Consider the following 60948-nt stretch of genomic DNA (forward strand, 5'->3'; position numbering starts at 1 on the left):
TGTTGCTTTACTCTTAGGATCGGGGTTGTGACGTGTGTGTTGACTTGACGGGATTATCCCCTTTGACACAGTCTGGGTTGGTTGGATTCGTCCCGGGCCGGGTTGTGGCTGATGCGGCTATTCGGAAACGGGTCAAGTACGAAGCACGTTGCAGGGCAATTGGTTATAGCTTTCTTCCGTTCTCTTTCTCTTCTTTCGGGTAGCTGGATAAGGATGTTGTAGTGTTGCTGAAGCGGATTCAGAAGTTTTCTAGGACTCAGGACGTTGGGGCTCGTGCTGCTGCTCATATTTTCACCAGGATAGGCTTTGCTATAGCCAGAGGGGTGGGGGCCCAGATTGTATATCAGCTTCCCACTAACTATTTGTAAATTATTTGACTTTGTTAGCATTTGATTTATATAATAATAATAATAATAATAATAATAATAATAATAATAATAATAATAATAATAATAATAATAATAATAATAATAATAATAATAATAATACCCTCAAAAGAAGTCCAGTAGACAATAATGAGGCTTTAGGTCATCGCATTCACATCTAGACCCATCAAGATATTAATTGGTATATATATATAATATTATTTTAAATATTTAGATAAGTCAGGGTACGATAAAACAGTGAAGATAATAATATAAGTTAGTATTGATATGATTTTGTTTGGCCAAAAGGACTTCACAAAATGTGGGTGTTAATTTAGAATTAAACGGACCTACACTAAACAATTTGATCAAACGGACAAAATAAATAAATCAAACTAGAAACTCTAGTATGGGCGAATAAGCTTCTCACCTACTCTCATAATTTTTATCACAAAACTCTATTAATCTCAATCACACTGTTAAAACAAAAACAACCTAAAGCCCTTTGTATAGGCAATATAAAAATTCTAAAGCACGTAATTATGTTAGGATTCTTAATAAAAATAAAATATATTAAACTCCTACTAAAATACTAAAAGATATGACTTATCCTAATATGAGTACGATTAAGACTAGTAGACTCCTTATACGTCAACTTTATGCCATTATGTAACTTTTCGAACTAGAATAATGATGTTCACTTTGAATCTTGACCATAATCATTCAAATCCACATTAGATGTAGTATTTGAATTTTCATAAACTATAATTAATAGAATAATAAGGAACAATAAATTGTTACGTAGCTAAAAGCTTAGAATTGCAAAATGAGCCTAGAAAATGATTCCAAGAAGGAAAAGAGAGAGAAAAACATTAAGGGGGTGTTTGGTTTGGGGTCTTTATGGGAAAGGCAATCAACTACCTTGATCCCCTTTTATGTTGTTTGTTAGACCAAATCAATCATTCCTTTTATCACCATGATTACCCCACTTCCCTCTACCATGATTTCCCACACCCCCCTAAACAATCATCCTTACCCCCAAACTCCTCTTCACCCAACTACCTTAACTACCACTTTGACCACCCTTGACTAATTCATGGCACCACAACATTCGTCAACCACCGGCTCGCTAACAACACTCCGGCCACAGTCCCGGCTAGCACCACTTTAAAAACCACTCGGGCACCTCTAACACTACACAACCACCACCAAAACCTTCACTAACTCCCTCAAAACCACCCAACATTCACCAAACACCCACCTACCACCACGAATTCACCCCTCCCATTACCAAAAATGTAGCCTATCACCACGAAACTACCAACCCACTAACAAAAGCCACCAACCCACCACTAAAAACCACTTCAATCACCCATATTAAACCCTAACCTCCCACCAAAACAACCCCACTCTCTCCAAAAATAACTTCAACCACTTAAAAATCTACCTCCTACCCTAAAAACAACATCAATTGCACATAAAAACATACAAAGTTACTAGTTCTAAGAGATGGAGATAAAGGAGAAGAAAGAGAAAAACATTTGAAGGAAAGAGAAATCGTGGAGGCGTGACCAAGGTTATCAAAATCATGATTCTACTTTGAATCGGTAAGGGATCTTAAAATCGAATCGTAAAATCGAAACGTAGAATCGTAAGATTCTACAAACAATTGTAATCAAGATTTTATTCTCAAAATTCATTTAAAGTGCTTATATTATAGGTGAAAAATATAATAATTGAAATAATATAGTTGTTTAATAGCTAATTAAGCAATAATTGACAATATTTATCTATTAGTAACTTTCTCAACATGATTTGAATTCACGGGTTTTTCGTTAGTCAAGAAAAAAGAGTAGAATCGTGTAGAATCGTAAATCGAATCGTAGGCCATATATGAATCGTAGAATCGTAAGATTCTACGATTTGAATTGCGATTTTAATAACCATGGGCGTGACATCGGGGAAGGGGAGCAGCAACAACGGAGAAGTGAGGAGGAAATACGACATTCTAGTGGAGGAGGGGAGGGGCAATAGGGGTGGTTGTAGAATGAAGGAGGAGTGTTGGTTGTAGATTGAAGGGGAGAGTGGTAGCTATGGCTTATGGGGTTTCCTTTTCTCTTATATAAAATAAACAAGTTCGGAAAAGAAAGAGTTTTGCTTTCCATTCTTTGGCATTCCCTATGTTATTGTCATTAAGGTTACCCCTTGCAAACAACCAAACACCCCTTGAGTAGAAGAATGAAATAATTAAGGATATGGTTATATAGTGTGAATTATAAGATGAAGGGACATTAGAATTTATAGGAGGTGAAGGGGCATGATTTTTTTTGTTGGATTGAATATAAGATTGAAATTAGGATATGGTTATATATGGTGTAATTAGAAGATGAAGAGTCATGCAATTTATTGGAGGCGAAGGGGCATGTTTTTTTTTTTTTTTTTTTTGTGTGGTGAAGATACGTGAAATTGGGAAAGGAATGAGGGGCATGAAATGGAAATGTGTTTTCAAGGAAGGCCACGTGACACTTCATCTTTCTTGCAAATTTTCATGTTATTAAATAGTAGTATAGATTTCCTCGATTTCTAGTTTTTAGATAGTACTACTATTCATGCAATCCTTTCAACTATTTGTTTATTTATACGTAAAGGAAAATTATAGTGAGTTCTTGTTAAATTTCTATGACTATATACTTTTAAGATATTTATTATTCCGCATAATTTGTAATTATCGATATAAGCTATGAATTACTCCCTCCGTTCCACAAAATGTTTCCTGTTTTCCTTTTTGGGCTTTCCAAAAACGTTTCATGTTTCTATTTTTAGCCATACACTTTTCTCATTTTTCAAGAAATCCGTGCCAAAAGAACAATAAAAAAAATAAAGAATGATTGTTTTTTTGGACAAATTGTTTTCACCACCTACAAAAATCGAAAATTTGTTTTTTTACCACCTAAAAATCTAAAAGTTGTATTTTACCACCTAAAAAACGGTATAACTTGTTTTATACCACCTGAAAACAAACAAAAAAAACATGAAAATTTTATGTATAGCTACCTAATTCAATTTCCCTCCAATTTTTTACACTTCTTGTGTGATTTTCTTTAACTCTTTTACCCTTCTCTCTTTATTGCCACTGAATTTTGTCAATTTTGTTAATTAATTGTGGTGAAAAGTTATGTGAATTCATGGAAGATAAGGAAGCAGGGGAAGAGAAGAGAGTTAAATACATGAACTCGTGGAAGAAGATAACATATCAGAAATATAACCGTTATTGTGGCCCTCGACATAACATTTTCATCTATTTCCATCTTTTATGTAGTAAAAAACAAGTTTTAAATTTTTTTAGGGGGTAAAATACAAGTTTTAGTTTTTTTAGGTGGTAAAAAATAATTCTTTGAATTTTTTAGGTGGTAAAAAATAATTCTTTGAATTTTTTAGGTGGTAAAAAATAATTTATCCTTGTTTTTTCTTAAACAAATTTGTTTTTTCCACCCAACCATCTCACATCCTTTTTTTTTAACTTTTTTATTAAACAATTATTTATTTTCTCTCATTCCCCATAAAAATACATAACAATGATTGTTTTTTGGCAAATTTGCCAAAAACAACCTTTTATAACAATTTGCCAAAAACAACCTTTTATAACCCGTTTTTTGCGAGAAACAACCTTTTAAAAATAAATTTGCGAAGAAAGACTTTAAAGTAAAAAAAAATTGCGAGAGACAACCTTTTCACATTTTCCGGCGTTGACTACTCATTTCCGACCTTTGACTCACCGATTTTGCTAACTTCACCCCTTTTCCCTCAATTGTTTTCCCTAAAAACCAAAAACGAGCAAAAAAAGCCCCCTCAAACTTCCTTCTCTAATATTCATTGCCATATAAATTTCAGCATATTTCTTCCCTAATTTCCCAGGGGTCACATCAAACCCTCTACAAGCAGTAACCACAACACTAACAACTTGATTAACAATACTAATACACTCAAAAACATTATTCGTAGTAGACTATTATCATCATCATCATCATCATCATCATCATCATCAATTGTAAGTAACACCCAAAACATAAATTGAATTCACCAAACGATAAACAACGCGGTAACGAGATTCTAACACCCACAATTACCTGACCGCTTGAAGCAACAAGTGGGTCATCGCCGGCAATGATGGGATCGCTGGAGACGACGTCATTGTGGTGTTTGGAGGAGATAGAATACGAAGTTTGAGGGTTTTTTTGGGGTTTTTTTGCTCGTTTTTTGTTTTAAGGGTGAAAATTGGAGTGAAAATGGGTGAAGTTAGCAAAACCGGCGAGTCAAACGCCGGAAATGAATAGTCAACATCGAAAAGGGGGAAAAAGTTGTCTCTCACAATATTTTTTTTATTTTAAGGTCTTTTTTCACAAAATTATTTTTAAAAGGTTATTTCTCGCTAAAAACGGGTTATAAAAGGTTGTTCTTTGCTAATTTACCTTATTTTTTACACTCATACAATTTCTTAATATCCATATTTTTCGCACAATAAAAAAAAACCCTGTGAAAATTGTGAATCGAGAGATGTTATGAAGCAATTATTTGATAGAGGGGGCTATATATTCTTCATTACAACGTTGTCAAAAGTCAAAACAAGAACCAATAGGTGTCTCGCCAAAATTAGAAAAAAAGTTAAAAATGCATAATAAAAGAAAATGGTAATGATGAAAAAGGCCACAATATATTTTGTCTTTTACCAAAACTACAGATGGCCATTGAGATGATTTGACATCATCATTCAAATATTATTGCTCCTAATCAACCAAACTATGATGTTCTAATGTTTTTACAAATTTAGTGAACCATTTACAAAATCATCAAATCAAATCATAACATAACAACCGTTTTTTTTTCCCCCGATCAATGAAAAGGCAGGCATATTTTTACTCAAAAGTGAGCAATCTAGCTAGCTGACACCTGTATCCCTAAAGATTTAGTATGATTTTAGGCATTTGTATAAAGAAAAAGCATATCTATTGTTAGGAATGTATTTTCCCTTGGTGTGTATTGATGTCAGATTCTGTTTATATACAAACTAGTAGTAGGCCTAAACAATCAAGGCCCATCGACTACATCAGGCTAGCTAAATACAATACTAAGCCTATACAATACAAGGTGGTTTAACACCCCCCCTCAAGTTGGACCATGCAAATCACAAATGCCCAACTTGTCGAGTAAGTATAGAAATTGGCGTTTGCCTAATGCTTTCGTTAATATATCAGCGAGCTGTTCATCTGTCCGAACATGACTGGCACTGATAAGACCTTCCTGAATCGCATCCCGGACACTATGACAATCCACCTCAATATGCTTTGTGCGCTCATGGAAAACGGGATTCTGGGCAATATGCAAAGCTGATTGGCTATCACAAAATAAGTTCATTGCACGAGGGTGCTGCACGCCTAGACTACCAAGCAAAGCTTTGAGCCATTTTATTTCCGAAGTAACCGCAGCCATAGACCGATACTCCGCCTCTGCGGAAGAACGAGATACCGTGGGTTGCTTCTTGGTCTTCCAAGACACCGGCGAAGACCCAAGAAATACCAGCCAACCAGTAAGAGATCGTCTCGTTAAAGGACAACTCGCCCAATCAGAGTCACACCATCCTGTTAACTGTAAGTCACAGTCCGCACGTAAGAGAATCCCTTGCCCCGGGCAACCTTTCAAATAACGCACAGTACGAAGCGCGGCGTCCCAATGTTCTTGACGGGGTTGCTGCATAAATTGTGTCAGAATATGAACTGTGTAAGCTAGATCCGGACGAGTGAAAGACAAGTAAATTAAACGGCCCACAAGTCGGCGATACATCTCCGGATCGTCTAGCAATGCGCCACTAGCAAGTGCAAGGGTGTGATTTTGTTCAATTGGAAATCCCGCCGGGCGCGCCCCTTACATACCAGCCTCAGCAATAATATCAAGTGTGTACTTACGTTGGCAAAGAAAAATACCCTCGGGGCTCCTCGCAACCTCTATGCCAAGGAAGTATTTCAACACTCCCAAATCTTTCATGTGAAAGCACTCACCCAAATATTTCTTGAAAGCGGCAATTGCAGATGAGTCATTGCCAGAAATTATCAAGTCATCAACATAGACAAGAACACTTAGTTGAATGGATCCCTGTGTCAAGGTAAAGAGAGAATAATCCGAGTACGACTGAGAAAAACCGTACCTCTTTAGAGAACCAGCCAACTTAGCAAACCAACATCGAGGTGCCTGACGCAAACCATACAGAGATTTCTTCAAGCGACACACCATACCAGGCTTGCTACCATGAAAACCAGGAGGAGGCTTCATATAAACTTCTTCATCAAGATCACCGTGAAGAAACGCATTATGAACATCCATTTGATGGAGTTCCCAATTCTTCGCCGCAGCTATGGCCAAAAAAACACGCACAGTAACCATTTTTGCAACAGGGGCAAATGTTTCATTGTAATCGATCCCCTCTATCTGGTGATTGCCAAGAATTACAAGCCGAGCTTTCAGACGCTCTACCTCCCCACTAGCATGAAACTTGATCTTGTAGATCCATTTGCATCCTAGAGCCTTCTTACCCGGAGGCAACTCCTCCATGACCCAAGTTTCATTATCCTCCAAAGCACCTATTTCTTTTTGCATAGCTTCCCTCCAACCTGCATCTTTCATGGCCTCATTGAATGTACGAGGCTCCAGTCCTGCAAGTACAGCTGCAAGAAATATACGGTGTCTAATAGAAAATTTGTCACAATTCACAAAGTGTGCTATAGGGTAAGGTTTACCTGAGGAGCGTGAAGAGATCGGTGAACCATGGGATGAACCCGAATCCTTGACAGTATGTGCGACAAAGTCATGTAGCCAACCAGGTGGACGTTTCTTCCTCAACCCACGACCCAAGCCTAGAGGTGCATCATCGCTGTTGCTGTTGCAGTAGGTAGGGACAGGTATCTGGGCAGGCTGCTCGGTCGCAGCAGCGCTGGTCTGCACAGGAAGGGAGCAGGGAGCAGTACTGCTCGATGCGGGCACGCTGCTGTGCACTGCTGTACCTAGCTCGCTGCTGGGAGCTGCTGCACGTGGCAGTGGGTCTGCTATAGGAGCACGAATGGGGCTGCTAGGTGTGGTGCCTGCACCCACATTGTCTTCCAATGCAACATCAGTAGTATCACACGCAATTTCAGTCACGCTGGCAGCATCTTCAAAAGCCAAAATGGATTCCAAATCATCCAAAAAATCTATGTCAACACCAACATGTTCACAAACCACTTCCCCAATAGTATTGTCTGAATCAGTAGGAGGGACATCACTCGACCGTGTAGCACCAAATGGAAATTCGTTTTCATGGAACTTGACATCACGGGACACAAAAATCTCACCGGTCTCAAGGTCATATAATTTCCAACCTTTCTTGGCATGAGGGTAGCCGACAAAGACACACTTTCGACTACGAGGGGCAAACTTATCACCTTTTGATTTTTGATTGTGAGCAAAGCAGAGTGAACCAAAGACCTTTAACTCGTCAAAGTTAGGTTCTTTACCAAAGAGAATTTCAAACGGAGTTTTGTTAGCCAATAACCGAGAGGGAGTGCGATTAATTAAATAGACCGCACCAAGGACACACTCACCCCAAAAACCAATAGGCAAATTACCTTGAAACATTAATGCACGTCCCACATTAAGAATATGTTGATGCTTACGCTCAACTCGACCATTTTGTTGTGGTGTTCCAACACAAGAAGTTTGAAAAATAATGCCACGTTCATCAAAGTAAGGCAACATGCATTTAAATTCAGTGCCGTTATCACTCCTCACCAATTTGACAGACACCTCAAATTGACGTTCAATCATAGCAAAAAAAGAGCAAAATGCGGAATAAACCTCTGTTTTTGAATTCAATAGATAAACCCAAACACCTCTTGAGTAATCATCAACTATTGTCAAAAAATAATGTGCTCCACACGTGGACGGAGTTTTGTAAGCTCCCCACAAATCACAATGGATTAATTCAAAGACACGACTAGCACGACTATCACTACTAGGGAAACTATCACGTGAATGTTTTGCCTGAGGACAAACCTCACAAGCCTTATTCAATGCTTTTCTATCTGAACTAGTACTAATAGCAGGAACTAACTTGACCACTCTATCCGACGGATGTCCCAGTCGCCTATGCCATAGCTCAAATTTGGAAACCTCCGGAACTGTCACTGCACATACTGTAGGAATTCGTCGATAGTAGTAGAGTCCATCCTGTCGTTCACCGGCTCCAATCAGGCTCCCCGAACGTTGGTCCTGTATAGCACACAAAGAGTCAGTGAATTGGACAAAGCATTTTGAATCATCTATTAATTGGGACACCGAAATTAAATTGCACTGTAAAGTAGGGACAAATAAAACACGTTCAAGAGACAAGCTGTTGGCCAAAAGAACACGGCCTTCCTTCACAGCAGTAGCATGTTCACCATCGGGAAGTCCAACAGGATACGGCAAAATTGTTTGAATATCAGTTAAACAAGTTTCATCGCCAGTGACGTGATTGGACGCCCCCGAATCAATGATCCAGGAAGAGGAAAAAGGCTTACCAATCATCTTATCCTGTTGTTGGTTGTTAATCATATTTAGAAGCACCTTAACATGTTCTGGTTTGAGGTCAGCAATAGAGACACCCTCGCCACCGCTTGCGCCAACGTTCTCGTCAGTAGCCCCAGGGGTCCTGCTGTCAACAGCATTGGCTCGCACATGGCCGCTACCGTGCTTGCTCACACCCCCTCTCCTGCTACTGCTACGAGTTTTATCCGGCCACCACTCCGGATAGCCGTGCAATTTGAAGCAAGATGCATTGTCGTGACCTGTTTTGTGACAATGTGTACATATAAGTTTGGACTTATCTGTCCCACGTTCGGCATTGTTCCTCCAACGATCAGGAACCAGAAATCTTATTTTTGCATTTTAAGGACGTCAATTTACAAAATAAATTCAATATCTTAATCTAGTTTTTTCAAAAGCATTGGAACTCGAACCTCTATGTCCCGCCCTTGAATCTATGCTAAATTCTATCAGCAGAACATACATATTTTGTATGTAACATTCCATATATCAGTCGGTGAAAGCACCATCACCTGATTATAGATTCTGGACAAAGAAGGAGATAGATAATCATAAATCAAATATAGCTAATTTTTCAGACATACAGAGTAGAAATAATTTTGATTCACTAAACTTGAAAAATGATTTGTTTATTTATTTTGAAACGATCAAAATTTAAATATGTAACATTGATCTACAATACAAAGACATCGGTACATGACTTTCACTTCTTTTAAAATCATAAACACCCAAGGAACATATTTAGTCGATTAGTCCTTTTCACAAAATTTTCTTAACTAGTTCGGTATCATTTTTTGTTTCCATTTTTCTGTTTTTAACAAAACTAAAAACCAAAATATGAAAACCACAAAAAGTAGTTTCCAGTTTTTTGTTGGCAATTTTCAAAATTAACATGATTACAATAGATATGACTATATTTTAGTTTATAATTCAATTTAAATCATATTACTTATAAAACCAAAAAACCAAAAACTTGAAACTGACAGTGATACCGAACGGGAAGATGTTAGTTTTATGTAATTTGTTTTTCTTTTGTTTCAAGGAGTGTAATGAGAGCACGTCTTGTTAAGTAAGCGGCCTCTAACTTTTGGGATGATGTGTGGCTAGATGTTGGTCCTCCTCAGAGTCGATATGGTTGTAACAGATCTTCTGTATATTTCTATTTAACGCCAACCAACATTTTCCTTCAAAAACAACCTTAAAAATGGCTAATAAAATAAAATAAAAGCTCCATATAATAGTAGCAAATTATACGAAGTATATAATGAGAGAGACACGGATGATGCAAAAGAAAGTGGGAGCCAGAAAGGCATAAAATGATCCTCAACAAGATGATGATACAAGCATAGCCAAGCCAAAGGAAGTAGTTCTCAAAGTTCAAACTCAATATATATAAATATATATACCGTAATGCATGTTTTTCCTGTAAATTAATCAATCTATACTAATATATTAAAAGGCGTTTTGAAAAACGTATACGTGTCACGTAGATCTCTCCTTATTACGCCACGTTACCACTAATTAGCATCATGACACGTCATTACAACCAAGAAACATCTAACAAGGATCGAACACCAAACCTCTTTGTTTAAAGTTACACTTCTTACCATCTTAACCCACCACAACTTATGTAATATCTTTCCATATAAGCCTATATATTCTTTTGACAATAAACAAATACATTGAATAAAAGTGAATGCAAAAAAAAGGAATGATTACTTAATTCATAAATGTCCAATTATTACTTTGAAGAAAAGGATCTGACTTTGTTTAGATTTTTGGACGTGGGGTTTAATTGGGGAGGTTGTTGATCGGTCACTAATCTTATGTCACCACCGTAATTTGATGATGACATCATCTCTACGTACACATATTTTTTTTAAAAAAACTCCGAATAAAAGTCAAAACCCGGGGCAACGCCAAGCTTACCTACTAGTTTAAATAATTAATTAATGATGTTGTTACACCTCACCAAACCCTAGCTAAATGAGAGAATCAAAAGCTAAAGATGAGAGGATTGGGGTTGTGGGGCTCACTAATTGTGATATTGAATTGATTAAGGAAAAAGTTTGAAGTTGAGATGTGTAGTTTAAGTGGGCATTTGGCAAGATCCACATCTCCCATAATAGATGGAGGAGGTCCTTGGATCACAACTTTACCACGTACGGGTAAGGGTGGGGATGCTTAGAGCATTAACTCTAAATTTAACATGAGTTAACTACCTATGTGGCCCCGAGCCGCCTAACTTTTCCACTAAAAAAGCGAGAATTGTACTTGAAACTCAATCCTTAAAACAAAACCGCCATCTCAGATAGCGGTTTATAACATTGAACCGTCATCTCAGATGGCGGTTTGCTTTAAAACAAAACCGCTATCTCAATTGGCGGTTCAACGCTGAACCGGAAAAAAAAAAAAATTACTTCACTTTCTCCCTTGCTAACGTGGGCTGTGTGGTGAAATTAACTTAGAAAGTAATGTATTTTGGTAATTGTTAGATCTTTATGCAATATTGAAGGAAATCGCTCTTAAATGTGCATTCTATTCATATGATTTTAACTTATTCAAACTTGTATTAGTTGCAAGTTGAAATCAAATATCCCCCCAAACTTGCAAGGGCTAGTTGAACATACCTAACCTTTTTTATTTGTTGGAGGGATTTTTTTTCCCTGTCTTGAACTAATATTAGCATGTTTTTCCCGAATTAAGTGAAAATAAGATGAACAAAACAAAAGTTGTTCGTATCGTACAACTTACAACTAGATCCAAATAGAGCGATATAAAACTTCAAATTTCATTAAAAAAAAAAAAGACTGAATTATGCGTTTCGAGAAACATAAGTTCCAAATTGCGAATGTTGACAACAGGGAGCCAACACGAATAGACCATCCCCAGCTGTGTAGGACAGTGACAACAATCTTTGCTCAACCAAAATAATACAAACATCAATCATCCATATACTTACTAATCTTATACCAAAATTGAGGGCAGCAAAATGTGCCTACATAAACCCAAATACTACAATATGTGTATAAACAACCCCACCAAATGTAACAAACTGTTTGTCCAAAATCTGTTGGTTCCTACCCTTAGGAATATGTCACAAATTTAGTATCAGACATTCCTCTACTCCCAGTGATTGCGCGTTGATCCCCGTTTCCAATACAACTTGTGGGCTTCATCATCATATTAACTCATATGAGATTTGTTCGACTAAATTTCCCCGTATATACTTTGTCGCAAGGCCAATTTTGCACTAATGCATGCATCCAAGTAAATACATGCATGCATGAAGAAATGAATCTGTGGTGATTCTGGAACATTATTAGCTTCAGTTTTACCAAAGTGCAAGCTGTTGAATCCACTTCACCGGGTTCCTGCTTTACCATTTAAAAACCAAATTAGTTTATATTTTACTAATCTATATTCATTGAGTATATGCCCTTAAAGCTAATATATAATACTAGAGGCAAAGCGTCAACTAAGAAAAAACCCAGCAAGAGAACTACTACATCACCAAAAATAAAAATAAAATAAAATTGGGTAGATGATAGATAATCAAACTCCTAACCATGTTGGGCGAAAGAGATTCGCCAATGAGCTCTCACATACGCGTTATTAGAGTATTGTTAATCGTTCAACATGATAACAAATTATAAGAGCAAAACGTAAGTCAACACTAAAGAGGGAAAGAGGAAATAGGCTAATCCTCATTCAGTATGATTCAACTATCTCAGTGAAAGTGACCTAAGAGTTTTTCAAAAAGAACTGCTACCTACTTTGCTTTCATAAGTCTCAAGTTAAAGCCATGTTTATATAATTGTAATTAACACCACAATTGGATGAGAAGAGACCCATATTGGCCACTTTAGTCACATAAGGAAGCAATAACAAAGACAACTAGTTCTAACTTAAACTAATATTTACCAACGCAATCCAATGCTATCTATCACCTAATTGTGTCCTCGTTAAGTTCTTCACATCAGAGATAAATCAATTTAATAAGATGATTGCATGATAATTATATTCCTTATCAACCCGTCCTTGTCATTTGGAAGGTAACAGCATTAGAAATTCTACACCATACGTGATAGATCTCCACCGAGCAACGAGTCAACTAGATACTGTGAGGCAGCAGGCCCAGTTTGCAATTTTAAATTCCCAGATTTCACAATCAACGATGACAGATTTCATTATAGTAGTGATTTGTAAAAGTAGTTTAAAAATACATTCTGAACAAGTTGTTGACACACTGCAAATATAATGCTACAATACTGTATATCAAGTGAACATTATTAGCTTAACAAATCTTAACATTTACAAGTCGGAAATTAAGGTACAGTTAGTCCGACAGATCATAAATCCTCATGGAAAGTCATGCCACAACCAGTTTGATGGAGCAATAGGTAATGCAAAATTCTAGAAATATGAAAGTGCCATCGATCTTTCACTACATGTGAAGATTGAGCTAGTTTGAAGGAAAATAATCGTAAAAACCAAGCAGAAGGTTTCAATTTTAGTGAAACATAAATGGAATGAGTATACTTCCTCTGTTCCGGAAATATCGCACCATTTGTTTTTTACACTACTCACACTACGAACTTAGCTTTTTTTTTATTCGTACATAAGGAAACTTTAGTGATGTTGGGTCATGTTAGATTCCTATCGATATATATTTTCTAAATATTACTCCCTCCGTATTTTAAAAAGAGATACACTTTCCTCAAACGGCTGTATTTTAAAAAGAGATATATTTTCCTTTTTTGACATGTTTTGGTTCCCACTTCCCATTATATTAATATTTCTCTCTTTCTTGTGGTCCCCACACTTACTCACATCATCTTTTTACTATAATAAATAATTCACCAACTACCCCACTTTCATCTTATTTTAATAAATTCAAACTCACTCTCCTAAAACTATGTGCCGGTCAAAGTGTATCTCTTTTTAAAATACGGAGGGAGTAGTTTTTTATAATTTTTACTTGTACATGATTTGAGATACTAAGAGTCAAAATAATGGTTAGAGAAGTAAAAGTCAATCATGGTGCGATATTTCCGGAACGGAAGAAGTATGTAGTTTCGACATGACGTTTTCTTCCAAAAACACAATGGAACCAAGATAAAAGCTACGGAATTTTATATCTCAATTAAAGGTGCACTTACAACCATATTCTGTATCCATAACCACTTGCATCCTACTTAACTAACACTACAATACACACTGAAGATAGTCTAGAAAACCAATCAGGTTGGTCAGATGGAAAAAGTCATATTAAAAACAATATCTTAGAGAAATTTTACATTTATAAGCTAATAAATGTACAAGGGAGAACTACAAGAAATGAAAAGGATTTTAAGCAGGTTGGTAAGCTGACAATTTAAACCAAATAGGCAATGTAGAAAAGGAGAAAACTTTTACCAGGATGATAACTCCTTTGGTCTATTAAGCTGATGTTCACATGCCTCTGATGGAGACTTGGAATGTACTAGCCGCTGAAACTTGTCTGACAATTCTTGATAAGGTTGAATCTCTGATGGGTGTACACGAAGAATTGCAGTTTTCAAGTGCTCCATCTTTATTTCTGAACAATTTAGGTTCTCCTGATTTCATTGAAATATGCAAATAAAAATTACAGCAGAAAATATAACAAAAAACGTTTCTATAACCCAAGAACATAGACAACATACTTCAATTGCTGAGATTGCTGCTTCCCTGCAGATCAATGATATGTCTGCACCAGTACAACCTTCAGTGAGATGAGCCAGCTCGCTCACATCAACATCAGAACCGCAAGGCATTTTACGCAAATGAACATGAAACACGTCAACACGATCTGTTTCACTAGGGGGTCCAACATATAGGAGTCGATCAAACCGCCCTGTTCAATAACCGGGTCCAACATCAGGAAAATATTTAAGAAAATAAAAAATTACTCATATTTGTGTATCAGAGAGAGCCAGAGGATCACCTGGTCTAAGAAGGGCAGGATCAATCTTGTCAGGACGATTTGTAGCAGCAATAACAGTAACATTAACTCTTCCATGTAGACCTAGAAGAAAGTTGGTCTTCTTAGGGTTCCAGACATCATATTACATGAATAGAGAAAAAACATTTCCCGACCATACATAAGTCTACTATGCTTCACTTTTAATTGACCCAATTTCCATCATTGCACCATGCCACCACTCAATATGAGGGGGCCTTAATGTACTCTAAGATTGTAGATATCTTCATATGGCCCTTTCAAGTTCACTAATAGATCTTGAGTGTAAAATAAGGCGTAAGGGTAGAGATTAAAGCAACAAAACAGCAAGAAGACAAAGGCGGGTAAATAGCTAAAACAGATTTACAACAAAATAACACTTTCTATCTATTAAACAACGATACTGCTACTAGACGCGCAAATAGCTTACCATCCAATTCAACCAAAAGTTGACTCATGACCCTATCTGCAACTGAAACACCATCACTTTCCTTTCCACGGATGACAGCAAGACTGTCTATTTCATCAAAAAATATAACTGATGGAGCGTTAGCTCTTGCTTTGGCAAAAAGAGATCTAACAGCCTTCTCAGATTCACCAACCCACTTGCTGAATAACTCTGGACCCTTGACAGCCAGAAAATTCAGTCCTGCCTCAGAAGCTACAGCACGGGCCATGAGCGTTTTGCTGCATCCAGGGGGACCAAACAACAACACTCCTGTTGGTGGGCGAGTTCCAATTCGCTCGAATGCATCCTGGTGCTTTTGAGGCCACTCAACAGCTTCCATCAATTGTGCCTTCACTTCCTCCTGTCCACCAACATCTTCCCACTTGACCCGAGGGATCTCAAGAATTACCTGCAGAAGAAGAATGTTAGAAAAGAAAAGAGATTAAACCATATTTCATACAGTACTCTGGCTGTTGAATTAGAAAGACCAAAAGAGATTGATTGTAAAAATGTATAGTTGGGGCCGGCCTTAGGGGAGTGGGGATTTAACCACATTCAATTGTCATGGAATTATTCTTTCTGTAACATTTTACAAGTAATAATTCCAAATCAAAATATTTTATCTAAATCCCTCCTAGTCTCCAAACACTTTTCTTCTCCTGAGAAGTTCTCACCAGAGTCGGAGACTTGCCACTTCAGACCAGGGAAATTTGGCACCCAGGTTTTACATTCCAGCATATCTTATGATTGTAGTAATTTCACAGTACAGTGTGAGTAAAGCGAATTAGTTGAGCATCAGTATAGTTGTACGTCAATACACCTATTTAGCAATCTAGTCATTCCCAACTTCTGTATCCAAGTTAATTTAATGAGACAGTTCTTTGGCCACTAGGTAACTTCAATTACTGCTATAGGACGTCAAGACATGAGGATCAACAACAAAAAGATCGAAGGAAAGGTCAACTCTAAACCAACTCGCAAGCTTAGTTAAAACATGGTAGTGGATTAAATTTAAGCAACTAGGGGTTTCAAAAAACGAGAAACATAATGAGCTCTATCCGACAAACTTTAAATGAGAATTTAATAATCACCACGGCATTAAATACTTCCTCCGTTTATTTTTAAATACAATACTTATATTTCAGTATTTGCCAATGCAAAACTTTAACCATTAATATATCTAGTTATCAGTAGGTAAAAATTAAAGACAAGTTGATGTTTTGAAAACATCCAATGAGTCGACTCTAACAAAATCCCACATCATTATTGTTTTCCTTAAGTATAAATTGCTAAATATAGTCAAACTAATGTATATGAAAGTGCAAAAGTCAAAAGATCGCATCTAAAAATAAACAGAGGTACAAAACATAATCAAGTTTGGTCTCACAATCAGCAAACAAATTCTTAAAGTTTTATTTCATTATATAGCAACCTGAGATTCTGGCGAGAAAAGGTATTGGCATAATAGAAAAATCTCTTTCCGAATGAACTTACAGAACCGGAAAGATACCCATCTTACCTCACGCATAGCACTTGGACGTATTTTCATTCTAGCCCTTTCAAAATCTTCAAAGGTTATCTTCAACATATAATCTGTTGTCGAAGAAAACCCAGAACTGCCTAAAGCTACTTTCTCGTTGTTAAGCGTAACCATTGTTTCCCCAGAGCTAGGATATTGAACAGAAGTACTTGAGTCGGCCAATTCCAAATATTCTGAACAAGAGGAAGCCTCATGATCCTCTACAAATGATTCACTATGATTTCTTGCATAACAGCAACCTTCAGTCACCACATCAGAGCCATCATTAGTAGAGCTTTTAAAATTAAGATCACATATAAAATTATTTGACTGAGTAAAACGCCTTAAGCAGACCATAGCCGCCTCATTTGAAAGAGCGGCCAGATCTGCTCCGACAAAACCGTGTGTAACCACAGCAAGCTGCTGGACTTGAGCAAGTGAAAGAGAATGTTCCATTTCATCAAGAAGAGTAGTCAATATATCAAGTCGTTGATCAGGAGATGGTACACCTGCATAAGTATATTGATTAGTAAATAAACAATTCCTAAGATAACAACTATGCTATTGACAGGAGATGGTACACCTGCATTATACATATAACTCCACATGATAAGCATTGGCAACAAATAGCTCTCATCATATCATGGAATTTTCTTTGTGAATATAGAATAGCTGGTTGGAAGATAATATACCTATTTCAATTTCTCTATCTAGTCTTCCAGGCCGTCTAAGTGCAGGCTCAATACACTCGAGCCTGTTGGTAGCAGCAATTACAAAAAGACCGTTTGTTCTGCTTATCCCATCCATCAAATTCAGTAATGTAGCAACCATCCTTTGGGATAGCTCTTCACCACCTTCTTTTCTGGCTGGAGCAATAGCATCCAGCTCATCAATAAAAACCTATACAAAGATTTTGCTTCTCAGTAACATCAAACATATATCAGGCAAACTGATAAACTTAAACGTCATTTAAATCTTTGATGTCTACATATCAAAACTCAAGGAAACAATAACTTGAGAAATAGATCTAACCACAGAGGGTGCAGCTTCACTAGCTGACTTAAAGACATCATGGAGTCCCTGTTCACTTTCCCCGTGATATTGGCTAACAATTTCAGCCCCATTCACCTTGAAGAGATTAACCCCGGCATCTTGAGTACAGAGTTGAGCCAAGGACGTCTTCCCAGTGCCTGGTGGCCCATGAAGCAGCACTCCTTTCGTAGTTCGTAAACCCAGACTAAAATAGTTAAATGCTAATCAAGATACAATATCATAAACTGAAAAGTGAACTAAAATGAAGGTCCTGTATGCTAGACAAGTACGTGAACATAATGTATCATCTAGGAACACGATCAACCATTATATTCATCATGATAAAAAATGAGGTTACCAGGATGATATCGATCCAGTCGATAAAGTAAGAATATGCACTAGGAAATGATGCATATGGACATTAAACAATCTTACTTCATTATACAGATCCATACAAAATGACCCCATCAACAAAAGGCACACAACAGACAATGTTACACTTATTATTTCATATGGTCAACAATCTAAACTCTGGAGTAAGCCATTAAGACTTGATTTTGTTGGGCAGGATCATGTGCTCCATATTTTCTTTATCCTTTTGCAAATATGCTAGCATATTTCAGTCATTGTCAGTATGCTTCAAAGTTCAAATTAAATTGGTGCTAGTGATATTAATGGGGACCAAGTGCTCTCACAATGCACTATGCTACATGATATTAGTGAAGTGTGTTAACAGCTGATAAAAACAAATGTCTCCACCAGAAGCTTTAGGTGTCTCAATACTTATGTGGTAAAATTGCAAGATGGAATGCTGCCATCATATGTAGACTGGAAAAAGATTTATCGCCTAGCAATTAATAACAAACCTTGACAAGGAATTCTTCATCGATGCAGAAATAATATCTCGCAGAAGTGCGTATTCCTTACATAGTCCACCTAACTTCATAACTTCATCTCCCGTTTTTATATTGACGTTCTTAGATTCCATTTCACCAGAAGTTGATATTCTTTCCTCTTGAGTCTCTGTTGGTACTATTGATTGGCAGCCAATTTTCACTTTTGTTGACCGATCTATGATGAATGCCTCATCACTACCATGAACTAGAGAAGTTTGAATAGGGTCTCTGCCAGTACTATCAGATGAAAAGCTTTTCAAACCCACCACTTCGCAAAGGCAAAGTCTAGAAAGCACTGGGATTGTCACGAGATTTCCACAGAGTAAAGCACGAGAACAAAACCACGAAACAGCAGTACGCTGCAGAAGTTTTTTGGCATCTTTATCCCCTAGAATCTCTTTCATTTCGACTGCGTCGCAATAAGATCTCTTTATGCCATTCAAATTAGAAGCTGCATCTTCGGATGCCAACAAACTCTTGCTAGGACTTGGAGAGGACTGTCTTGAGCGTTCAAGTGAGGGTGTTCTAGGGGAAGAAGGGTTTCCACTTTCATACAGATTAGGGGTTTTGTCTGTACAATTTCTAGATGGGGAAGATGCATCCATACTCGATGCTAATTTTTTTTTGAAAGGTAACAGTCTTATTGATAGTTCCTTGCAGTAATACACTGAAGAATGGTCTACAGGAGAGCCATGAAGCTTTCCATTGCCATGTACAAGCCTAGTCAACGATCCACCCTGAATAGGTTGCACAAAGACAATTCTCCCAACTAAAGGACAACCCAATGAGTATAACAGGTTATGAGAAATTCTTACACCATTCTTAACAAGCTGCAAGGGACAGCACATGAGATAAAGTTAATAGAATGCAAATTTTCCATAGTTTGTGGTACAAGAACAGTTCTCAAATTCAAATCCACAACTGCAAAATGCAAAGGAATTTCAGCATAGATCTAAAACATATGAAAATGACAAGAAAAGATGGCTAGCACTTCACGCGCTGTGTCAAATACCAAGAATCACAGAACCAAGTAAAAGCATATCTGCAATTTATTGACTACAACCAACTAGTCCTTAAGAGCAACTATAGTTTCTTAGTGCATCAACATTTCACCCAGACTTTTGGGTTTCTCTGCATCCAACTGATTGATGCCATTAACAGCAAAATTCTTTTTAAACCAGAATTAAAAGGAGTAAAATTTGACACAGACCTTACTAGAAGGAAATGCTGTTGCAAGGATAAAGTAGTTCCCTAATTTGTCATCCAAACTCCCATTCCAATCAACTCCAAAGTGTTCACTGCATTCTGTTGGCAATGAACTTAGAGGGAAACCACTCGTCGAATATTGATCTACTGAAGCGAGCGACACCTGCCACATAGTGCCAAAACCCTTAGATTACAACACAAACAAACACAGAACAAAATGATGATTGCAGATTTACAACCAGCACAAAAACTAATGGAAGAACTTATTACCTGTATTCCAAAGTAAATTATCACGTCAAGAGAAGTAGACAACCCTATTATTCCCACTTGGGAGTGATCTATTACTCTCTCTACCTATTTATCTAATACCTTACTTCCTATATCAGTGTTGGTAATTATAATGCAATACGGACCCCTTTAACATGATAATGCTTGTGGGCCCGTTTCGGTGTTGTCGTGGGTATTGGTTTTGGAGTATTGTTTGGGAGTTGCGGTTTATACCAGATTCCTTATAAATACTCCTTTATTTATTCCAATAAAACATACCCAGAGACACAGAGAAACGAAAAAAACCCTAAAAATATTATCTCTGTCATTATTGTCAAAAAGAGATCTGAGCAGTTCTTGAAGTAATTCCAGCCTTTCAATCGGGGTACAGAGTTGGAAGGTAGCTGTGTTACCCTTGGGGAGCAATCGTCACTGAAAACCTTGTACCGGTGGTGGCGAAATACGCTTCTAGGGCAGGCGTAAAACCCGACACAGCTTTTGAGATCAATTATTGAGTATTGTGTTCTTTCCTATTATTTTATTGTTAATTTCATGGTTACAACGCATTATTTCCAACAATCTAGAAGCGTATTTATTTGTTTGTTGTTACCACGAATTATACAATTGACAATCTTCGGCGGTTAAATTCCCTCTTGTATACGTAGTTGGGAATCATAAACTTGATTGACATACTCATGCGACATTCATTAATCTGTTGCACGTGGATGGTTAAAGTTAATTGCTTTATGTTTGTGGTGGTCATCTGAATTTTGAATAGTGGTATGAAAGTATCATTAGCCTTAAATTAATTAAGGTGGAATATTTTTTTAGTCCTCTGTTGCGCAATTGGAATTGAAGTAGGGGATGTTGCGTAATCTCCAGAAGTGTATTGTCCATTGCCATGATGCATTGCGCATAATTTCGATTAATTCGGTCTATCGATCAAAATTTTGGATATTGACTAATACTATTAAGTTGGCTAAAGTGAGATGACTAGAGTTATTGTGTATCCTCTTCTAATTGTGAATTTGGTTGAGGGGATGTTTTCAGCAGATTCTTATTACGGAGGAGAAGGAACTTCATCTAGTTTTGGTTCTTGATATTAATATATAAACTCTTTGGATTCCTAAATTTGGAGTATTATTATCAAGGTATTGTACTTAATTCGTAAGATAAAGTGGCAGGTTTTTTTGGTCAACCGTTTACTCTTGATCGTGGAATTGAATGATGAAATAGAATTGTATTCTTATGGTATACTACTACACTTTGTATTTGGCATTGCATATGATAGCAAAGTTATGGTAAAAATTAGAGTGGGACTATGTATTTGGCAGTGGGAGAATCGCCTTCTTTGAGTTTGGTGAGACTCTAGTTGCGAGCTTGCAACGGGGTGAGAGTAGGCCTCAAAACTCATTGGTGCAAATTTATTGCTCTTTAGGGGTTTTCCGTTAAAGGCTAAAACTGATCACAACCCACCCGCGGCAAAGAAAATAAGCCACACCCTGGCCGTGGAGTAGGCTGCCCCATGACATATTTGCATGAAAATACAAGCAAGACCCGCTTTACAAACATGAGATAAAGTCATTGGTTGAGGAGGGTCAAGTTCGTATATCCGACCTTTGCATTCCACAAGTTTGTGCGGTAAAAAGGGAGTTCTTTTAATTTACCTTTGTAGAACTTTAACTTATTTCCATAATTTATTTTATGTACCCTTTTGTGCAAAAGTTGACATTGTGAGGGTTAAAGCTAAAGTTCGAAGACTAACAAGTGTGTTAGTTGTGGTTTTGTGCGTTGGTCACTAACAAAGTTGTGCAGGTTCATTATACTTGGACGCATAGCTAATGTGAATACCTGTTAGCAGAGCTAGCAATAAAGATGAGGATGCTCATCTACTACTTTGGAGAGCACGAGCATTAATGATAGTGTATCCATCATGCTTGATGTCAGGGAAGTTTCTTATCTAAATTAAACTTTATTTAGGCAAACTCTAACTTATTACATAATATGTAGATATGTCCCCTCCTTTGATGTCTGGTACATTGTTATCTGATACTTTGTTGGTCAATGTGGGGGGTGTGAGTTAGTGTTTGAGGCCAATGTGCTAGTTTTACTAGAAATGGTCGGGGAGTATGTTGGAAAACTAACACTTAAGCAATGATATGAGTAGTTCTATTAAACTAATTTCATGCTATTGGTCTTATTATGAACATATTTGATGCATATGTGTGTGTTCCTATACGTGGTTGACATTGATAGTGTTCGTATGCGTTGTGTGAATAATATGTTGTCGCACTGCACACTCGTTGATGCTTTAAACGAGACTAAAGTTTCTGTTTTCTCAATTTATGATAAAAGCCAAACCGAGACAAATGAGTCGGTGAAGGTGGGAAGCGTGAAAGAAATCTCCATAATTCACCGAAAGGTACAACGGGAAGAGGATCAAACGAGTAGGTTTGATATGCCCATTGAGTAGCAATGATGAGCCTAATTAATATGAATCTTTGGTCAATATCATTGGACCCTACAAGTCAAGATGCATACAATTAGAAAGGCTATTGGATGATGGCAAAATGTGGGGGTAAGTAACTTTATCGCATTTCTTTATATTGTCATTCACTATTTACTGTATGTGTGAGTTGTCAGGTACAATGAGTTAATTGGCAAAGTGAGACACATTCGTGCAATTTAGACACGAGAAGATACAGTTGTTTGTGAATGTGATACCTTCCTTGAGTATGTGAGATTAAAGAGAAAATATTATTTAAGCAAGGTCTTGGCACGAGTTGGTGTCAAACTAGATAAGAGGAAAGGTTTCTAAATCTATGTCGTGTTCAATTTCTACGGAAAACACGTGTTAGGGTGAGCTTATGCTCTTAATGAATCTATATCCCGAATTTGGGTGGTTCTATGAGAGAACTTGATGGATTCACCGTTTTGTGTGAGGTTGAGTATTTTACTCTTAATGTATCTAGCCTTATGGTCCCCTAGAATGGGTGGTACTATAAGAAGCCTTGATAGATACACCGCTTTTTGATTGGGAAGATTAATCCTTGTTGCTCTAATGAGTCCATAGTCCTATTGTGTGGATGGTTCTTATTATTGAACTTGATGGATTTAAAATTAAAGTATCTAGCCTCATTGACTTCACTTACTAAGTGATTTCATGAGAAGACGTGATAGATACATTGTGCAATGTGCGAGGATGAACAATATGTTCTTAATATATCCATAGCTCCTTTGAGTGGTCCTAATAGAACGGACTTGATGGATATACCGATGGGTAAGGTTGGACGTTTAAAGTTCTTAATGTCTTCATATCCCTTTTGGGTGGTTTATGTGGTAAAATAAACTTGATGAGACACCTATGTGAGTAAGAGGGGATGGCATCCTTCTATGAAAATCATGTTTGTTGTTTTTCTAATAATACTCACTAGAATCCAAGGGAATGTTGGCCTCGTATGACGTTTCATGCGGTCGCGGAATTTTTCAAGCTTCTAAAGGTGAAGCGTGTGGTGTTGGGTTTCTTCAATAGTCGTAGAGTTCAATCTTCGAATACTTTATTGGTTGTTGAATACCTTGCTCCACTAATGTGTTAGTTCAAGTCTTTAGACACTAACATTTATGCGCTAAACCTTTCATTTACTGCTCAGGTTTCAAGATCTCTTGTCCGTATGCATTAGTGGGGGATTGTTGGTAATTATAATGCAATACGGACCCCTTTAACATGATAATGCTTGTGGGCCCGTTTCGGTGTTGTCGTGGGTATTGGTTTTGGAGTATTGTTTGGGAGTTGCGGTTTATACCAGATTCCTTATAAATACTCCTTTATTTATTCCAATAAAACATACCCAGAGACACAGAGAAACGAAAAAAACCCTAAAAATATTATCTCTGTCATTATTGTCAAAAAGAGATCTGAGCAGTTCTTGAAGTAATTCCAACCTTCCAATCGGGGTACAGAGTTGGAAGGTAGTTGTGTTACCCTTGGAGAGCAATCGTCACTGAGAACCTTGTACCAGTGGTGGCGAAATACGCTTCTAGGGCAGGCGTAAAACCCGACACAGCTTTTGAGATCAATTATTGAGTATTGTATTCTTTCCTATTATTTTATTGTTAATTGAGTATTGTATTCTTTCCTATTATTTTATTGTTAATTTCATGGTTACAACGCATTATTTCCAACAATCAGTTCCTGCGTAGACATGAACTCTTCATTGACTAAACTAATCCAAACACACAGAAATAACCAATCCAAACACACAGAAATAAGCACCATAATTCCCCAAACTAATTAAAAACACTGGGAAAAATTCATAAAATACAAACTAAAAAATACTGTAAATTTAAAATAGGGAGAAAAAGATGAAACAGTAGTAGATATACCGAAACAAGGGAGGCAGGGGAGATGGAAGAAGCTAGCATAGAAGCTTCAGAGAGCCAAATTTTGCAACCCTTTTGCTGGGAAGAGGAGTCGAACTCGGATAGTTGAGCAATGAGAGAAGATTTGGTAACGAAAGAAGGGAACTTTCTGGAAGCTTCTTCGAGGGTATTGTGGAAGTCAATTTCTGAGAAATGGGAGGAAGAAGATTGGGGAGAAGGTGAAGAAGGGGGGTTTTCTTGTTGTGATGATTGAAGCTTTGATAATGGAGTTTTTGGTGATTTTTTCTTCGATTTTGAAGACATTTTTGCTTGCTCCTCTGATTGAATGAATTATGAAGGATTGAAGGGTTTGAGGAGAAGGAGAAGGAGAAGGAGAAGGACTTCGAGAGTTCGAGTCTTCGACTGTTAAACCCTCAACGGGTTTCAATGGCGGTTTTTATTTTATTTTATTTTCAGGTAAAGAAAAAATGGACCAATTTTAACCGGACTTTTAACCCGACTTTTAACCGGAAGATGAAAAAATAGGTTTCAACCCGACTTTTAACCGGAAGTTGAAAAAAAGGTTTTTAACATACCCGTACATTCGAACTCAGATTTTTTTTTTTATTTTTTTTTCATAGCTCAATCAAAAAACTGATTTTTACCTAAATAAAAATAACGGTTTTTTCATGAAATGCCCCTGAGGTTTGCAAAAACGCACCAAATACCCTCGCGTCTTTTGAATCACATAATATACCCCTATTTTTTCCCAAGTTTGCACCAAATACCCCTAAACCGACTTTCCGTTAGTCATCCGTTAAGTCGTGTTCATAATTCATAAAATACACCTATTTTGAAACTAAGTTGCACCAAATACCCAAACTGCTTTTAAACTGCAGAATTTGATTTCCACAAATCGTTCACCTAAATCAATTTAATCAACCTAAAAGTTAAACCTAAAACAGAAATATAAGTAATAATCAAATAAAATTGTGGAATAACAAGATTTATATAGCGTTTAAGAGTGCTTTATTACATCCCCTGTTAGGAGCCTTTGAAAATCTTTATTCACTCTGCGTATTGCCCTACCTGGAAGCCTGGATGCACTTGGCGTGAATGCAAGGAAAAGAAACAAAAGAAAAAGAGGAGACATTGCTGCTGCTAGCAATGTAGCATCACTATGGGGATTGGAAAGTTAGCTTGTATGCCAGTGAGAAATGTAATTAAAAGAGGAGATAAAAGAGAAGTAGATCCATTCAGAAATCATGTTTTAGCAGCTTTGTTGTTGGGATAGTCTAGTCTCTCGAATGCAAGCTGGTTTCATTGGTTGGTTATCAATACGATTTCCCATTAATTTCTCTTCTGCAGTCTTATTTTTCTCCATTCCAGACCTTTCTTCTCTAATCTAAACCCATTCTTGCAGCAGGTGCGGCACTGCAACACACAAAAAAGAACCAACAAAACAAGAGATAAGAAATACAATTTAGGTAGCTTGTAATCTTAACGTGCATTAACTTGTTGTTGAGCCCTTTTATATTGAGGATTGCCGGTTGCTTACCCATATTTGTGGTATTCTTTACTCTTTACAATTAAAATCATAATATGTTCTCATAAGTCATAACCCGTGCTTTGTTCTCCTCTACAAGAAAGATTAACGTGTTCTCATAAGTCAAGCCCCAGTAATTCAGTATCTTAGTTCTTGTTTTGTCAAAGCCCCAAATTTTAATGGGCACAATTTAACCTGCAACATTAATATACAAATCCAATCAACAACCCTTTCTTTGTTAATTACTATCCAAATCCACAATGATATCCCCAAATTACCAACACTCAATTACCGAAAAAGCCTCAGTCGAGAACCCTAGTTTTCGAAAAACCCCCAATAAAACAACCCTAGTTTAACCAATCCTCCAATCGAAGAACCCTAATTTTTAAAACCCCCAATAAGAGAACCCTAATTTATAAAGAAACCCCCAATTTCACAACACAAAAACATCACAAAGAGAACATAGTGAAAAAGAATCGAGGGAGGAGTTAAGGAGAGAGATTACCTGTCATCACGGTTAAAGCTTCCAACCTTGGTCAACAATGGTAGAGAGCACAATTAAGAATTGAGGGAGGAGTGAATTCAAGAACAATCCATTTAAATTTGATGGCGCGTGAAGGATCTCGATCTACACCGAAGAACATTGCGGTGGCGCGCGAAGGAGATTGACCACCGCCGACTAGAGAGCAAGAGTAAGAACAGGGGAGAGGAGAGAACAGGGGAGAGGAGAGAGAAAGATAAGAAGTTTGAGATTTTTTTGGAATTTATGTCGAAAAACATCATTAAGGGCAAAATGGTAAATTGCAACTAACGGTAGACTAACGCCCGTTAGCTCCAAGTGCATCTCATGAACAGTACGAAAAAATAGGGGTATATTATGTGATTCGAAACACACGAGGGTATTTGGTGCATTTTTGCAAACCTCGGGGGCATTTCATGAAAAAACCGTAAAAACAACTTAGATAATTTTGGGTCAATTTCGCCCAATTTTTTAATTTTTTATCTGACCAATCAAAAAAATGTCTTTTTATATGAATAGCACTAAAATGAGTTTATTACTTGGTATAACTTTTTAGCATAAAAGACGTTTAATAAGTGAGGTTTTGAAAGTAAAATAGGCCAATAGGGTATCTAAAGCTATATACTTGTAATTAAATTGATTTTGCCAAATTTTGTTATAATTAACTTATGTCGACTTTCGTTGAGCATATTTGAGAGTGAGAATGAGAATGATTAAACCTTTATGGCGCTTGTTTAACGCTGTTTTTGTATTTGTTGACTCCTTACAAACAATGATCACCAGACAATCAAACACTAGTGACCCTATTTTTGTACTTGTTGACGCCTGACGAACAATGATCACTAGACAGTCAAACACTAGTGGGTGATGCATGATGCCGCATTTGAGCGTTTGTATTCAAGAGAGCATGAAAAAAAAGGAGATGATATAATGAGTAGGAAAACAAGAAATGATTTAGGTTGACGCGCTTATATATATTAGGAAAAAAAATTATCCGAATGAAATGGTTTATGTATACGAAGTACGTAGTATATATTAGGAAAAAAATTATCCGAATGAAATTTGTTTTTCTATTTGGAAATAAATTTTAAAAAATATTACTGTAGTCTACAATGAACGTTGATTTGGGATCAACTCAAAATCATCTCTCTTTTGTAACAGACATAAGACATCATTGTCTTAGAACAGAGACGGAGATAGGCGGGGGCGGGTAGGGGCGGGCCCGGCCCCCCAACAATTTTAAAAAATACTAATATAGTAATAAATACTAAAATATATCACTAAATGCTATTTGCTCAATGGTTATTTCTAGTTTAATAACTTATATAGGTAATAAATACTAAAATATATCACTAAATGCTATTTGCTCAGTGGTTATTTTTTTTTTTTGGCAAGTAAATATAAATTTTATTACCAAAATGAGGTGTTAAGAATAATACAACTTCACGTCAAAGATACACACAAGTGAGAACCTACTGGTAGTGCAATACATCAGTTTAGCTAGCCCCCTACCTTCTAGGAAGGGCTGGGAAAAACCATTCTTCGAATACAACAACACCTATACTCAGCAACTATAACCTAACAGGTCTAGAACCAAAGCTAAGACATTATAAGCATTTCCCTTTGAGCATCAGATGCCCTTACAACAACCTTAAACAGAATCTCCCTAAAAACTCCAGCCGGGAACTTGTAGCTTCCTTGAAAGACCTTAGCGTTCCTTTTCAGCCATATATGGTATACACATTCCCCAAACAACATCAAATACAACTTGTGTTTATCTCTTGTTCTTCGCCCACTCTTTATAGCCCAAGCTAGCTCAGTGGTTATTTCTAGTTTTAATAACTTATGTGTGGTCTAAAATTCGAAATCTTATACCATATCAATTTTTTTTAGTTTTATTTTTTTCCCCCTATTATTTTTAGTTCCATTTTTTTTCTCCCCCAACTTTGAATTCCTGGATCCGCCGCTGTTAGAGTATACTTTTCGTGGATTATCAAAAGACATAGTAACAAAGAAACCCATTTCACTTATCGTGCAAAAAAAGTTACTCGTTTCAAATGGAAGCTGATCGTATAAAAAAATTGTACAACCATATAAAAAGCTGATCAGACTGCTCAGTTAGACATAAAAAATCAGCAAATTGAACTACAAATTATTCTACTCATATATGATTGATGAGAGTTGTACACTTTCATCAACATAAATGAAATCTAATCATACTACTACTTGGATAAGTTTTCTATGCTGTCATCAGCAATGACAAAAGAGTTTAAATCAATCTAAAGAATCATAACTAATAATATCATCAAACTAACGACGAACTCAACGCCAAGAGAGACTTTGGTGGTGAGCAAAATGCCACAGCACATTTTTCAGACTTTGAGTATTTCTTGTAGACAGTTTGCAGTCTGTGTCCAGCGGCTACTGAATGCAGGTTAGCCAGCATCTTTGCACATTCCCTGATAGTATCATCAACAAAAACGCCAAAATCAAGTCAGTTTTAATCGAGTAGTAATACAGGCAAAATTATATATATAACCAGAAGTTTTTTGTCAAGGAAATTACATGAGTTGTGACTCTGAAAATCCGGAGTAAGTCCTGAGAGTTTCGGTCCAAACAGGTGCCTTGAACAAGGTGTGCCGAGCAACGTAGACAGCCGAGGCAGCAACCATTGATGGACAAAAGGAAATTGAACCATAATTCATCAGAGCAAGTTCAGCTAGGAAATAGACCAGGTTCTCCATCTGCAATTTTTACAACAAGTCAGAATAACCACAATATGTTTCCAGAAAATGGACAGGTTTATAAACTGATACTCACTTCGTTGTCAGGAATCGAGGCCTTGATGTAGCGCGAAAGGAACACATAAGGTGTAGGAACAGTAATATACCACTCTAGCTTGCCTAATATGGCCTTCTCCATTTTTAGAATCTGTTCATTACTGTATGCACTTTCTGATATGGTCACAAAGTCATTAACCTGAAATGTTTACAAGTATTAAAAAAAATCAAGGGTTTCAAACTTTGCTGCATGCACTTTCTTATATGTAACTTCTGCAGTACCTCAGGAGCCCAGATTTCTTCATACTTGCAGGCAATTAACATAGCACCAATACCCACAAGCTGCAGTTCTCTCCTTGGAACAGCTTTCGCTGACAGAAATCGATCAACCAAGTTAATGGTAAGATAAAGGGTCTCAGGCATAAGCTCAAATCTGTTGTGTACTTCAATCAACCAATCAACTAAGATTGCCCTCATTTTTTCGTTGATTTCGGGTTGCGAGTTCATGTAGTCATGAGGCCTGCTCTCATTCTACAATTAAAAAAAAAATCAAGAACAATCCATCAATCCTTCGCTTCATATAACAAGAACCATGATCATCTAAGGTTCTAAAATTGGATTAAATCTGATTTATACCTCAGCTATCTTATAGAAAGTGTAGATATCTTCAACATATTCCACCACAGCTAACTCATTATCAACATCAGAAGCATCAATGTCAACTATTGGTTCCTTTGGCTTATTAGTCAGACCACAAGCAGCCTAAAACCCCACAAAAAAAATAGCTTATTCAGAATCACATTGTCACACTTCTTTCTTACACAATTATAACAGGAAATTAGTCGACATTTATACCTTGCTCCTAGCAGTGAGTACAGCAGTCATAGTAGGAACCTTCTTCTTCTTCTTATAACCAGCTGATCTATCATTATGAGGCACCAACTTCTCCTGTTTTAGTTCCTCTGTATCAGGGCTGATCTCAATGACTTCCACTGGTTTTGGTTTCATCGTCAGGACCGCCCTCTTCACCGGTGGCTTGGGCACCACCACTGCCTTTCCCACCACTCCCTGAGCAGCCTGCAACATCAAAATTCAATATCAATATCATCCCAACAAAGACGATATTAACAATAAATCAACCCAAGTCAATTAAAGATTTGATTTTGGACCTTCTTGATCCTGTTATCTCCTGCAGCCTGTGCATTAGCAAGTAATTTGGCCCCAAAACTCCTGTAAACACAACAAGTAAATTTAGGGTTAGAAAATCAAACGCGAAATCATTTGAAAAATTGCATAGAAATTCAATTGATTTGGGGAAAACCTTGTAATGGGTCTTTGTGGTTTGCCTTCAACATCGCGAATTGTAACGAGATTTCCTATATCATTCAGGGCCTTTCTATTTCTTCCCTGTCCTTCTACTGCGTTCGTTTGCTTTCCGCCATTATTATTACCTTCGACTGCAAAATTATATTGCGAATTTTAATATTTCAAAAATCAAAAGAAATCTTGATACTTTATTTAAACACAGGATTTGGGGTAAAATTAATTTAACCCAAAATATGATTGACGAACAAGAAATTTCAAGTTCCAAACAGAAAATTTTGACTTGAATCATTAGTAGTTAATATCAGTAAAATTATATTGCGATTTTTAACATTTCAAAAATCAAAAGGAATCTTGATACTCTATTTAAACAAAGGATTTGGGGTAAAACAGAAAATTTTGACTTGAATCATTAGTAGTTAATATCAATAAAACCCAGATAAAAAAATTAGAGATGATAATTCAGAAATCATGAAAAATCGAACTTGAAATTACGATCGACATACATGATTTGTCGATTTCATATGGATTATTTTAAGATTAAACAAAATCATACATCAAATCAAAATCGCAGAAACTGAAGAATCCATTAAGAGAATATAGAAAGATGTACCATGTTGGGGGAGAATTACTCTGGACGCCATTGATTTTAGTGGAAGAAGAAAGATTGGAGGATCAAACCAGCAAGTAAACAGAGGATTGTTGTTACTTTCTCTTTCTTCCCCTCTCTCTCTTCTTCTGGTGTTGTAGTGAGAATGTGTAAGATGAAGATGGGTTTACAGCGCTTGTGAATGCCCTATTTTGTAAGATGGAAGGAAGGATGAATCTTTCTAACGGTCATATTATTCGAAATTATAGCCGTTGGGTGACTTGTCTAAACGAGGGCACAAAAGGGACAATAAAAAAATTGAACAGATTAGGAAACTAATCCCTTCCTAAAAAAGAAATATATCAAAGCAAATAATATATCAAATAATAATATAATTTGCCATATAAACATTCAACGTATCAAATTGAGTTTAACATCAATATATTTAATAAAGTCCCGTTTCAATTATTATACACAAATATTAAGTAAAAAAACCGTATCAAAATAAATCAATGCACGAAATACTACGTTTTTTTGTGTGCAAATGAATCGAAAAGGCAATACGAATTACAAATAGGGACAAGGAAATTCGAATCTGAGTCCTATCTAAACATATCCGCAGACTTAATCACTACGCTAAAACCTCATTGGGACACGAAACACTACGTGGTTGATTAGTATTCCTCTCCCCAATTTATAATGTCTCATTTGCACCAAAATATAATACGAAGTGGCCGTAAAAAAAGGTTATATGCATCTATGTGAGTTGAAAATAGTCAATCACTACTACAAGAATAGTCAAAGAGACCTTTAAAAAAAGACCCATTGATGAACATAACGGGTCTTTTAACTATAAGAGATCTATTATTAAAGATAAGGTAGACGAAGTGCATCTGAAACTCAGTTTGGTTAAGACCAAGTTTAGGCGAGGGTCTAACGAGCCCCAGAGTGATAACATTTGACTTAAGAGTCATCACTAGAAATGCCAATAGTTCCCTCACGAGTCATTGGTAATCCATTGCCTTGAATTAACTTCTCACAGAGTAATTGAAGACGTTCAGATGGTGAAATGGAGTTTTTCGAAAACAGATACTTAACTTGATTTTTTTTGAGGACGGAATACAGGATATGGAATGACAACGGAATATAGAATACGGGATGACAACAGAATATGGAATACCGAATGACAACGAAATACGGAATAGGAAATAAAGAATATGGAATACGGAATATGGAATACAGAATACGGAACATAGAATATAGAATATAGAATGCGGAATACAGAATACAGAATACAGAATGTAGAATACAAAATACAAAATACAGACTACAGAATACGAAATATAGAATGAAGAATACGGAATACGAAATGCGAAATGCAGAGCACGGAATACTAGCATTTTTATTAATGAGGAATGGACAAACCTCGTAACAGAATACGAAATACGGAATGCGGAATGCAGAATGCAGAATACTGGTGTTGTGGGATCTTTTACGGTGATGACGTGTCACGCGTTCCTCGGAGGTATCAAGTATGCGCTGGCACGATCTTCTGGCAACCTGCAAAATAAGAATATTCCCGTAGGAATATTCCCTCCGATGCCTAAGTAAGTATAGGCTAGAGAGAGAAGTAATTTGTAGAAAGAAGGCAGAGCAAAGATAGTTAATGTAGGTGGGAATGAATTGAATGCCCCTTTTTACCTAGGGATTTGCACTATTTATAGTGCTAGGCTTTATTGGGAATTGATCCCTAAACCCTGGCTGCATGATTGGGTGCTCTCTGAGATTGGGACATGTGTCCAATAGTAGGAGGTCTGATTTAGACCTGATGAACCCTTTAAGCTTGGGCTTTTATCATGGATAACTTGAGATTTAACCGAGCAAATAGGCCTCCTTGGCCTAAGTGATGGATCTTGGCCCTGGATATGAACACTGGTGTTGTAGGGATTTGAGGTATGTGTGCTCGGGGACCTTTGGGCCTCCCTTTTGGGCTAACATAATAAAGCCATGTGTCACTCTTTAGTTCAGGCCACATCATTTGCCCCTCAAGGAGGGTGCCCCTCACCTATGTGGGGTAGTCTTCTTGACATGGTGGAGTGCCACATGTGGTTGCTTTTCAGGACCTGGTTTCCCCTTTAAAACCTCCAGAAATCGTTTATTTTCCTCTCATTTTCCTTTTGTTATTTCAAAGAGATTTTTAGAGAGAGAAAGCGATTTTCCCTTCGAAAATCTTCTTGTGCTTGCATTGGGTGCTCTTGGACTCTTCATTCATTGTTCTTAGAGGTTGGACGATTTTGCCTGAGAGTTTCAGCAGTTTGATCACTTATTGGTAAGTGTTCTTGTTAGTTTCCTGTTTCTTCATTTATGTGTGTATTTGAAGTTTTTTCCTTTTGATGCTTCTATTTCTTGGGGAGACCACCTATCGATCGTCGCACTCCTCTTGTGTCTGGACGGCGTCCTCGCTCTTCGCTTTTTCCTATTTTCTTAAGTCGGACGTCCTGTTCCTTATGGAGGGCGGCATGGCACGTATTAAACAGACGGCCAATGTGGGTGCATGGACAGCACCCCGAGAAGGGGACATCATGGTTCCCTTTTCGAACCCGTCCCATGGAAATAGGGGAGGAGTTAGTTCCTCACATCATTCAGGAGACGGGGGCTCCAGGGCGGCTCATTCTTCAAGGAGAAGAAAGAGTGTGGCTTGTCGTCCTCGTATCCCTCGTGAGGATTTTGAAGATGACTCTTCCAGCTCTTCGGACGAGGAGTTTTCCAAAAATCTTCCTCCCATGGTTCGTGGAAAAGAGGACGTGGACTTGTTTCCTTCTGACATCGTCCCAAGCAGGAAATGGTTGAGGTACCTAAAGGAGCAAGGACGTGACTTTGAGCGTTTCTTGCTCTTGCCTCGTGGTTTTAATTTTAGGTGTCCTCGTCCTCATAGTACTGTAGACCGTCTTTCTTTGGGAGAAGTTGTTGTCTATACGGCCGCCTTCCAATTGGGCCTTAGATTTCCTTTACACCCTTTTGTAATGGATGTTTTGGATGGTTTTGACATTGGCCTGACCCAGCTGACCCCTGATTTTTGGCTATATTTCCATATGTACGTTAAGTGACGTCACCCCCTCCTTTCCTTCTTTTCCTAGACTTGTAGATATCGCTCCTTCTTCTCGTTCCCCCCATGGGTGGTTTACCCTGTATAGTAGGCGGGGTTATAAGACGGTAGTGGGTAAGTCTTCCAGCTGGGTATGGTGGAGGACCAAGTGGTCCATTATCCGAATGGAGGATCTTCCCCTCTCAGAGCGTCTTTCTCGCTGGAATTACCGGCCTCGCTTCTTGTCCAAAACTGACGCCTATCATCGCCTTCTTTCGAAGGAATGGAGGCTGGTAAAGCCTTTGTTTCAGGCCGAGATGTATCGGCTGTCTGCAAAGAGTCACGCGTGGGTGCCTAACAGTTGGCTTCCCTATGTGGGACAGTTCACCAACATGGCCTTCCTTGCGGCCGTTGGTATCTGCCCTTATTTACATAGAGGTAGTATTGTGTTCAATTTGTTTTTCGTTAATAACCTTATTTTTCTTGTTCCTCGCTAATCCCCTTGGCTTGTGTAGATTCTGCTATGAGTCGTTTGTCCCCAGAAGATAAGGGATTGGTGGAGATGCCTACCTGGTTGTCCCAGGTGTACACGGACGACGTCTTCAAAGCCGTGGAGGCGAAGAGGAAGGAATCCTCGAAGGAGTCGGATGAGGCGGCTTCTGGTGACTCTCCCAAGGTACATTTTATTCAGTTGGATGCGTTCTAGAGTCTTTAAAGTTTAGGCCGGCTTTTCACCTCTTCATTTTTAGGGGCCTACTTCATCGGTTACGAGGAAGCGTCCTGCCACTTCGTCAGTAGCCTCTAAGCCTAAGCGGCCCTTCTTCAAGAAGCTGAGCAGTACTGATGCTGCGGTGACCCCCGGGTTGAAGCCGTCAGCAACTCCGGCTGGGGGAGTGGGAGCTTCTGTTTCGCAAGTGGGAGACCTTCCTCCTGTACCAAAGGAGACGTCTCCCCTGGTGGCAGATGAGGGTGGTTCAGTGGCCAAGGTGGCTGCTGCTGAGGCTGCTGCTACTGAGGCTGCTGCAGATGTTGGCCGTGCTGCTGCTTCATCATCTAGGGAGAGGGTGAGCAGGGAGTCCAGGGATCTGCCTCCTGGTGGGGACGCGTCGATGCCTCTGGCTGCTTCGTCAACTGGTAAGCTCTGTGATACTTACGACGGCTTGCTAACTTGGTAATTTAGCATTTTTTATTGATGTATGCATGTTGGTCTAGGTGATATCTTCGAGCGGATGAGGCGGACCGAGGTAGCGCATATTCCTCCATCTGGCGGTTTTAGCTCGGAGGAAAAGGACAAAATCCTTTCTACCGTCTATGCCGCTATTCCCAAGGAGTATGTGAACTCTCTGCCTGGGATTGACCAGGGGTACTTCGGAGCCATGCAGTCCCTTGTGCTTGACGTGAGCATTCTCTTAATTTTTTTCACAAACTCTTTTTAGTTCCTCTCCTAATGTTTTGGAGTGAATTAAGCCTGTTCTGGTTCTTGACAGCTCTTTATCCGATGTGCCAAGGGTAGACAGTACCGCTTTGACATGCACTAAGAGATGTTGAACCATAAGGACCAAATTGAGAATCACGAGATGTACGCTGAGAAAATGGAAAGAATGATCAATGAGGACGTGGACGTGGCCATCAGGTCGGAGGCGGCTGTTCTGAAAAAGGCTGAGGAAGATGCTCATGGTTATGAGAAGAAGTTGTTGGAGCACGAGGAGAAGCTGACTGCTCTTAGGACTGGGTATGCTGCCGTCTCAGAGCGGGTTACCAACTTCTCTTCCAAAGTGGACGCCCTGGAGAAGAAGCTCAAGGCCACCCAAGATGAGATTGAAACTATTCGGGGGGAAGCCGCCAGTTCCTTTAAGCTTGGGGAGGAGGCTATTCTGGAGAGTGCTCGGCGGGCTTGGGACCAGTCAATGGACGGGAAAAACTTTTCCTGGTGTAGACGCCGGATGTCGTACCAGATGGCCGTTTTGGCCGCTCAGCGCCTTGGGCTTGATCCCCCCGAGTTTTTTAGTGATGGGGAGGATGAGGACGTGGAGGAAGAGGAAGAGGAGGTAAACTCTCCAGAAGATCAAGACGTCCAGGATGGAAGCTCGACGACCCCTCATCCGTAGGCCGTTATATTTTACCGCTGATTTCTGTGGCACCGTAGGCGCTTGTAATAACATTGATTCCTTTGGGCATTATTTTATTTGGGTTTGTTGCGCCTTGTGCGCATGTATGAATGTTTTGTGCCTTCTGTGCACTTATGTCTTTATTCCATCTCAGTTTTGAACTGAATTTTTCAGGAACAAGTTTTCTTGCCCAATTGTGGACGGTTACCCCAGTGTTTTAGGTGATCAGTCTAATTTGGGGCGCTAATCTAGGCTACTCCTCAGGCCGTCAACCGATTAGTCTTTTGTGACGCCATCATTGGAGAGGGCGTCCATTTTGAATGACTGCTTTGTTGAGTCTTTTTTTGATTTTACGTCTTTAATATTGCTAATCAATTTAGGCCACTTCTCAAGCCGTCGTTCAATTAGCCACTTGTGACGCCACCAAGTTGGAGGGCGTCAATGTGGAGTGACTTCTTTGATTGAGTCAATTTCTTGCGTTTGTTATATGATTTTAAGTTCTTCATTTGATGTGTGGCTTGTTGGGCCATAAGGTTACCAGAGTTTTGATGGGAAGAATATTATCATAAAGTTAATATTTAGCTAAGCAGCGAAAGTAGATTGGCCGTTTTGTAGGCGCACATTACAAGCCTTTTTGTTGGCTCTTACACAATTGTTAGGCCGTTTTGTAGGCTTATGTTACATAAGGTATTCTGACTAATCTATTGAAATTCTAATCCCCAGCCACTTTTCTCTATCTTAACTGGGATACTCTCGCTGGCAGTTGGTGGTTCTTCTTCATACTTTCTCTTGCCTTTGATCCCGGCCAGGTCTTTCCTCCATGCTGATGGGTTAAGAGTTTGAGGTAGCAGTCTCTTGCTTGCTGTTGATCTCCATGTATAGTCCCGATTGCTCCGTCGTCACACACATACTTCAGGAGCATGAGATAGGTGACGACCACTGCCTTAATCTTGTTTAAGGTGGGACGTCCCAAATGACATTGTACGCCGTCAAGTCTTTGACGATTAGGAAGTCCACCCCCATTTTTCGTCCATCCTTACGTCCTCCAATCCGAACATGCAAGTTGATGACGCCTGCTGGGTGTATGATGCTTCCTCCAAAACCAATGATAGGGTAGTGGATGGTCTCTATGGTCTTAGGGTCGTGAGCTAGGCGACTTAGGCACTCCATGCTCATTATATCAGATGAACTTCCTATGTCTATCAAGATGCGTTTTACCCTCATGTTAGAGATTTTGATCTCGACCACGAGATGGTCGTCATGCGGGGTGGCTGCACGTCCACCATCCGATTCACATATTTCTATCCGAGGGAATGGGTCCACTGGTGATTTTCCTGATAACATTACCTGACCTAGACGGTGGGCATAATCTTTCTGTCCCCTCATGGTGGGCCCTCCAGCAGCTGGTCCTCCTGATATGACGGCTACAAATCCCCATTCGCTGTGATTTTCTTCTGTAGCTGAAACAGGTGACTTGTTTTTCTTGTACTGATTTTTTCCCGTGCCGTGAGTGCTTCTTTGAAAGTAGTTCTTTAGGTGCCCCTTGGAGGCTAGGCCGGCCAGGGCTCTCTTCAGGCATCTGCAATCCTTGGTGTCATGTCCTATATCTTCGTGGAACTGGCAATACAGCTTAAGATCTCGACTCTCAGGAGGAGATTTCATGGGAAAGGGTCGTTCAAGGTCGAACCTGGTCCCGACGTCCACTAGGAGTGTGAGAAGGTCTGTATTGTATTCGAAATATTCTCTCTCTTGTGGACGTCCTCTCTTCTGCCCGGGAGAATTGGTATCACACTCTTTCGAAAGAGCCCAAGTACCATTTACTCGTGGGACTTTCCTGTCTATCATCTCTTTCTTCCTTGAGGAGTCTGTCGCTTCTCCAGCCTTTCCATCCTTGGACGCACTGCATATCTCTGTTGCATGAATAAAGGCTTCGGCCTTGTCCAAGACTTCAGCCATTGTCCGGACACTTTTCTTAACCAAGTCAAACTTGAATGATTCTTTCTCCAGTCCTCTTATAAAATTATCGAAGGAGACGCCATCGGGCAGATCTGGGATATGTCCTACTTCTAGATTGAAGCGCTTAACATAGCTTCGCAAAGACTCTTCCTTTCCTTGTTGAATGCGTCCCAGGTGCATGCTTGTTTTCCTTTCTTCCTTGTATGCCATGAACCTGGTGGAGAACAAGATTTGTAGCTCGTTAAAGGAAGCAATTTATCCTGGGGGCAGTCGTTCAAACCATTTGGATGCTACTCCTTTAAGGGTAGCTGGGAAGTATTTGCACCATGTGTCCTCATTGGTTCCTTGAACATACATGTGGCGACGGTATGCAACTAGGTGCATGTCTGGGTCTGTGGCACCGTTATAAGCTTCAATGGTGGGAGTTTTGACTTTAGGTTCTTTCGGGGCATTCATTATGACCTCACAGAAGGGAGTGCTCATGTGTCTCAACGTCAACTTATTCAATCCCTGTTGGATATGATAAGTTGGTTCACGGCGGCTTGAGACCATACGAGGACGCATGCTCACTCTGTTTGGTGTCATCTGAGTTTGTCCTCGAGTAAAGGGGTAAAATGGAGGATCTTCCATAACTGGAGTAGATCCAATGTCTGATAATTCAGATTCGGCTTCATAGTGTTCTTGACGTCTCGAGGATGGCCGCAGAATGGCCGGTGGGTTTACCCGGGAAGGTTGTCGCGTGGCCTGTTCTCGCCGAGGCAGAAAGGCTTGATGGCCGCGGTCAATCTCCGAGCGTTCTGCCAAAGGACTGGCTCCTCGGCTAGCTTGAGGACGGGAACTTTCACTCCCCAGACGTTGGATCTGAGCGACATCCTGTTTATCCGATTGACACCTAGGCTGAGAGGCCTTTGCGGAGCCGTCCTGTCAGTGTTATAGATCAACATGTTCCTTCGTATTTCATCCTGCAACGTGGTGCTCATCTGCTCTCGGAAAGTTTGATTCATTTGTTGTTGGAACCCTGCTAGGATTTCACGCAGCGATCCTACCGAGACAACCAGGTCCAAGTTTTCATCCAGCACGACGTCCCTGACGCTGGGGCTTAGATGGCCGCCTGGTGGTGGTGCTTCCAGGTCTGGTTCCTCCTCCACAATTACCTCGGCTTCTTGAACTCGGCGCGGTGTGCTTCCAGCGTTGGCGACTCGGTTTGCTTCTTCTATATGGTGTTGGATCCTTTCCCGGGGTCGTCGCTCCCCTGATTCACCATTGTACTCTCCACCCTCAGATTGCGGTAAACTTGACATGGAAAGCCGACATTATAACGCCGTTGGATTGGGTTTTTGGAGCATGAATTTTGAATTTTGACTCGAAAATCCGGCATTATAACGCCGTTGGAAGGGGTTTTGAATTTGGGATTTGTGCGTGAGGCGTGTTTAGGGGTTTTGAATCAAATGGAGTGGCACTCCTAGAAGACCCTAAATCGGCAATTTTAGATGCATAAGGTTTGGATGATGCTCCTAGGGGCTAGGTTTCCTAATTGAAGGCTAATGGTTTTGGCAACGCTATAACTCGAGGTTAATCATTCACGTGTGCAAAGACGCCCACACAATGCACAAATAGCACGTTGTCACACTAACATGAATATGAATGCGACATGCATAGTTCTCAACCTAAGGTCGGTCTAAGTTTTGTATGATGCAAGTGGTCGGCTTGGGTGTCAAAAGGGTCCTTGACTAAGAGGCGGATCCGGCAACAATCGTTTCACCTCCACCAAGGAGACGTGTTTGTTGGCAAACGACCTCCATGCTTGACGTTAGGAACGTCAAGCAAATGTTAAGTTTCGGTTGGCTCGGGAATGGTCAGACACTTTGGTCAAGAACCGTATGGAGAATAACCATTTCGTTACCCCTGGGGCTAGCCCGAATGTAGAACACATTCATGTTGGGAAATGTAGAAATTCGTTTTGAACAAAATAGTATTTTCGAAAACATGCATGAGATGCCTAGAATCACAATTGTATTTGAATGTTGTACTTGAAAAGTTTACCTTTCGGCATTTGTTCTCGAAGTTTAGGAGCGCTCTTTCGAAGTTCAAAATTTGAGCCGAACTCCCACTCGAATACTTGGGCAGAAATGGGCAACTAGCCACTGGAAGCCACTGTGCTGATGGCAGGAAGCAGCGCCAGATGCAGGGGTGGCGCCCAGCGCTACTGCTGGCACTCAACACTTGAGCACAACAGTGGCATATTGCTCATAAGGTGCTCGCATACTCGAAATTTGAAGTTTGAAAATCCCCAGCGGAGTCGCCAGATTGTAGGGGTTATTTTTGTATAGAGTCATCCCTACGGTTTTTGAAATTTTGAACTTGAAGGAGTCGCCACCAAACATTTTAAGGGTCCGGTTTGGACGGACCAAAATTGCCTCTTTTGGATAAGGCATTGAATCTTGAAACCGAATGTGTGAGATTCGGGTACGGGAACGAACCGCTTATTTGGGCAAACTTTAAAAGTGCATTCAAATACAAGACAAGGATCATTTTCGTGAAATCCTAATCATGACACTAGGTTGGTTGAATCATGCATTTAGAACATTGTATTTGCTACTTGTACGTGGTCACTTTGCTTTATAGTTAAGGGAACCTAAGGTCGGTTTGTCCAAAAATTATCTTTGTTAAGCGTAATGTAACCTTTGTATGTTGTTGTATTTAGCATGTTGGGTGATGAAAACAATAAACATGTAAAGCATCATCACAAATAGGAATTATTGAAATGTGTACAACACCGTTTAGGTGCAAAACCACATCACCTTAAAAAAGGTGAGTAAAGGGTGCGGAATTGAAATAGCAAGCATATGAAATAAAGGTGCGATATTGAAAATGCGTTTTTGTCGCTACGATATTGAAAGTGCGTTATTGAAATTGCGATATTGAAAGTGCGATATTGAAATTGCGATATTGAAAGTGCGGTATTGAAAGTGCGATATTGAAATGACTATATTTAAATTGTATTAATGTACTTGAAATCCGAACGCCAAACAAGTACTTAACAATAAGTGTGTCCGATACGGGTTTAATTCTCTAAAAATCTTAACTTTAGATGAGTTGTTCATCATAAAGCATCATTGATTTTGATTATTGAAATAGACTTAAAATAGAACTTGAAATAGAACTTGAAATAGAACTTGAATATAGAACTTGAATATAGAAATTAGGAGGCTTGGTTCTTAAAGATTAGACATTTCATGCTTAAAAGGCTTCACCTTTAATATGCTCCATAACTTGAAATTGATTCTAGTTTAAGGAGAAGTTGATCTCACTTAAACATCATTGAATATTGAAAATAGAACTTGTATTTCAACATAGAAAATTTAATGTTTATATGTTCTAGTTTGAAAAAGGGTTTGCACTTTTCCAAACATCCTTGAACTTTGAAAAGATTTGTATTTTGTAAAATTGTATGATGATTGTTGTAAAAGGGAAACCTTTCAAGTATGAAAGTTCCTCATTTTACTAATCGTTTTCGAAAATAAAGCTTGAATATTGCATATTGATATAGAAAATGTGCTTAAAAAATCATTTGGGAGGAGTTTCAAGAGTGAAATCCTCTCAAAGGGCACCTTTGAACACTTTTCCTAGTTTATCATGAGTGTGCACTCAAATGAAAACATCATAGGAATTGAATTGAACTTAGAAAGGTAGAAAAGTAGAGAATATCATGATAATTTGATTAGGGATTCAGATTTACCTATTTAGGGTTATGTTAGTTTTCCGTTTTGTACTCCCAATTGCTTTGATATTTTAGAAAATTGTAGTGAGAATATAAAATTTGAAGCTTGAATTTTGTATTGGAATTTGAGAGGAAAAACCATAATTACGACGTTGTATTGTATTGTTCCCCTCCATTTGGGGTGAAAATGGGGGTTTAAATAGAACATTATCAGGCTAAACGCCAAGCTCGCCCAGCGCAAGGCCAACGTCTGGCGCTGGTGACGTGTCTTAGGTCTCGCCAAACAAGGACGATGGCACCATCCTTTTGCTTTGTTTTGTAGATTTGTACCTTTGTACGAGCTTGTACGAATTTAGAGCGTAGCTTTGCTTGGAGGTTAAGGCATTTTGCGTCTAAAAAAACTCCTTTTTGTACTCGGGTTTTGTATTTTGGATTCAGTTTTACGGGATGGGGCCCGGTATGCTCGGTTTTATGGGTCGGCGCCCGAATTTTGATTGCTTAATGGCATTTCGATTGGAAACGACCTTGTAAACCAATGGAGAGGTCCATTGGATGAGATTGTGTTTAGATTTTGAATTTTATATTTGAAAATTGAATTTTGTACCGAGTTCCGGAATGGGAACGGGCTCGGGGATTGGACTTTGGATTTTGGAATATATCTTAGCAATTAGGACATCCACATGGAGTTGTACCAACCACCTAGCAAGGATAATGGTTTCGTCATCATTCCATTAGGGGAGACACGTATTAGGTGTCTACAATAGTATAAATAAAACAAATTTATTTTCCCTTTTACAAAACAAAACAAAATAAAACAAAAAAAACGATTTAAAAAAAAATTATTCTTAACTAAAATTTTAAATGCATAAATTATTGATATGCAAATAGATAAATGTTAGTAATGATGTTACAAACATCATTGCAATAACTTTAATTAAGTACTTCAACGTACTAATATAAATTTTTTTACAACAAGTAACGAGTAGTAAATTGGATAAAGGAAGTAATGTAGAATGCCATACTTGTTAAGTGTTGTAATTTTAGGCAATAATATGATAAAATAGTAATTTTACATTCACTTTCTCAAACCTCTAATTCCAAAAGGCTCAAGCTTTTTGAGAATTAACTTTTTCATCCCAAAACTCTATTCCAAACCTCTCATAACCAAACACTCCCAACTAACTTTTTGAAAAAGTCAAACCTCTAATTCACCTCAAAAAACTCTTTTTCCTTCGAACCTCTCCTAACCGAACACCTCTTTGTCTTTTTATTTTAGGGATTATTTTTAGTCATTTGTAATTGAATGTTATGTAAATGTTTGATATTATTTGTTGGCTTTCATTGTTCATGTTTAGTGTGTTTGAACCTGTTTAAGCGGTTGATTTCTTGTTTATGTTGGTGAATTTATGGTGATAATGAAAACTAGTAAAGTTTTTGATAATTAATATGAGCGTGGGTTGGTCGAGCAACTCCAATGGTGAGATACAAGATGTTGTGGCTAAGTTTGTCACATTAAATTTCTAACTACAATTGATTAAAACTACAAATTATCACATTGGTGGACTACAATACTTTGTAGCTCCCTATAATTTTTAATTTAAATAATTTATTTATTTGAGATTGTTTTTTGAGCTACCTAGTCCTAAATAGCTACAAGGTTTTAACAGTTAATTATATCATTGTTATATTAATAGTGGGCTACCTACTCACATACTCATTTTTTTTTGTGAGCAGGTCCATTTTATAATCATTGGAGTTGCTGTTAGTGGAGTATAATCCATATTTCTTTGACATTTTCCAATCCAAATGTAACTTGAGTGAAGCAGATACATATATCCCCTGGGTATGGAATAGTGTCATACCTTGGGCTCCCATTGGTTGTTTTAACATAAGCAACTCCACATAGGATTTAAATCTAAATCTAAAATAGCAACCCCACATGAAATTTATAAATCTAAACCAATTACAGCCCATGGTATGGCACTATTCCATACTCAGCAACACTCGGATTATACAGGCGGGTGCACGTTGCTCTTCGTGCACCTGCCCAAAAACGCAAAAATTAAACAATAAAACGCAACAACACTAAAACCGCAAAAAAAAAAAACGGTGAAAATAAATCAGAAAAGAACATTAACAAGTATACTAAAATAACAATAACAAAAACACAAAAAGAACACTAATATAAAAAGACAAAAGTAAAAATATAGAAAGGAACCGTTATTTATTTCTCTAAAAAACATTGGTATAAATACCCAAATTGCAAAATACAGTGTTACATGCAACTTCTCAAAAACCGATTTCATAAAAAACATTCTCAACTTCCTTCTACATTCTACTGCTTTTCTAACTCAATTCAAACTCAATTTCTACAACAAAATGGGTAGAGCGAACAAATCAGACGAACCAAAAACGTCTGTTGAGTAAGTTGATTTTTTTTCTTCCAATTTTGGTTTATTTAAACTCAATTCTTATTATTTTGGCAATTATACTAAAGAATTTGCAATTGTAAACAAAAGTGATGAGATTCCTCTGAAGGATTTTTTGAAAAAGAAGAACAAAGAAATTTCCAAACAAGAAGAAGAAAATCCGGAAGAGAAGTAAGTTGTTTGTTTCAATTTTAATTTGAAAATCCAGATCTATATTTAAATTTAAATTGTTCTTCTACATCGAATTTGTGTTCTAACCACCAAAATGGCGATATTATTCTAGTTTATGCATTTTATATTTAAATTCCGTAACAATTTAGGAGTAAAATTTGTAAAATGTTAGATGTTCTTTTAAAATCTTAATTTGTTCTTTTTCAACCGTTTTATGTTCTAATTAAAAATAGAACGACGAACCTTTGATGAACTATATAACCAGATCTATATTTTGTGTTGTTCCTTTAAGTGATGAAATTGTTCTTTTTCAATCATTCTATTTCTAACTAGAATATAAAACGACGAATTTTTGATGTACTTTAAAATCAGATATATATTTTTTTCTTGTTCTTTTAAGTGCTGGAATTGTTCTTATCCAACCAATTTATGTTCAAACTAGAAAATAAAACGACGAATTTTTGATGTACTTTAAAACCAGATCTATATTCTTTCTTGTTCTTTTAAGTGCTGAAATTGTTCTTTTCTAACTAATTTATGTTCTAATTAAAAAATAAAACGACGAACTTTTGATGAACTTTAAATCACAAAAAAAACATTAACAAAAACACAAAAAGAACACTAATATAAAAAGACAAAAGTACAAATATAAAACCACATCTATATTTTTACTAGTTCTTTTAAGTTCTGCAAATGTTCTTTTCCTGCCAATATATGTTCTAATTAAAAAAATAACATGGCGTTGAATTTTAAAAGTCGTTAGTGCACATCTGATACAATTTATTTTTTAAGATTAAAAATATGCTTTAATTCCGTTATTTTATTCATCAAAAAATATATGAAAACAACACTTTAAATATGTAAAAAGAACAATTGCTCATTCTATAAAAGAACACACTATTTTGATGCCACAGAAATAGAAAGTTATAAGAAAAGAACATTAAAATTAAAAAAGAACATAGAATTAAGACGAGAAAATTTACCTTAATCACTCGATGTACCTTCATCAACAACATAAACCTCTGATGCAGATGCTTCTTCAACCACTACTACTTCTTTAGACACTAATTTTCAACAAAAAATAGCTAAATTGAAATAGTATTTTGATTAATAAACTAGTTTTTTGTAAACGTAAGTCAATTAAAATCACATTTCAGAGAAAGAAGGAGGAGAAAATTTGTTTTGAACTTTCTCTCTCATAAAATCTATCTTCTGTTGGGAGAAACTAAAAACTCTCCTCTTTCTCTCTCAAGAATGTGTTTCTAAAATGACAAGTTATGAATCCAATAGGAGAAATATTATATACATAGGAAATGAAAAATAAAAGAAATAACAAAAAAGAGGGGGAAGGAGAAGAAATACAAGCCATGTTCATCATAAGAACGGTGCACTTGTTTTTTTTTTTTTTTTTTGTGTTTTGTTGTTCTGTTCTTTTATGTTTATTAGATATAAGTCTTAATGTTCTTTTATGTTTGTTCTTTTTTCAGAATGTACAGTATTGAAGAGCAAAGGAAGCTCATACTTGACCAGCAACAAATGCTGTTAAATATTCAAAAATAGCTCAAAGAACAAGAAGAGAGGTTGAATGCACAGACCAACGCCTCAAACGAACAAAAAGAGGATGAACGTCTAGAACCCCAACCAAAAAAGAGGAAAATTACTTTTCGATCGAGGTATATTCTATATTTATTAGTTCTACATATCATATCCTTTATAATCATAAAAAAAAATATTTCTTTGATTATTAGAGTAAAAGAAGATGATGCACAGAAGGTTGATGAACAGCCTGAAATTGAGAGTAAAGAAGAAACAGTGAAAAAAGGAACATCAAAGAAAACTGTTCCAAATAGAAAGAGAACAAGGTAATTTTTGATTTTTTAATTATTCTTTCATTTTTTGACAAAGTTCTTTTAATATTTTATTATGTACTTTCTTTATCACTAATGTTCTTTTGGTTTCTAAACAGATTACAAATATATAAGGAAGAATTCCCTGAGACGATAAAAGAAGTCAAGGAGGAATTTGAGGCTCTACACAAGAAAGACACTGCCCTGGTTGTTAAGAAGGGGAAAGAAATTTCTAAGAAACAGACAGTCGTGTCTAAGGTAAAACTTCAAATATTTTTCTTGAAAACGGATTTACTTAACACATTTATATAATAAAATATGATAATACAATTTGTTTTTTATGTTCAGAAGGGAAAACATATTGTTGTTCATTCTGATTATGAAGAGGATGAAGAAGAACTGGAAGAAGAGTCAATATCTTCCCCTGCCCCTTTGATGAAGAAGGTCAAATAACTCACTCTATATCTGTGTTCTTTTATTATTCTTTAATGTTCTTTTAAAATATACCTAATGTTCTTTTCTTTTCATTTAGCTCTGAAAGCTGGTATAAGCAAACAATTGTTGCTTATTGTGTTCTATTTCGTACATTTACTGTTCTTTTACACTCTAACTAATGATCTTTTCTCTTTTGTTTCTGTTTTTCCGAGAGGTAATGATACAATGATTGCTGATAAAGAAATGGATGTGAAGGAAGAAGAAAAACCTTTGATTGATGCCAAAGAAAAGCCTCATGAGCGCAAATTGAACGTGAGGCAAACTGCGCAAATGCTAATGCGCTTTTTGAAAGGAATTTCATCTGATTCAACTATCAATAGGGCAAAACAACAAGCTTCACAGAGTTAGGGTTCAGATCTTTTCTAAACCTTGACATACCACCAAATGTAAATCCATTCCCGTACGAGTTGCTTTCCCATTTCAACTCTTCAACCCGGGCCCTAGATCTACAAAATTCTTCTTTTGGAATTACAATAGGCCTGGGGGATGTACCTTGTGTATGGTATCCCTATTGGAGGAGACCCGGTAATAGAATGGACAGATGAAGCAGATCCAGCGGTAAAGAAAGTATTTTCTGATTTTTGGAAATATTGGCATGTGCAATCTGGATGCCCAAAATTGGTGACAATGATAGAAAAACTAGTCAGAGAAACCACTAAAGTTGATAATAAATGGAAAAGATCTTTCCTCGTGGTTGTTGTTAGCACGATGATCAAATCCACTACCAACATATCTGTACAATTCAAATTCTTTTCTTTCTACTTAATGTTTTTTTGCCTATCTTTACTGTTCTTTTTTTTTTATTCTTTTAATTTTTAGTTGTAGACATGATTCTTATGTTGTGTACGTACCTTTATTTGGATTTAAGTTGTGTTCTTTTTTAATTTAATGTTCTTTTCTTTGACTATCATTGTTCTTTTAATATCTCTTTCATGTGTTTCTTTAATGTTCTTTTCTTATCATTTTTCTTTAAATCTTGATCTAATGTTCTTTTCTTTGTACTTAATGTTATTTTGCCTATCTTTGCTGTTCTTTTTTTTATTTTTGCTGTTCTTTTGATTTTTAATTGTGGACATGATTCTTCTGTTGTCTACTTACCTTAATATGGATTTAAGTTGTGTTTTTTTGTGTTGAATTTAATGTTCTTTTTTTTAACTATCATTTTTCTTTTGATCACTATTTCATGTGTTTCTTTAATGTTCTTTTCTTATAATTTTTCTTTAAATCTTCCTCTAATGTTCTTTTCTTTGTACTTAATGTTCTTTGCCTATCTTTGCTATTCTTTTTTATTTTTTTTGTTCTTTTGATTTTTAATTGTGGACATGATTCTTCTGTTGTGTACTTACCTTAATTTGGATTTAAGTTGTGTTCTTTTGTGTTGAATTTAATGTTCTTTTTTTTTAACTATCATTGTTCTTTTGATCACTCTTTCATGTGTTTCTTTAATGTTCTTTTCTTATTATTTTTCGTGTAAATTTCCTCTAATGTACTTTCTTTTGAGTGAATGTTCTTTTTTATTATTCAATGAAGAATAATGACTAATTTTCTTTTATTTTATGTTTTTCTATTTCCAAAGCCAAACTTCAAATTCCTTGCTAGCACGGTTGATCTGAATCGAGTAAGGAATCTGAATTGGTGCCAATATGCCTATACCAGTCTTTTGTCAGCAGTTAAGTACTGGAATGAGGACCGAAGCAGATGGTTTGCTGGTCCGCTACCATTTTTAATGGTATAATTTAAACATTAAGCTAGCATTTCTGTTTTTGGTAAATTACTTTCATGTTCTTTTTTCATCTAACTAACCAAAAAGATATGTTGTTTTTCTTAAATTAGGTGTGTTATTTTGATCGAGTGCAAATTGAAAAAGAATATCCTCCTAGGAGCTTCCCCATCATTAGATGCTGGTCAAGACAAATGTTAAGCAGCAGGGTTAAGCATGATAATGAGTTAGGCTTTGGACATGGTACCATTCTTGACAGAATCGAAAGCTCACCAGAGCTACAACAGTATAGGAGAGATATTCTTCATCAACCACTTCTTCAAGGACAAGAACAACCACTTCTTCAAGAACAAGAACAACCACCATCACCACCACAACAACAACAACAACCACCACCACCACCACCACCACCACAACAACAACAACAGCAACAACAACCACAGCAACAGCAAAAACAACAGCCAAGTCAACAACAACAAGCACATCAAAGTTCACCGGTGACTGAACTCGATGAAGATCAGGAAATACCAGAGCAACAAACACACTCCAACACCGAGGAAGTCAAACTACCCTCGACAGTTGAGGTAAAAATAAAATTGAAACAGGATTTTATATTTAATATTCTTTTATTCCTGTAAGATGTTCTTTTTTCTTGTATTTGTTCTTTTCATTTTACCCTATGTTGTTCTTATTTTCTTTTACTGTATTCTCCCTTTTTTAAAAAATATTCTTTTGTTTCAAACTGCAATTGACTTATTATTTGATGTTCTTTTAAATCTTTTAAAATATTTCTTGTTTCATGCAAAATGTTCTTTTCTTTGTTTTTAATGTTCTATTCTGTACTGATATAATATTCTTTTAATCCTTTAATATGTTCTTTTAATCCTTTAACGTGTTCTTTTTCTTTATTTGTTCATTTTATTTTTATCCCATGTTTTTCTTATGTTCTTTTACTATGTTATTTTGCTTTTATGTCAAATGTTCTTTTAATTTTTGTAAAGTGTTCTTTTCATTTAATGTTCCTTCTCATTCAGCCATTGATGTTCTATCTTATTGTTTCTTATTCACAACAGGAGTTTCATCAGGAGTTCCTAAAGACCACTGCTGAATTAAGTGGTGTCATGAACAAATTCAACAACCTTTTGTCGTTGTCGAAAAAGTTCTTTGACACCACTATTGACGTTAAAGAAAGAATGTCATTTAATATGGCAAAAATGTGGTCTAAGTGTTCTGAAACACAGCTTCCAACCATGTTTGATAACGTCAAGAATACATCAAATGAGGAGAGAAAAGATTCGGAGGAGATTGGTTCATTTCTGAGTCAAGACAAAGAGTTTTTCCAGCTCGGACTACTTCTCAATTTTATTTGATGAAGCAGTCAAGAAGGCGACAAGAGGGAAGAAAAAAGAACCTCTTATGGAAAAAGAACAAACAGAGGAACCTTTGTCAGAGGAGACTCTATCAGAGGAACCTCTACCAGAATTACCTCCATTTCTCACACCTCCCAGTCTGGACTCTGAAAATGATGGGGTTAATGATTTGACTTTGAAGCTTGGACTACCTACTGTTCCGGTATTGAAGTGGATGGAACAATGGGTTTCGAATGAAGGCCCTCTTTGTGTGTGTTGAAGATCTTGCTAGCTCGAATGTGCCGTGTCCAAGTTAACCTGCACAATAAACAAGTTACTAGCCTCGGGGGTGTTTCCGAGGAAATCCCCTCCGATGCCTAAGTAAGAACGATGCTCGGATTCTAGAGAGAAGTTCTCTAGAAGAGTAGTCTTAAGGCGTGAAAATGGACGTACCTTGGTATGTGAGCCCTGGCGGCTTATTTATAGTGTTTGTACAACAAATTCCCCTTAGGTCATTTATTGCAAGTGGGCCTTGGGCCTTGATTGGCGGCTGAATAGCCTTTTTGGAATGTAGTGTTTGTGGGTTTGATGTTGTTGTGTTGAGCCATTGGGCTTTGGACTTAGTGGCCCAATTGATAGTTGATTGGGAGCCCATACAACATGCCCCCCAGACCCGGTCCATTTAGGAATAAATGGGCGGGTTTCCATGTATCAGAAGTTGGAAAGTTTTCCCTCTCTTTTTTCAAAAAGGTGGCGTTGGAACCATGCACTAGTGGGACAGGTGTCAAATGGATGCTCCGTGTATGGCGTTGATCGAACGGCCCAGAACAAGGTGGAAGTTAGGCAGTTTCACTGAGTGGTGGCCTATAAATACTCGATCCAAACCTTCGTTCAAAACATTATTCGCAAAAATCTTTCTCAAATCCTCCAAGAATTCCGGTGGTTTTTCTTGTGAGTTTCCTTTAGATCTTTGCGAATTTGTCAAGAATCAGCTTCGGATCTTTGCTCCATTCGACTTGTCGGCGATTTCCGCTCCAAGGAAGGTAATTTGTTTCCCGTTTTCTCTTTTTTACTCTCCGATTCTTCGTATTTCGGCACTCTTTCTTTGGAGTTTTCGCCATGGCTGGGGGAAGATGGAAGAAGAAGACAGGTGTGGTATCTTCGTCTAGTGGTTCCGAGGATAGATCGGCGAAGACCTCTTCTGAGGCTGAAGAGCGCTCGGGGAGTGGGGCTCGCGCTGGGCCGAGCCATGGAACCGGCGCTACTGGTCGTTTTCCTATTCTCCCTTTCTTCCCGAGGCGGTGGGAAGAGGCGGACCCTGAGGGTAAACTTGCGGCTCTCTTTGATGATCCGAGTGAGATTGCTGGTCCCGACGGCACGGCCGTTGAGGGGGAGTGGTTAGTTGAAGCTCGTCGAGGGCATTATCACCGGCTCGCCGAGGATCTTTATGGCATTCAATATGCCTTGGGCTACTGGTGTGAGCTTCCGCTTCAGAAGCATGCTCGGGTGACGAGGCCGCCCCCAGGCTTAAATGCTGTGTATCTCCATCATTTTGATTATGGGCTTCGGTTTCCGTTGGACCCGTTCGTCTCCCGAGTGTTGGAGGAGTATAACATTTCTCTGGCGTAGTTGTCGCGGAGGTTAAAGAAGTGGAAGTCTTCGGAGGAAGAAGCTTCTCGGAAAGGGAAGTCTGCTTCGGGGGAGAGGTCCCCAAAGAAGAAGAAGAAGTCTTCACTCTTCTCTAAGGTAACCCCCCGCCCCGAGATTCTCGAGTTTCTGAGCCAACGACCTTTTTTGACTAAGGAGAAGATTCAACAGGTTGTTGCCTCGGATCCAAGTCTCGCTGAAGTAGGAGAGCAGTATCTTGCTCGGCAAGAGAAGGAGATGGTTCTCCCCGAGAATTTGCGTCGTTTCATCCCCTCCCCTGGCCAAAGGTTGAAGAGTGTCGCTGTGCTGGTGACTAATGATCCTGTGGATCAACCTTTGGCCGAGGAGACTGATGTTCCCTCGCCGCTGAAGCCCTTGACTCCAACGGAAGTGTTCGTTGAGGACATTACCCACGAGTTGGAGCAAGCCGAGGTAGACATCCCCATGGTTCCCGCTGAGGGTACTGCTTCTGAGGATGCTGCTGCTGATATGGGAGAGGATCCTCAGACTCCACCTAAGGTAGTGGTGGAGATTTCTGATTCTGAGGCTGCGGAGAACCCAGCTTCTGCCGCCGAAGGTGCTGAGCAGCCTTCGCCTCTCCAGCTTGCTGAAGGTGGACCCTCCGAAGGTCGTGGGGTTAAGAGGGCTCGTGAGACCTTGGGCTCGACTTCCACTTCTGTGTTGGAAGGGTTGGTCCACGGCGACCCCTGCGCGGACGTTCCTTTGAAGAGGATTCCGTTGGAAGTTCGGGAGACCATGGCTCGTTATGCGCGCCCTGCTGTGTTGGGTGAGGACCCTTTAGCTCATGTGGGTTCTTTGGTCGGTCCCGAAGCTGCCCACGAGAACTTGCTTCGCGGGATCCCGCAGTTTCGCATTCCTGGGGAGGTGGCGAACCACCCGACAAAGATGGCTCAGTATCATCTGAATGAGGTAATGTGTGCGTGTTTTACTTTCGTTTCTTATCGCTTTCCTTTCCTCGTTTCTTCTAACTTCGCCTTCTCTCAGTCTGCATATTGGAGCTCTTTCGCTGCCGTATGTCAGCTCCATGATGAGAGGCGGCTCCACAAGTTTGAAGATCTCTATGCTCGGGACATCCCCAATATTGATCGAAAGTTCAGCTTTCTCGTGTCCGAGCTTGCGAAAGCGAGGCGAGAGGTCGCTGAATTTACCAAGGAAGGTGGGGATGCCTTGCTTCAGATCGGCAAAGAGGTCGGCGTTTTGACTTTCCAAGTGGAGGAGGGTGCGCTAAAGCATGCTGCTGAAGCGAAGAAGAGCGCCGAAGAGAGAGCTGACCTCGAGGCCAAGCTTCACAAAAGGGACGCTACCATTGTGGAGCTTCGGGAGAGCAACATAAAGCTCCAAGCCTTTGCTGATCGAGTTCCCATTCTTGAGGATGACGTCAAGCGTCTGAAGGAGCAAGTTTGTGAACTTGAGGAGCAGAAGGCTCAGATGTATACTGGAGATCAATGACAGGATATGTACTGGGAGGGGATCCTCGGCTGCCGCAGGATGTTTGCCAAGAACATGTCTGGTTTTAAGTGGGCCGAGAATGTGCCCAAGTGGCTCGAGGCTGAGGACAATCAGGTGGAATGCCAGGCTGATAGGGATGACCGCTGCCAAGGAGCAACAAGCTTGGAAGATCGCCTCGGAAGGTGACACCACTGCGGCTGCTTCCCCGAAGGCATCTCCTCAGGGACCTGTTGGTGAGGTCCCTTAGGAATTCGGGCAGTCGTCTTCTTCAGAGTCGGTTGGTTCCAGTTGAGGGCCTCCGAACTTGTGCCGACTTTCCCCCCTTTTGCCTCAGTGCTGCGTCGTACTTTAATAATTTCTTTTTGCTTTCTTTTAGTACTTCGGTAGGCCGATGTTTTGTCTGTTGATGGCTGCCGAATTTAGCTTTTTCTTTTGGTCATTTTGCTTTCAATTTTTGCGGACTCCTCGGGCTGTGCCGAGCTTTAGTTGGTATGATTGTACTTGTCCCCCCAAATATTGAATGAAAAATAACTTTGCTGTTTCGTATATTACCGAAGTATCTGTTTTTTGCTTTTGAATCCACCTTTTTACTAAGTTGTTTCCTCGTTTGCGAGTTCTCCCAATCAGTAGATTTTCTAAGATTCGTTTTGAGTTTTGCTTAGGCTCTGCGGGTGGATTCGGTAGCTTTGGACTTTAGTCTTTGATTTCTTTGGAGTTTCGCTTCCGAGCTCTTCAGATTCGAGGATCTGTTAAGAGGCTACTCTGAGCTTTTTAACACCTGTTGACGTATTTAGAGTCTGCTTCTGAGCTCTTCAGATCCGTGGATCTGTTTTAAGAGTCTGCTTTTGAGCTCTTTAACGCATGTAGACGTGTTTAGAGTCTGCTTCTGAGCTTTTCAAATCTGTGGATCTGTTTAAGAGTCTGCTTTTGAGCTCTTTTAACGTTTGTAGACATGTCTAGAGTCTGCTTTTGAGCTCTTCAGATCTGTGGATCTGTCGAGTCTGCTTTTGAGCTCTTTTAATGTCTACTTCCGCTCTTCCGACTTCTTGTGGTTCGGAAACCTGGGCAAGAAGTCGCAAGTCTGACTCTTAGTTATGAGTTTCGGGGATCAGTGGATCTGAGCCGAACTCTTTATAACTGTGTTCGAGAGACTTTGTTGCGAACGAAATATCCCTAGGTACCGCGAATCCGAGGATTCTGGACGGTACCTTGCGGGTTGTTTCGAGTTAGCTATTTCTTGGGCCTTTTGACCCCAAGAAATGGCTACTTCGGGTTGATTTTAGCTTCGGATTGATCAGATCCGAAGTTGCATGCACGCGTATAAAAACATAGTGATAGAATAAAAGACATAGGGATATGTTTAATGAAACACATGGTGCCAGTGGCTTTCCTCTTCTCATGAAACGACTTACTTGGAGTACAAAAGGAGGGGAGTGAGATCATACAAAATATTTCTTGAGAACATCGGCATTCCAATGGTTCTTCAAGACTGTTCCATCTAACTGTTTAAGCATAAAGGTGCCAGTCCTCTTTTCAGAGTGGATGATATATGGTCTTTCCCATGTTGCCGAGAGTTTCCCGTGGATCTTCCCCTTCTGAACTGCAGCAGTGTTTCTAAGCACTAGGTCACCGACCTTTAAAGGTCTGGCATTGACTCTTCGGTTGTAGTGCTTGCTGACTCTTTGCTAATAGGCTGCATTGAGAGTTCTGGCTTCGTCCCGAGCCTCATCTAGTAGATCCAAGGATTCGGCCAAAAGTTGATTGTTGCTTTGCCCATGGATTCCATCATACTTGTTGTATACTTGGACCCTTAGGCTTTCTGTTCCGATTTCTACAGGGATGACAGCTTCAGAACCATAAACCAAGTGGAAGGGGGTCTGTCCCGTGGCTTCCTTCTCAGTGGTCCGAAGGGACCAGAGTGTCCAAGGGAGCTCCTCTAGCCATTTGCTCTTTTCGTCTTCGACTCTCTTCTTGAGTGCGTTGAGGATGAGTTTGTTTGCGGCTTCGGCTTGGCCGTTGCTCTGAGGATGGCACACTTCTGAGTAGGCAAGGCGGATACCAAACTGTTCACACCATCTTTGCAGTGGTGTGTTGTCGAATTGCCTCCCGTGGTCAAAGACCATTAGCCTCGATATTTCGAACCTTGTGATGATATTTTGCCAAATGAACTTGCGGACCTGCTGCTCCGTGTTGGATGAGACTGCCTCGGCCTCAATCCACTTACTGAAGTAGTCGACCCCTACAATCAACCACTTTTTCTGATTCACAGCCGAAGGGAATGGACCGATGATATCCAAGCCCCATTGTGCAAATGGTAAGGGGTAGAGTGTTGTTTGCAGGGTTTGGGCTGGCTGGTGGATTGCCGGTGCAAACTTCTGGCATTTCTCACATTTCCTTGTCAGCGCCTTTGCTTCGGAGACCATGGTGGGCCACCAAAATCCGGCCCTTAGTGCCTTGTGTGCCAGTGCCCTGCCTCCGATGTGATTTCCACATATGCCGAGGTGGATTTCCCTTAGGATATAATCGGCATCGGTTGGGCTACACACTTCAGCAGTGGGGCTGAGAATGACTTCCTCATGAGCTCTCCGTTGGCGTCAATGATGAACCACTGGTTGAACCTTTTCAGCTTCCTTGCTTGCAGCTTGTCTTCGGGAAGTTCTCCCCTCTCTTTGTATGCAATGACTGCGTCCATCCAGCTCGGTTCTAGACGCACATTGCACACTGTGGGGGGTGGCATGTCAATGCTTCTTTCTTGGTGTATTTCCACATGGACTGACCTGTTTAGGTCGGTGAGCGTTGAGCTTGCAAGTTTGGACAGTGCATCTGCCTGTGCGTTCTGACCTCGGGGAATGAGCATGACTTCGAAGGATCTTAACTTTGACGTTAAGGATTTGATTTTTGCTAGGTAAGCTGTCATGCTTGGCCATTTGGCCTCATACTCCCCTCGGATCTGGTTGGCTACGAGTTGAGAATCAGTCTTGAGACAAACATGTTCGGCTTCCAGAGATAAGCACAATTCTATTCCTGCGATTGCGACCTCATATTCGGCCTCATTGTTGGTTGCTTTGAAACCGAACTTTAGGGCGTACTCTATGCTCTTTCCCACTGGGGGTATCAGTACTACTCCGGCTCCCGAGCCGTTCACAGTGGAAGATCCGTCAGTGTAGACCTCCCATGTCCTTTTGGTGTCATCTAGCATTTCCTGATATGAGCATTCGGCCAAGAAGTCTGCGAGCGCTTGCGCTTTGATGGCCGTCCTCGGCTGATACTTGATCCCGAACTCAGATAACTCGAAAGCCCATGCAGCCAATCTTCCCAATCTCTCTATTTTGTCTAGCACTTTCTCCAGTGGTTGGTCAGTTAGCACCACTATTTGATGGGAATCGAAATAGGGTCTCAATTTCCGACCTGCTACCACCACTGCGTATGCTACTTTCTCAATGAGTGGATACCGAGTTTCGGCATCTGTCAAGGTTCGGCTGGTAAAATAGATTGGCTGTTGTTTCTTTTCCTCCTCCAGGAGGAGCACTGCGCTTACGGTTCCGGGGCTGACTGCGACGTACAAGTACAGAGTTTCCCCTTCCTTTGGCCTGGCTAGCGTCGGCAATTGAGCTAAGTGAGCCCTGAGTTGCTGGAATGCATCTTTTTGCTCTTGTTCCCATGTCAGCTCGGGGTCAACTTTCCTCTGGACGCCTTTCTTTTTGATGGGTTCTGCTTCTCCTCCTGGGAGGGTCTTAGGTTTGAGAGCTTTGAAGAAGGGTGCCCCTTTATCCGAAGCTTTCGATATGAATCTCGACAGTGCGGCTAACCTGCCTGTTAGCCTTTGCACGTCTCTCTTTGTCTTCGGCTCGGGCAGATCTAGCGCTGCCTGGACCTTGTCCGGGTTCGCGTCTATTCCCCTTTCGCTCACCATGAATCCGAGGAACTTCCCTGACTTTACCCCGAAGACACATTTCTTCGGGTTCAATTTCATGTTGTACTTCCTCAGGTTGGCGAAGGTCTCAGCCAAGTCTTTGATGTGATCTTCCTCCTTCACGCTTTTTACTATGGAATCGTCCACATAAACCTCGACGTTCCTTCCCTTTTGATCGGCGAAGACGTGATCAACTAGTCTTTGGTAGGTGCCTCCGGCATTTTTCAATCCGAAGGGCATCATTCTTTAGTTGAACACTCCCGCGCTCGTGATGAAGGCGGTCTTCGCTCTATCGTCGGGGTGCATGAACACTTGGTGGTACCCTGAAAAGGCGTCCATGAAGCTCAGCAGTGCGTGGCCACTGGTTGAGTCCACCAGCTGATCTATCCTCGGGAGGGGATATAAATCTTTTGGGCAGGCTCGGTTCAGATCTGTTAAATCGACGCACATGCGCCATGAGCCGTTCGCTTTCTTGACCATGACCACGTTGGCCAGCCACTTGGGGTACATGCATGGCTCGATGAAGCCTGCCTCTTGCAGTTTCTTTACCTCTTCGGCGATAGCTTTGTTTTTCTCCGAGGAGTAGTTTCTTTTCTTCTGTTTGATTGGCCGAGCTTCGGGACTGACATCTAGCTTGTGACAGATCATCTTCGGATCTATCCCTGGCATGTCAGCTGCCGACCATGCGAAGATGTCTTTGTGATCCCTCAGCAACTGGATCAACTCTATTCGAAGTCCCGAGCCCAGGCCTCTGCCTATTCGGACACTTCTGTCTGAATCATCCTCAAGGGGAATGTCTTCCATTTCTTGTTCTGGTTCGGGGGAAAGGGTTTCCGGTCGAGCATCAACCTCCGCGGGCTTTACCAGACTGCTCGGCTCTGCCTTTCTCCTCTTAGCCTCTTTTTCTCACTTGGGGGAGGGCCCTTTTCATCTTCGTCTTCAGGACTGTCTCCTAGCTTCGGCTTTCGGATGGCCGTGTGACAGGTTGATCTTGCCACCTCTTGGTCGCCTTTTATCCGCTCGGCGAAGCCTGCATCCGAGACGTACATCATCATCTGATGGTATGTGGATGGGACTGCTTGTATTTTGTGGATCATGGTTCGTCCCATGATGACGTTATACACTGAGTCGCAGTCCATCACCAGGAATTCTTCTCGGACGTTTCTTGCCGCCAGGCCTTGGCCGATCGTGACGGGTAGGGTGATCTTTCCTCGGGGGATAGCTGCGGATCCGTTGAATCCGATCAGTGGATAGCTGACCTTGGTCAGTGACTCTTCTCCCTCTTCGAGGATGAGGTGCTCGAAACAGTTCCTGAAGATGATGTTGACGGCGCTTCCCCCATCGACTAGTACTCTGTGGACATTGTGGTTGTTGAGATCCATTTCGATCACTAACGGGTCGTCATGTTTGTACTGGGTCCCGAGGCAGTCATCAGCAGTGAAGGTCATGTTCGGGGGGGTAGGCTGGTTCTCCCCAACACTGCTGAAGTTGACTCGGTGGGAGAGAGCTCTTAAGTGTTTTTTGCTGGCGTGGCCGGACCTTTGTCCTCCGAACACCACGAGAATTGGTTTCTTCTTTTGCCCCTCGGTCTCATGGACTCTTCTCTGAGCTTGCTCTTGTAGCTTTCCAGACGTTGCTTTCTCTTTTTCTTCCCTCTCCGTTCTACGGTCGAGCAAGTATTGCTTTAGATAGCCTCGGCGGATGAGGTCCTCGATGTTGTCCTTCAGCGAGTTGCATTCCTCGGTGGTATGGCCGAAGTCATCGTGAAACTCACACCACTTGTTCTTGTTCCTACGGAGGGGGTTGGATCTGAGCTTGTCTGGTAGCTTCCACTTTTCATCGTCCTTGTGAAGATTGAAAATTTCTCTCCGGGGTATGGCGAGTGGAGTGTAGTTAGTGTATTTGGGTTGAAATTCACCCTTTTTCCCATCTTTCTTTGGGCTCGCTTCTCTCGCACCCAACTTCTCTTTCCCCTTTCTCGAGTTGCCCTCGGGCTTACTCTGATTAGTTTTGTTATCTTTCGGATCCGAGGATCCTCTTAGCCTTGCTGCGGCCTTGTTGAACTCCTCTGTTCTGATGAACGCATCTGCCATTTGGAGCACGTTCGCTATCCTGGAGGGGTTTTTCATTGTCAGTTTGTCTCGGAACTTTCCCTCCCGTAGCGCGTGCTTCAAGGCGAAGATTGCCACGTCTGGCTGCAGGTTCAGAATGTTGGTGGATTCCTTCATGAATCTGGCCATGAAGTCTCGCAGGCTCTCGTCCCTTTCTTGCTGTATAGAAGTTAGCTCGGTAGTAGTTCGTTCTGGGCGATTGTTGCTCACGAACTGCACACAGAACCTCTTCTTCAGCTTCTTCCAGCTTTTGATCGATCCCTTCGGCAGCGATCTGAACCATTCTCCCGCAACTCCTGTCAGCGTGGTTGGGAAGTATTTGCACCAACAGGCTTCGGAGTATGGACTCAGAAACATCTGTTGTTCATAGGAGATAACGTGATCCCTCGGATCCGTGACCCCGATGTATGTCAAGTGTGCTGGCAGCCTCACTTTGGGGATTGTTTCCATGACAATGTCATCCGAGAATGGGGACGATGCTGGAGTCATGATCCTCTTTCCTAGCCTCGCCCTGATACCTTCGCTCTTCGAGTATCCTCTAAGGGATTGCTCTGGGGCGTGTAGGGGGCTAGGAGTTCGATCACTTCTCCTTCTCCTTATCGACTGGCCACTACCCTCGGGTTGTTTGCTGGACCCACAGGGGCTACCCAGTCTATCATGAACCGAAGGTCGCAGTCTGCTATGTACCGAGCTTCAGATCCGAGTGCGATCACTTGCCCCGCTTTGGAGAGCTTGCGGTGTTGGAGACGGTGTTTCAAACCATTCTGGCTGTTGTGCAGCTCTCTGCTACGTGTCCCACGTGCTCTCTGTCCACCTTGTCATCAGGTGCGTTCCTGACATTGTGGAGAGATCTTGCTCGGGCCTCGCATTGTCCTCGTCAGTCGAGGGCATGTTCAGCAAGACCTGTCGCCTGGCTCTCCTCGCTTCTCGTCGCGCTGCTGCCTGGGCTTGTTCTTTCTAGTTGAAGAGGAAGTTCTGCATGATGGTCATGGCCGCAGCGAGCTCTTCTCGAGAAGGGAGTGGTCTACTAGTTGTGGCGGTGGCCCTTGTTGGCTGCGATCTCGCCACTGAGTGCAGTTGTTCCCCTCCATCGGATTCCGAATCCGTTTGGACAAGGACATCTCCCACCTGGTTGTCATCGTTGGGAATTTCCATTTTTTACGTGAAAAGTGAAGTGTTTTTCGAAGCTTTCAAGTGTTCTTCCCCACAGACGGCGCCAAATTATTCTGGTATTGAAGTGGATGGAACAATGGGCTTCGAATGAAGGCCCTCTTTGTGTGTGTTGAAGATCTTGCTAGCTCGAATGTGTCGTGTCCAAGTTAACCTGCACAATAAACAAGTTACTAGCCTCGGGGGTGTTTCCGAGGAAAGCCCCTCCGATGCCTAAGTAAGAACGATGCTCGGATTCTAGAGAGAAGTTCTCTAGAAGAGTAGTCTTAAGGCGTGAAAATGGACGTACCTTGGTATGTGAGCCCTGGCGGCT

The 60948-nt window shown here is 39.6% G+C and overlaps 4 protein-coding genes across 5 annotated transcripts; 1 reads left to right on the forward strand and 3 right to left on the reverse strand.

The window, feature by feature from the left end:
• Positions 1-11742: 11742 nt before the first annotated feature.
• Positions 11743-25145, reverse strand: LOC110802843 (calmodulin-interacting protein 111). Of its 2 annotated transcripts, none has more exons than XM_022008305.2 (11): positions 24710-25145; positions 20064-20222; positions 18824-19683; positions 17958-18162; positions 17618-17825; positions 16926-17434; positions 15389-15815; positions 14944-15024; positions 14663-14853; positions 14394-14575; positions 11743-12352 (listed from the first exon to the last, which is right to left on the reverse strand). In XM_022008305.2, exons 1-11 carry the CDS (start codon positions 25007-25009, stop codon positions 12310-12312), a joined length of 3165 nt encoding a protein of 1054 aa, XP_021863997.2. In that variant the 5' UTR covers positions 25010-25145; the 3' UTR covers positions 11743-12309. The 2 variants fall into 2 exon arrangements, with proteins under 2 accessions (XP_021863997.2, XP_021863998.2); XM_022008306.2 differs by having other exon boundaries at positions 11743-12349; positions 24710-25144.
• A 3609-nt stretch (positions 25146-28754) lies between these two features.
• On the reverse strand, positions 28755-31654 carry LOC110802855 (G2/mitotic-specific cyclin S13-7). The gene is made up of 9 exons (XM_022008316.2): positions 31468-31654; positions 30853-30988; positions 30701-30761; positions 30387-30608; positions 30168-30293; positions 29814-30062; positions 29572-29730; positions 29317-29495; positions 28755-29210 (listed from the first exon to the last, which is right to left on the reverse strand). Exons 1-9 carry the CDS (start codon positions 31496-31498, stop codon positions 29057-29059), a joined length of 1317 nt encoding a protein of 438 aa, XP_021864008.1. The 5' UTR covers positions 31499-31654; the 3' UTR covers positions 28755-29056.
• A 5936-nt stretch (positions 31655-37590) lies between these two features.
• LOC130463525 (uncharacterized) lies at positions 37591-38802 on the reverse strand. The gene has a single exon (XM_056832678.1). It carries the CDS (start codon positions 38800-38802, stop codon positions 37591-37593), a length of 1212 nt encoding a protein of 403 aa, XP_056688656.1.
• A 5890-nt stretch (positions 38803-44692) lies between these two features.
• On the forward strand, positions 44693-47213 carry LOC130463527 (uncharacterized). The gene is made up of 6 exons (XM_056832684.1): positions 44693-44696; positions 44811-44913; positions 46401-46454; positions 46662-46775; positions 46880-47018; positions 47109-47213. The coding sequence occupies exons 1-6, from the start codon at positions 44693-44695 to the stop codon at positions 47211-47213; spliced, it is 519 nt and encodes a 172-aa protein (XP_056688662.1).
• Positions 47214-60948: the final 13735 nt, after the last annotated feature.

Source organism: Spinacia oleracea, chromosome 1 (genome assembly GCF_020520425.1).
Source record: "Spinacia oleracea cultivar Varoflay chromosome 1, BTI_SOV_V1, whole genome shotgun sequence".
NCBI lineage: Eukaryota > Viridiplantae > Streptophyta > Magnoliopsida > Caryophyllales > Amaranthaceae > Spinacia > Spinacia oleracea.

What these genes read in the sequence shown, in the direction of transcription:
- LOC110802843 (XM_022008305.2), bottom strand. Translation starts at nt 25,009, where the DNA reads ATGTCTTCAAAATCGAAGAAAAAATCACCAAAAACTCCATTATCAAAG. An exon ending in AGATAGAGAAATTGAAATAG is followed by an intron (nt 17,435 to 17,617) that starts GTATATTATCTT and finishes ATACTTATGCAG; the next exon opens with GTGTACCATCTCCTGATCAA. An exon ending in GTCCAAGTGCTATGCGTGAG is followed by an intron (nt 15,816 to 16,925) that starts GTAAGATGGGTA and finishes CTTCTTCTGCAG; the next exon opens with GTAATTCTTGAGATCCCTCG.
- LOC110802855 (XM_022008316.2), bottom strand. Translation starts at nt 31,498, where the DNA reads ATGGCGTCCAGAGTAATTCTCCCCCAACATG. An exon ending in TACTCACTGCTAGGAGCAAG is followed by an intron (nt 30,294 to 30,386) that starts GTATAAATGTCG and finishes GTGGGGTTTTAG; the next exon opens with GCTGCTTGTGGTCTGACTAA. An exon ending in AAGAAATCTGGGCTCCTGAG is followed by an intron (nt 29,731 to 29,813) that starts GTACTGCAGAAG and finishes TAAACATTTCAG; the next exon opens with GTTAATGACTTTGTGACCAT.
- LOC130463525 (XM_056832678.1), bottom strand. Translation starts at nt 38,802, where the DNA reads ATGGCATACAAGGAAGAAAGGAAAACAAGCATGCACCTGGGACGCATT.
- LOC130463527 (XM_056832684.1), top strand. An exon ending in GAAGAAAATCCGGAAGAGAA is followed by an intron (nt 44,914 to 46,400) that starts GTAAGTTGTTTG and finishes TTCTTTTTTCAG; the next exon opens with AATGTACAGTATTGAAGAGC. An exon ending in CCAAATAGAAAGAGAACAAG is followed by an intron (nt 46,776 to 46,879) that starts GTAATTTTTGAT and finishes GTTTCTAAACAG; the next exon opens with ATTACAAATATATAAGGAAG.